Source organism: Onychostoma macrolepis, chromosome 18 (assembly GCF_012432095.1).
Source record: "Onychostoma macrolepis isolate SWU-2019 chromosome 18, ASM1243209v1, whole genome shotgun sequence".
NCBI classification, from domain to species: domain Eukaryota; kingdom Metazoa; phylum Chordata; class Actinopteri; order Cypriniformes; family Cyprinidae; genus Onychostoma; species Onychostoma macrolepis.
In genome coordinates, this window is record NC_081172.1 from 32040101 (window position 1) to 32112189 (window position 72089).

General features: G+C 37.7%; 2 protein-coding genes and 2 long non-coding RNA genes across 6 annotated transcripts; 2 read left to right on the plus strand and 2 right to left on the minus strand.

The window, feature by feature from the left end:
* Positions 1-2015: 2015 nt before the first annotated feature.
* On the plus strand, positions 2016-7232 carry yif1b (Yip1 interacting factor homolog B (S. cerevisiae)). Of its 2 annotated transcripts, none has more exons than XM_058750620.1 (8): positions 2016-2262; positions 2739-2959; positions 3184-3288; positions 3992-4070; positions 4205-4262; positions 5559-5714; positions 6261-6354; positions 6786-7232. In XM_058750620.1, exons 1-8 carry the CDS (start codon positions 2220-2222, stop codon positions 6939-6941), a joined length of 912 nt encoding a protein of 303 aa, XP_058606603.1. In that variant the 5' UTR covers positions 2016-2219; the 3' UTR covers positions 6942-7232. The 2 variants fall into 2 exon arrangements, with proteins under 2 accessions (XP_058606603.1, XP_058606604.1); XM_058750621.1 differs by having other exon boundaries at positions 2017-2253.
* A 1279-nt stretch (positions 7233-8511) lies between these two features.
* On the plus strand, positions 8512-14771 carry LOC131523959 (uncharacterized). Its single transcript, XR_009266892.1, has 3 exons — positions 8512-13159; positions 13240-13274; positions 13521-14771. It is a non-coding gene; the product is annotated as an uncharacterized LOC131523959 (long non-coding RNA).
* A 13203-nt stretch (positions 14772-27974) lies between these two features.
* Positions 27975-48601, minus strand: si:zfos-464b6.2 (uncharacterized). 2 transcript variants are annotated; one of them, XM_058750618.1, is made up of 2 exons: positions 47628-48601; positions 27975-30658 (listed from the first exon to the last, which is right to left on the minus strand). In XM_058750618.1, exons 1-2 carry the CDS (start codon positions 47683-47685, stop codon positions 29214-29216), a joined length of 1503 nt encoding a protein of 500 aa, XP_058606601.1. In that variant the 5' UTR covers positions 47686-48601; the 3' UTR covers positions 27975-29213. The 2 variants fall into 2 exon arrangements, with proteins under 2 accessions (XP_058606601.1, XP_058606602.1); XM_058750619.1 differs by lacking the exon at positions 47628-48601 and adding an exon at positions 30752-30898.
* LOC131523958 (uncharacterized) lies at positions 39886-47054 on the minus strand. The gene is made up of 5 exons (XR_009266891.1): positions 41743-47054; positions 41311-41648; positions 40450-40490; positions 40243-40354; positions 39886-40025 (listed from the first exon to the last, which is right to left on the minus strand). It is a non-coding gene; the product is annotated as an uncharacterized LOC131523958 (long non-coding RNA).
* Positions 48602-72089: the final 23488 nt, after the last annotated feature.

Consider the following 72089-nt stretch of genomic DNA (forward strand, 5'->3'; position numbering starts at 1 on the left):
TCGTAACAGAAAGTCATATTTTGATTTGAAACCCCATGCCATATTCCTAAGATGTTGATTTATGACACACAGTTTAAAAATTAGTCAGATTTAAATGATAATTACAAAATAGTATCATATTTTTCCATAAGAGTGTCACTAAATTAATATCAGACATTTTTGAAGACCAAGGAGAGTGGTCTTATCTATATCTTTATCGTTATCTTTATAGTTATCGTCTTTGGTGTGAGCAGGCTTTAATATACTAATCAGTCAATCAAACAAACATTTTCATATTAACTGTCACCCTCAGAGGGACGCCTAAGTTTACTTCACTATATTACAAATAAATCCTAATCTAATCATATCGTTAGAAAGGTCTTTAAGACTCCTAAATACATATTTTACCACTGTTTTTTTTTTTTTTTTACAAATCATGTAGGAACAGTAATAGATTAATTTATGACAAGAGTGCACCTCAAAAATCTACATCATAGCAGGAGTTCTGACCTTTGTCACAAAAAAAGTATTTCATTGTTGCCTTTTTTCCTATCACAATTTAGAAATCATCATACATTATATATATATATATATATATATATATATATATTAAAACTTAAATCATTTTAAAATCAGACATTGGCCTTACCATGGAAATGGCACATCAAAATCATGTTTCAAAATGTTTTCGTTCAAGAATTATCACAATATAAGTTTGGATAGTGCACTTTCACGTCTATGTTCACAAATGGGAGTGACAGCTAAAGGGTTAATAATCAGTCATTTTCACACTGAATCGTGAGTTGTTGATCATCTCACACAACTAAGACAACTGTATTAACTGTTTTTCCTCATAAAACTGGTGAAATGAAAACAAAAACTGATTAAAGTGTATCCATATTCCAATCATGATGAGATCAAGAATTTTCCAGACTGTCTTTTTCAACTTAATCCAGGTTATTGCTATGTAAATATTGCAATTTTGTTGCACACATAAATTTCTTGTTTAATTCCAAATGATGATTGTTTTTAAATACAAATGCTGGACATTCTTTGTTATATTGTAATAATTAAAAATGTAAATAAAATTGTTTGCATAATCGTGAGATCACAAGGTTATTTTCAGATAAATCTTTAGTTTTGTATATATATATATATATATATCAGTTAGACACGTGTCCTGTTGCTTTTTGGTTGCTTTTCATAATTTTTTATGTCAGCCACGAGTCCTATATATTATATTATATATATATATATATATATATATATATATATATATATATATATATATATATATATATATATAAGAGAGAAAGACAGAAAGAAAGAAAGAAAAAAAGAAAGAAAGAAATATGGAAAACAAAAGGTTCAACAGTTTATTATACAGTTCCACAAATTTTACACTTTTATTGTTGTTAATATTTATAAGTGTTAATTAGGTAGTTCAAGTCATAAAGAAAATGTAATTTGGGTAATGTTAAAGAAAATTTACATTTATGAATATAATATTTTGGCAATAAAATAAATGCATTTCCTATATATTCTATATTACGAGAAAAATAACAGAATTTATCACACAATGTCTAAATTGGATTTTGAAGCAAGGAATTTTGACAAGTCAGACCAAAATTCTGTAACAAGGGTGCATTTGATAAAAAAAATAAAAAAAATAAAAAGATGATCAATTGACTGAAATGACAGAAATTACAATTCAAGTGAGCATTACAAAATGTTTTTGTAATCTTTTTTTAACTCTAACTTTGTTGGGGACACAAAATTTATAAGGTAAGAACCATGCTTTTTCCAGTTAATCTTATGTATTAAAGAATGTATAATAAAAAAAATAAATTAAAAAAAAACACATTTCTTATAATTGTATTACTACATTTTGGGTCGTAAATACTTTTGTCATCGACCAAAAAAATATATAAAATCTGCTCACTTTTTACTTATTTATTTTATTTTATTCAAATGATCTCTTCTAAGACATGTTTGCAAAATAAAGAAACCTTCCACGACAGCACGGAACGGTCCAATCCCGAGCCGATCCGTATACTTGACCCGGAAGTGATGTCTGTTACACGATCCTTGTTCCTCTCTAGTTGTCCTGCTATTTCTGCGGTGCTAATTTTAGTTTCACTACCGGCAGCTTCTCGGTTAGACGTCTAAATGTGTTGATAAATATTTATATATGTTTTTCCTAACCTCACTATTTAAATAAAGACACATTTTTGGGAGAGATGGAGTATCCAAACCAGAGCGGGTCCAGACAGCGTAAGTTACGTACGTGATTATTCCCATTGTGATTTAGCAGCTTTAACAGTTAGCGGAAAAATCATCTTATTTGCGTTATAAAACACTTATTTAACGATCAATTGAAAAGGATGTGGTCAGTTGTGTGCTTGTTTGGTTATTAAATAACTGTTTGTGTGTGTGTTTACAACAAAAGCAAATTCAGGCGTGTTTCCTTTCAGTGTATTTATTCTTGCTCTGTTTTCTATTTCTTCCTCCGCGTTTATTTGCTTGTTTACATACATTCAATTGATCAAACATAAGAATTTGATCATCTACATGATCGTCAGATGATTTGAAATCACCATTTAGATTAGCAGATAAATCAAAATGAGTTGCAGAATACGCATGGATTGCATGCCTTGACGTGTTGTGACTGTCAGCTGTGGGCTTTTGCCTACATTTACAGTCATGTTTGTATGTAATGTGGATTGCAGCTGACTTAGACGTGCTTTCTTGTATTCTAGAGCCGAATGTCAGGATGCGAGGGACCCCGGTGGACCCCAGTGACCCCAGTCTGTTATTTGACGACACAAGCGCTGGAGGGAACAAACCCGAGCACGGCGGTGTGGGAAAAGGCCCTGATGTGTATCCGGGACAGGCTTTGCTCTCGGACCCCATGTCTAACCTCGCCATGGCCTACGGCAGCAGCCTCGCCTCCCACGGCAAAGAGATGATGGACAAAAACGTACGTCAAGCCGTTTGAGTAGGAACGGTCATGCGTGTGGACGTCTGTGAGTGTGTTGTGGTGTAGAAGAGCATGTGATGTTCACTGCTGTGTTGAAACAAGGCCCGTCTTGTTTCTCCCTGCAGAGGCGAGTGGATGTGTGTTGTGGGATATGAATCAGATCTGCAGGGTTGATTCTGTGTTTTGATTATTAAAGACTTTGTGTTCCTCTTTTTGATTCACAGCTGGATCGGTTCATCCCCATCTCTAAGCTGAAGTACTATTTTGCAGTGGACACAGTATATGTGGGCAAGAAGCTTGGACTGCTGGTGTTTCCCTACATGCATGACGTAAGATCACACTTACAGACCGACATAGTTGCAATTAGAGAGTTGTTATTTTCTAAATAATACGCTTGAAAGGAATATACTTAAGTGTGAACTGAATGTAATGTCTTTTGGACACTCAATTGCTTGTTTACTGATGTGCATTTATGATGAACTAAAATATACTTGAATGTAATTTCTATTGAAACATATGTGATGCATTTCGATATATGACTTAAAATGTACTTTAAAGTGCAATTTTTAATTTGACATTATTACAAAGTGCACATTTTAAAAGTCTACTTGAGTGTGTTAAGAAACAGGTACACTTCAGTGGCATTTTATGCCATTGATATTATATCATCTGCAAGTACAGTTTTTAAAAAATATATATACTTTTAAGATTTGAAGTACATTACAAGTGCACTACTTTTTCTCAAGGATCAAGCCACTGTATTTACTGGATATTTGAGGATATGATTTAGGCATGTAAAGGGATAGTGCATGTAAAAATCACTTACACATGTTTTTCACATTGAACTCAAAAAGGAGAAGTTTTGAAGACACTTTTTTTTTTTTTTTTTTTTTTTTTTTATGACCAAGGGTCTGTCAAGCTCCAAAAATGTTATATATATAGCACGCAAGTCCTATGGACTTCAGAGGTGCCTTTCTTTATTCATTGATTGGTGTCTGGGTGAATGTTTGTGTAATGTCCTGCTCTCTGTAGAACTGGGAGGTGAGCTATCAGCAGGACACCCCAGTCGCCCCGCGGTTTGATATCAACGCCCCTGACCTGTACATTCCCGGTATGACTACAAACCATATGTTTCAGTTCATGAATTTTGATGAGTTATGTGCAGTTTAACAATGCATGGGAAAGTGTACAGTCATGGGCTGTTTATTACATGCATGTGTATGTGTTTGTGTTCTGACTCTGCAGTGATGGGGTTCATTACGTATATCCTGGTAGCAGGACTGGCTCTGGGCACACAGAACCGGTAAGAGCTCTGGACGCTTCTCTGACCTCTGACCCACCATTGCCCTGCTGTTAGTGGACTAATTCATCACACAACACACAACACTATTCTAGCCAGTAAAGATTTGCCCTTGAGCCCTTTACAAAGAATTTCAAAAACGGGGATTTTTGTCTCTCTGATAAAATTCTGATGTGTTTTTAGTTTATTCCATTTAACTTATTCCAAACATGCCTTTAGGCACCGTCCTTCGATTTGACTTGCTATGAATGCTTAAAGAATGATTTAAATGTATCATACAGTACAACTTTAATGTGACATTATTACAAAGTGCACTTTTTTAAAAGTCTACTTAAGTGTGTAAAGAAACACTCATGAAATTGTCTCTCTTCAGTTGCCTTTTATTTCATTAATATTATATTATCTGCAAGTACAGTTTTAAAAATATACTTTTAAGATTTGAAGTACACTACAAGTGCAAATTCAACACAATTAAGCGCCGTTCTTCTGAAGAATCTGAAGGATCAAACCTTTTGTAATAATCAAGATTTTATCTCTTTTTTTAATGTATTCATTAAATACCCAGTTACACATGTGAAAGTGAATACATTTCCAAAATAATACTAACTCATATTTCGTAATAATAATAATAATTTATGATTTAATTTATAACTTCTTATTCCGTGGTATATTTCAATAATATATTGTAAATTTGTGTTTTTTTTTCTTTTAACAAGAATATTAAAAAAGGTCAGTTCTTTAAAAAAAATGTGTCTGTAAAAGGAAAGCTGTAAAACGAAGTAATGTTTTTGCAATGTGACTTTGACTTTGTCTGTTTAGCCTTTGCTTTCTAAGCAGCATCAATATGAGCTATTAAATATGTATGATTCCCAGTTCAGATGATTAAAACTGTGATTCTTTTATACTAACTCCAGAAGCTTGATTTATAAGATGTGGTGTCACGATGGGGATCTGGGTTTTAATGGTGCATGAGTTTCACAGGAAAACGAGGAAATGCTGAGACTTCCTGCAATTGTCCGGACTGCTCTCGACCATACTGTTCTCTGTTCTTGTCTAAACCTGCTGTAGAATAGGTTATTCCAGGACAACACGCACGTTTTTAATACTAGGAGAAGATCCACCAAAACCCTTTATTCATGAAGCATGTTTTATTCGATTGTACTGGTTTTTGAAGAGATTTTTAAGCCAAATACAGTTTTAGAGTTTTTAGCAAAAATAAATAACGTTTCTCATCATGAAAATAGCCACAAAGGCTGGCATGCTTGTTAATGATTTCCTATTGTCTGTTCTTGTTTTCAGGTTTTCTCCAGAGATCTTGGGCATTCAGGCCAGCTCGGCGCTGGTGTGGCTCATTATTGAGGTTTTGGCTGTTCTTCTCAGTCTGTATCTGGTAACGGTTAACACTGACCTCACCACCATCGACCTGGTGGCCTTTTCTGGATACAAATATGTTGGGTAAGGCCATTAGTTATTCAGTTTTTTTTTTTCCCTAGACTTGCAAGAATTTTATCATTTTAACACCAGCATCAATGTTCAAACTGGTCCTGACAGTGTTTTGGACTCCAGGTGGTGCTGTTGAGTGGTTATTTTGTGTATTTTAACTAAAAATTCAAACTGAAAAATTTGGTAAAATGATTAATTCACACTTAAAAGATTAGTTCAGCCAGAAATTAAGGACTCTGCATTATTTATAGATATTCTATTTGTTATTAATAGAGGAGTTGTCGTTAAGTTTCATTCATATTGTTTCTAATTGTTTAAATCAGTGTATCATTTCATAACAGTATTATCCTCCTATTACCGCAAGCCTAGTTTACTCTAAAACATATTCATTGCCAGCTGTGTGGTTTTAAAGGTATTCAAACAAAGTCCTTGATTGGGGAAAAAAAACAAACAAAAAAAAAACTTACACACTTTGTGCGTTTAATGAATTGCATACAATGTACATTTTCTTTAAAGCAGACATCACTGTGTGAATTCTTGCTGTGTTTGTTTGCCTAGGATGATCGTGGGCGTCATAGCAGGACTTCTGTTTGGCCGGATGGGATATTACCTCTCGCTGCTCTGGTGCTGCGTCTCTATTTTTGTTTTTACGGTGCGTATTGAAAGATACGGTGCTGTCATTTCAAAGTGAAGCATTATATGCTTTAGGTTGCTGTTCATACTACTTTTATTTACAGTTTTGTTTACTTTTTGAACATCTGGGCCCGTATTCTTAAAGATTCTAAGAATCCTCTCATAGAGCTCCTAACTTAGCTTAAAAATTTCTAACTAGGAGTCTTAGCTTCAACGTGATTCAGGAACAATCTGAGAGCAACTCTGAGCGAGGAGAAGACAAAAACTTTTATCTTAGTGAGGAGGCGGGGCTAACACAGTCTTTTGAAGACTGATTGTTTGGTTGTCCAAGAAGGAAATAAAAGAGCGCTTTTAAGAGTAGCCTTCACTTTGAAATCAGATTTCATGTGACACTGAAGTCTGGAGTAATTATGCTGAAAATTTTGGTTCTTCTCTGTGTTTGGGTGACAGATTCGGACACTGCGGTTAAAGATCCTGTCTGAAGCAGCCGCAGAGGGTCGGTTAGTGCGAGGAGCCAAAAACCAGCTGCGAATGTACCTAACGATGGCCATCGCTGCGGCGCAGCCCATCTTCATGTACTGGCTGACCTTCCATCTGGTCAGATAAGAGCCGCGGGTGACTAGAGGGTCAACCATATCGTTTGTACCGCAGCAGTCACAAACGAGACATGAGCCTATTTGCACACATGTAATAAACCAATGGACACACATTGTGCAGCTTCACAGCACAATACGAATGATCTGAACTGTAATTGCCCAGCCGTCTTTTGTATGTCTTTGGTTTGGACATTTCTAAGAGTTTCTGTCGGCTTTCGTTTTGTATAATGTACAGTGTAATTGTTTTTTTTTTTTAATGTAAAACTGTGTTTATGTTTGCAAACAAAGGTCGTTGTCTAGATGCTATGGCTTCAGAAACATGTATGTGACTGTTTGGTGGCCGCAAACCAATGAAACAGGCTCTGTGTGATGTCTGTTGTGTATGCGTGCTGATTTCCTTTAAACCAGTAAAGCAATCTGTCCTTGTTGTCACGCTAACAAGATACAGTCTTAAGGTTAGACAGCTTTCATGTCTCATTTTTTTAAAACATGAATTTGCCTCATACATTTCAGGGTCAATTGCAGTTTTATTCTTTCATAATTTGTAAATGAAATAAATGCTTGTTCCTAAGAGCTAGTTTGTATGTTACTCTGAGTTACTATTATTGAAGTTATTTAATAATAAATAATTGTAGATGTAGTGTTTAAAGTTATAATCAATTTAAGCACACTAATCTACTAACTCTGTTTAATACTTCCTGAAAACCACCTTCCTGAAAAAAACACCTACTGGTCTATCTATTCATCAGCAGATGTATACAGATCATCTTCTTTCATATAAAAGTGCCCTGACTGCTGCTAAATCCTTCTATTCTGTTATTATTAGTATTAACGAAAATAACACACGGACTCTATTCTCTACTATCGACAAACTATTGAAGCCTGCAAAAACTGCTTAGCACCTTACCTCCGCTCAGTGTAACACTTTTTTTTTTTATTTTTAGTTCCAAAAATCACAATATTCATCAACAGCTGAATTCTTCAGTTTCTGCACATAACTGTTAACATAACTTCATTCTCCACTTTATTGACTTTTCAGCCTCCATTAGTCTAAGAAATCACTAGACTTCTTTCTAAGCCCTCTATTGCACCGATCATAACATCCATAATCAATTAGTTATAGTGACTAGTTACTTCTCACAAATAGTAACTGAGTTACATCATTATAAAAGTAACTACTTACCAGGGAAAGTAACTATTGCGTTACTTTAAAAAAAAAAAAAGTTCAAATGTCAAATAACTTTGGATGCCCCCAATATTAAATATGTTAAATTAATGAAATGGACACTAAAGAGAATAAACTATTATTATAAAACATTGTACATTAATCTACACTATACTGACACATATTATCAGTCAGTCAAGCCTTATAATACAATATTATGATAATTTAATATTATATGATGATAGAACTTCATATACTAGGAACGAGGCGTCCGCTTCACACTAGAGTTTACGGTACATCAAACACAGCTACACTGCATCCATTCAGATGAACTGAAAAATTTAATTCTAATAATATAATATAGTAACGGGGAAACAGTAATTCATTTGATTACTCGTTACCGTTTATTCATAACGCCGTTATTCCCATCACTGTTCATTACTAAACTTTTAGTAATGAAACAGACTATTGCAACTCAGCTTCAAGCTTACCTTCAAAACAATAACCTCTACAAACCTTTTCAGTCAGGTTTTTGCCAGTATCATAGCACTGAAACAGCTCTGGTAAAAATTACTAATGATCTTCTAGTTGCAGCTGACAATGGCCTTTTATCCATCCTGATCCTTCTCTACCTTACCGTAGACTTTGACACCATCTCCCATTTAATTCTGTTGGAACATTTGGCTGTTATATTGGGATCACTAATAAAGCACTAGTCTGGTTCAGGTCGTACACAATAGAAAATATTTCATTCAGGCAAAAAATGTTGCATCAGAAATTGCTACAGTTACTCATGGTGTTCCTCAGGGTTCAGTGCTGGGACCATTGCTTTTTATCATCTACATATTACCTCTGAGCAATATCTTTGTCATTTTGGGATCAATTTTCACTGCTACGCCGATGATACAACTCTAGCTTTCCACAAAACCAAACACTTCTCTTCCTCCCTATGCTCTCACTTCTTGTCTACAAGCTATCAGCAACTGGATGTCAATCAACCTTCTCAAACTCAATGAAAATAAAAGTGAGGTTTCACATTTCTCAGTAGCGTGGTGGTAGCGTCACTGTTTTCTGAATGAAATTGCTTCGATGGTGAAATTATTTTGTTGATCAAGTAGTGCCGTAGCATCCACACAGGCTACATTTTCCTAAAATCGGAAATACAATTACTACAATCATTGATCCTGGATCAGTAAGTGATGCTACCGCCATACACGGACCTGTGTAGCTGACAGAAGTACTTCCGAAACCTGAGGCTAGAACAGCCAATGCGCACACATTCTTAAGCGCGTTATGACTGTGCATGCGCATTGGCTGGGCTAGTCTGAAAAATAAGCTTTTTAAATGCTATTTGAGCATTAGAAACAACATTCACGGGGCAGTTCATTTCAGATTGTGTTGCTGATTTGAAATCTGTAATTTAATTGCGAGTTCAGCTAGCAGTTTTTGAGATTTCAGGATTCCCTAATTCATTTAGATAGGACTAAGTCTTGTTTGAGCTGCCCAGAGGCATTGCAAATACAGACTTTCCTTGAAAGAGACTTTATCAAGGATCAAATCTATCGATAAACCATGGCAAACAGCGAATAGCTTTTTAATGCATTTGAGACGTGCTTTCCTCAGTGCATAACTGACATGTCACAGCTATATTCTTCATCTGTAAAAGTCATACAAATATAAACCATTTAGCTGGTAGGAGTGGACGAGGCTTACACGAGTGAACAAGCACTGCTGCACACGTGTGCTAAACAGACGGAGCGCAATACTTAGCACGATAATTCTGAGTAAAATATACATTTTGCTCAAATATTTGTTGTATATTAAATGTACCTCATGTAGAATTTTAAACCTACATATATTGTGTATTTTTATGATGGCTCTAACGAGAGCTAAAGAGCTATTGTAATGGGTAAACCAAATGTAAGCTAATACAGTCCCAATTATGCTACTAACCTCAAATGAGTTAATGTGTGTTCCTCTTACCAGTTCAAATGTAGTTTGTTTTTTATGATTTATTTGAATTTTTATTTAGTGATTTTAACTTTTAATTTAGTGATTTTAATTCTTTAAAGAACAATTTTACACTGTAATGTAATGTAGTAATACCCATAAAAGGTACAGCTGTCATAAAACCATGTTATTAAATCTTGGGTACAATACATGAAATACAGTCGGTTGTAGTCTATATTTATTTATTTGATTTATTATTTAAGCTGCATTTTCTGCATTCTTTTATTTTTGGACTGATAGTGGTTAATACAGTCAAATAATGGTATGTGAAAGAGTCAGTGGTAATATCATTGTGTTCCTATTGGTCAGTAGAGTAATTCAGTTTAGCCTGACAGTTAGCCTGCCCCAGACCAGGTTAGTTTCCCAGCATAAATTGCCAGAGTAACTATATATATATAAATTGGACCAAACTCAGCCAGTTTAGCTACAAGCTCTGCTTGATGTAGGATAATGCAAGTTTATAGACTTTACATAGGTTTTCCTGAGAACTTATGCCTTTTCGTCTGATGTATGATTAAGACCCTACAGGTGGAGGAGAAGGAAGAAAGATGGAGCTGGATGAACAGTTGGAGGCAGGGCAGAGTGAAAGAGTGGAGAAGGACAGGCGAGAGTCAAGCGAAAGACAGGAGAAGCATGCAGAGGAAACTGAGGGAGTGATTGAGCACAGTGGCAGTAGAGAACATGAGGCAGAGGGCAAGGGCAAAAACCACTGATCAAAATATAGAGGGAAACATTAAAGCATTGTGGCCCAAAACAGGTTAAGTTGTCCCAATATCCCCAGCACAACTTTGGGTTAAAATAAGCAATCTTTTAATCCAAACTGGTTTGGAAGCTTTCCCTGGTTGGAATATTCTGGAATATTTTTTTTTTTTTTTTCATGTAGGATGTTTGGTAAAAATATGAAACATGACACCTTTGTTACCACTGGCTCAACAAATCGAGAAAAAAAAAAAAAAGCTCTAGATCTCTTTAGGGACCATGAGAAAACACCTGCCCATAAAGCAATCATGCTTTCCTGACACAGCTTTAAAGCCAGTGCTGCTTATGGCAGTGTAATTGAACAACTGCACACAGCAAATGAGGCAGAAATAAAAGACAATTGGGAGTACCTCACCTGTATTGTGGCTATGACACAATTCATGGCCAAACAAAACATTACCTTCCGTGGCCATGATGAGGGAAGCTCCAGCCAAAACCAAGGGAATTTTCTGGAGTGTCTAAATCTCCTAAAACAGTTTGACCCTTTTTTGCAATCCTATTCAGCCACATCACACAGTACTTCCTTATCAACTGCATCTCAAAATAGTTAACTGAGTGCTGTGTTGAAGGGGTTACAGCAAGTATCGTCAGGGAGGCAGGGATGTTTTCAGTTATGGCAGATGAAGCCAGAGATGGCAGTACTGAACATTTGGCCATATGCATTCACTATGTTGCAGAAGAGACAGTGAAGGAGTGCTTGCTTGCAATGACGACACTAAAAGAGTTTGATGCACAATCCATCACTGCTTCTATACAAGAGTAGCTAATGTGTCATGGTATTGATGAGCTTAAGTGCGTAGCACAGTCATATGATGTGTGTGACACTCTTAAGCAGATGCACACAGATGATACTGTCAGGACCATTTGTGCAGCAAATCAGATCCCAGAGCCATGCACTATTACTAAACAAAGGCAGAAGCGCATGGAGGTTTAAGTAGTGGACTTTAGTTGTGGAGCAGTGAGTGACCTCAGTGATGCAGAGAAGCTGAAAAGAAACCTGTTTCTACCTTGCGTTCACAGAATGGTGTCTGAGATGGAGCAACGTTTTTCATCTCTTAATGGGCTGGGTGCCCCCTGCCTGTGAGAGGAGATCCCTCCTGATGGAGAGCCGTCGAGGAGAGAAATCAGGTCCGAGAACCATACTCGGCCCGGCCAGAATGGGGCTACTAGTAGCAGCCGAACCCCGTCCCGGTGCACTCTCGCCAGAACTCCGGGAAGCAGAGCAATCGGGGGAAAGGCGTACAGACAAAGCCTCGACCACGCCTGTACCATGGCATCCAGCCCCAATGCAGCTGGATGAACTAGAGAGTACCAGAGGGGACATTGCGCTGTCTCCTGAGTAGCGAAGAGGTCCACCTGTGCCTGGCCAAACACCCTCCAGGTCTGCTTCATCACCTCGGGGTGAAGCATCCATTCCCCGGGCCACGGCCCCTGTCTTGATGCCCAGGGATGTAAACTGCTTTCAGTGAGAGGAGTTTGCCCTGGGACCACACAAGGATCTGGTGCGCCAGCCTGTACAGGTGTATCCTTGGTGGTTGATATAAGAGACCACCGCTGTATTGTCGGTGCACACTGACATGTGGCAATCTCTTAGGTCTGGGAGAAAGTGTTTCAGATGAGGCCTCAGGGCTTCTTGGCCGAAGACCTCTTCGCCTGAAGAACGGTCCACAGATCCGGCTTAGGCTGCGAGGTACTCGACCGAGAGCCCTTCTTACTGCCCCGGCCCCAATTTTTTTTCTTTGGGGGAGCACGGGCAGCGACACTCTCTTTCTGAGCCTCACTATATGAGGAGCCAGTACGCGGCAGGGGCTGCACTCGCCCAGCAGCCCCCTGAGCTAGAGAGCGGCGAGGGAGAAACCGCTGGAACGCCGCCGTTTGCCTCCTGGCCTCCTGGTGCCTGTCGATAACCGAGTCAACAGCGTCACCGAAAAGGCCAATAGGCGACAGCGGGGCGTCCAAGAGGAAGACCCTGTCGTGGTCTTTGATATCCGACAGGGTCAACCAGAGATGCCTCTCCGCCACCGCCAGGGCTGCCATAGACCCCGATAGCACGAGCGGTCTCTTTGGTGGCGCGGAGAGACAAATCAGCGGTTTTGCGGAGTTCACTAATATCCTCCGCACTAAAACCCTCACCCTCATCTAACTCCTTGAGCAGATCAGCCTGGTATGCTATTTCAAAAGATTCCCCGGGACAAATCAGCAGATGCGTCTTTTACATCCAATTAGGGCGGAGTCACCTAAGAGCGAGAGAGAGAGAAAAAACTATATCCCTAGACGTAACAACACTAAAACAAGTATGTTCATCTTTACTTTGTGAATTTGTATGTTGTCTTTCAATTATTGACTGATTATAAAAAAAATATATATTTTACAGGTTCATCTTTGCGCACACACTAAAGCTTTAAATGGGTAAGTCTTTTTAATTTACTTTTGTACTGCTGCTAAAGACCTAAATCTTTTTTTTTTTTTTTTTTTACGTTTTACATAATTCAAAATATACACTTTCATTATAAAATTGTCATTCCATATATATCTTAAACATAAATAATGAAAAGTTTTTTGGTTTTTTTTTTTTGGTTTTCGATTTTTCTCAGTAGGCCTTTGTTAATAGGACTTATTTTCATACATTTACCTACATTTGTTTGTTTTATGCAGGTCATGAATGAAGCCTGCATCAATGAGGCCATTGAAGACACCACTCTTTGGATTTATGTTCTCAAACAACATGCTTCTGATGAACCCAGTAGCGTGTTTAGGCGCCACGCACTCCACACAATTGCGTGGGGCCCCGCGGTCCAGGGGGGGCCCCCGCGGAACGCGATTTCTTTCGATGGGAATCGAGAACCGGTATTTTTTTGGACTGGTGCGTAATTTGGTCAATACCGGAGTACCAATAAGCTTCAGCACAATCAATACTTGCGTTGTTGTATCTCTGTATACTTCTGTGTTAATGGCGAATTAGAAGCTGTTCTCATAAACAATCTCAATCTCTGTCTGGCGCGGGTAAAATAATTATAATGCTGAAGGTGAGGTAGAATTCATATTTCTTTATTAAATAAGTTACAAAATAATTTAAAAACTCTCTGTGAGGCGTAATTTTACAAACAGCACAAGTGAATCTCCGCGAGCTGTCTTTCCCTCTCAAAATGCGCAGATGGCTTTAAATCATTAGGCGAGTTAGCCGCAACGCGTCGGTGCACAAATGTGTTATTTTTCAATTCTAACGCCATGTGAATAAAGGCTTTTTAATTTTTTCACACTATTTGAGTGCCTTGGATTTATGAGTTTTTTTGATGATACGAAAGAATCCCGCATCCAAAGAGCACCAATTAATGGACTTTTTACACCCCAGCAGCACTTTTTTGCATAACTTTGAATATAAGAAACAATATGTTATTTGAACAATTACCTTCCTGAGCCATCAATGTGGCATTATTATTATTTTTTCATTAATTATATAGAATTCCAAGTACCACAAAACTGCTTGTCCCCACAGCCATGTACAGAGGGAAAGTGCTTTATTTTGAGGTCAAAAACAGGATTTTCTGCCATTTAAAATACAAAAGTCTATTCATAACTATCAAATATATGATATAAATGGCATAAAACAAAATTACAAAAAAATATTATAAAATATATAATGAAAATAGTGGTCCCCTGGAGTTGACGTTACCGCTTAACAAAAGTCTTTTATTTTGACATCACTTGACTTCCTCCTTCCTATTTTCTAAAGATCTATGAAATGTTTCTCTTCAGTTATGATAAATTTTCGGTAACACTTTATAATAACTGCACACTATGAATCATTAGTTAAGAATTAGTAAATAGTCAATTCATCATTTATAAAGCATTGTTCCAACATTAATAGGCATTAGTAAGCAGTTTATAAATACAGCTATAAATGTTTTGTTCTTGAGCATATCTGTAATGTTTAATAATTTTATTGTCATACTTTATTAATGATCAATTTATCATTTCTAAATTATTACGTTATTTACAAACCAGTTATTTAGGAGTTGTCAGTGGTTCATAAGATAATTTAGAAAGTGTAAGTAAATGATTAATAAACTATTTAAATGTACATTTATGAATCTTATTATTTAGACACATGATAATAGTTCCTCAGTGTGTTAATAAATGCTTTATTAACACATATTCCTGCTGTAATTCATGATTAAGTCAGGTAGTTATAAAACATTTAGTAGTTGCCAGCCATCTATTTTTGTGAGCTCATCTAAAGTGAGGACTATTCATACCTCGTAAAGCATTTACAAAGCAGATTTAAAGGCTCATTTATCTTCCAAACAGACAAGTTAAACAAACACAACAGAGAGGGATACAGAACACAGAAATATTTTTTTCAAGATACAAAAAAAAGAAACTACAACTGTACAGTTGATAAAAAATGAAAAATAAACCTCTGCAATTTCATAGAAAAAAAAAAAATTAAAAATCAAGTGTACAGTTGTACATTTTTTTTTTTTGCATCTTGAAATAAATATTTCTGAGTTCTGTATCCCTCTGTGTTGTGTTTGTTTATTTTTTCTGTTAGGAAGATAACTGAGCCTTTAAATCTCCTTTGTAATAGATATGCTTATAAATAAAAAAACAAGGCATTTATAGCTGTATTTATAAACTGCTTACTAATGCCTATTAATGTTGGGACAATGCTTTATAAAGGATGAATTGACTATTTACTAATGCTTACCTAATGATTCATAGCGTGCAGTTATTATAAAGTGTTACCAAATTTTCTAATTTATCTCATGATTTCATATGAAGCTTTTAGTTGATGTCACTGGTGTGACCTATTTATTGTTAGGGAATTGTAAAAAAACCTATAATACAAATGGATTAAACTACTTAATTTAGTGAGTATACCATGATTGACAACATGTGGCTTGATACCTTGCAGCAGACATTTTGCAAAATGCATTTTTCGTGAAAATTGTCACTGGTGTTACCTTCCTCACAGATAACAGTGATGATCAGTATATCAGGTCTAATGTATGTCACTGGTGTTACTGTGTTACTGTAATGTACTGTACTGTCACATTAAATAAATAAAACATAATCTCCTTATTTCTTGCATTTTTCATATTTTTCTGTAACTCTGACTACATGTGCTGAAATTTTGTTTTTTAGAAATAATATTTCATAAAAACTTTCAATATTGCTAAATAAGGTAACACCAGTGACAAAAAAAAAGATACATGTGGTCTTGAAATAATTGCACCAAAAAGCTAAAAAAAAAAATAATTAAGCTGTCATTTATATGTATTCATAAAGTCAAAAGGTAATCTAATAATGTGGTCTAAGTTTAAATGTAAAAAAAAAAAAAAAAAAAATATATATATATATATATATATATATATAGAATTTAAGACAGCTTGCCATACCAAAAGTGGACGTTTCTGTAGAATGACCCAAAAAAATACACAGCAAACATTTAATTAGGCCTACATATATATATAAAAAAAAAAAAATCACCCCATTTTCAAAAATGAAATTCAGGCCCTGAACGAATGTCTGTAAAAATTCTGATTTGAGTATCACAATAAATAATTCTACATGTTAAAAAGAAGATAATGTAGATGAAAACACTCTCTATTAGGAGAAATCACGCCTGCTCCCTGAGAAAGTCAATATGTTAATTTTCTGAAATAAAAATCACTGGAGATGCCAGAATTCTCTTACATTCTGTTGTGCTCATATGCACATGATGTTCAAATACATTGTGCTATGGTATGCTATGATAAAATCTCTCTCTCTCTCTCTCTCTCTCTCTCTCTTTGAAGACCCTTTTTATTTTAAAAATGTGCTTCATGTGCTGTTTTCTGTTTACTTAGAGGCAGTTGTAAGCTGCAGTAATAAAATAACTTGAAATTTTCAACATGTTTTTACATTTATTTTTACATTAAATTATAGAGAGCAGTTTAACGGTATCGATAAGCCGTATCATATCGATATCAATAATGTAAATGATACCCATCCCTACCCCGGAATCGATAGCAAAATCCACCGAAGGGGGCCCCCTCCGGTACCACTTGCTGAGGGCCCCCAAAACACAAAACACACCCCTGGATGAACCAGATAACTAATAAAATTAGTTTAGCCACTGATGTCACATGGACTATTTTACCAATGTCCTTATACATTTCTGGGTCTGGGGACATTTCTGTTGCATTGCTGTCTATGAAAGGTCAGAAAGCTCGCGGATTTCATTAAATACATCTTAATTTGTGTTCTGAAGATGAACGAAGGTCTCGCAGGTTTGGAACAACATGAAGGGTGAATAATTAAAGACAGAATTTTTGGGTGAACTATCAAGATGCATGGTAAACTTTGGCAGTGAACTATAACAAGCTCTTGCTCTATTTCAACTTATTATCTTTGTGCCATGTTTGGATTACTTAAATAAAAGTGTTTTCTTCAGAATTATAACAGTGACGACAGTTGATTAGGTTTATAAATGTCTTGCCGTTCTTAATCCACTGTGAGGGTAAATTATGTATGTGTTTGAATATGCTGCTGATACAGCCTTTAAAGTGTTTTTGTTTTGATATTTCTGTGTAATCAATTAATGACAGCTGTGCTCAGTCCTCCATACTCCATACAAGTCAAGTTGGTACCCTTGACACAATGAAATCACTTTAACAGTACACAATACATTTGTGTAATGCAGGGCTTAAAGTTCTCCGGCATGCAGCGTTTGGCTGGAGAAAAAAAAAAAAAATCCTACATTTAAAAAAACTTGTTGATATCGCTGTCGAGTCCATGAGTTCGCCTAGTACCAATGGTATGAGAGGAGCACAACTATTAAAATATAAAAATTTATGGGATTAAAACATTGTTTAATAACGCTGTAAAGCGAAACGTCACCATGCCCTCTGCATGTATTTGTTATAATACATAATTTATGTTATGTTCATATTATGCAAGGCCGTAACCATGTCTTGAACACTGGGGGAGACCAATTTATATATATATATATATATATATATATACATATATTATGAGAGAGAGAGAGAGGTCAGCCACTCTAAGAATGAGCTCCTGAAAAATTACAAAAGATTAACCCAAAAAAGTAAGACAGAGAGTAGAATAATGACAACAAACAAGTAAAAACAACAGAAGAACAACTTGGATTCGTGTAAAGACTTATTTTTCTTCTAGAAAATACATTTTAATACAAAAAAGAAGACTGGAACCTCTGGATTAGCATCTGGCTACTGGATCACCACTGTACTAGCTATCTGCAGATTTCCCTCCAAAACGAGTTTTTAAAGGAACTACAACTGAAAAACATTCCACAATTGTTGATCTTCAGTTGCTAAACAAAGAGGTGAGCTCTATCTGGCATAAAACATGAACAAAAACTGAATATTTAATTGTATTCAAGTAAAAACTCTCATCATTATAAGCTAAAAGCTAAAGTTAGCTGCAGTTCTGGCTCTGTGCCTAGTCTGATCACCATGGCAACCCTGCCGCAAACAGAGCGCAGGGTGTGTGTTACCCAGAGAAGTGCAGAAGTGTGCAGGCACGTAAAAAACACAAAGAGAAAACTCTCAGAGACAATCCTGATGTTCTGTACGCTGACTATATTCAGCTCAATGGGAAAATAATCAAGAACAACTTCATTTTCCACACCACTATGATTAATGCTTGGAAACTGACCATCTGTGAGGAATACAAGCATGTTTTTAAAGAAGGAATTGGCCGAGGTGGAAGATTAACTATTTGTGAAGATGAAATGCTAGACACAGACAACCCCATTCTCACTATAACTTACTATACTAAAGGCACATTTTTACTGCAAGGCAATGAAGCAAGCCTGAACTCATTTGAGGAGATTTTCCCCCTGCTAAAAGCCAGAGTAGAGAAGGAGAGAGACGAGACCCATGTGAACTGCACAGACTCTGAGGAGGAAGGCCCAGTCACCACCTTCACCATCTGAACGTCAACTGACAGACAGTTTAGCCCTACTAGAACTGGACTTCACTGAATTCAGAGAACACACTCAGGCCAAACTCTCAGACACACACAACACAAACATTTACATCCAGGAGCTCAAAGATGAACTCCAGCAGCTGAAGAAAAACACTAGTTCCTCCATCACTGAACTCACAAGAGCTCTCAGGGGACTTCAAGAAGAAAACCGAACTCTCCGCTTACAGCTATGCAAACTAGAGGAGGACACAGAGAAAAAGGAAGTGAACTTTTCCAGACAGCTGCAAGAAATGAAAGAACAGTTACAGAAAACCACAAAAAACAATACACTTCATAATACAGCTCCAGACAAACCAAACTACACAAACATAGAATGCATCCCTACGACAAACACACAGACACCTGCAGCAACACAGGCCTCACCTGCCCAGACTCCAGAACCTGATCCAGATGTTCTCCTCCTCATGGACTCTAATGGAAAATTCCTGGACCCTCAGAAACTCTTTCCACACCAAAAAGTCACTGGCCACGCCCACCAGATCATCAGCGACTTCACAGGACACCCCTCATGTATTATCATTCATACTGGGACTAATGATCTTCACTCGCTGCGCAACAGTACTTCTGATGCAGTGAGGAAAATGGCAAAAATCACCAGCAAAAGTTCCCAGAGTCCCGAATCATAATCTCCACGCTTCTCCCAAGACACGACACACCACCACACATCATCTACAGCATCAATGCTGAAATTTCCCGCGGCTGTTCTGCGCTCCCCAATGTACACCTGGCCCACCACCACCACATCAGCCTCCAACACCTGTATGATGGACTTCACCTACACAAAGATGGAGTCCGTACTTTTGCAAAGAACCTAAAAGATGCAGCCCTGGGCCGCAGTCCAGCATCACCGAGACACCTGTTACCAACTCCACAATACCACCGGCCCATTAACCCCTACATGCCCAGACATCCCCCTCCGGCCCCGGCGAGGACAGACATCCCCTGGACAAACACCGCACGTCGTCCACCACACCCACCAATGGCTCCCTACACACTTGTCTTACCAAATAGGTTTATCTTTAATATTACTAAAATACTAATGCGTTCATTTCATATAAGTTGTTGTAATATTCAGGGTCTTCATTCTTCAACTTTTGGTCCTAAAAGCACAGACCCAGTTTTTCTGAAAAATAACAAAGATGCTGACATTATCATTCTCACCGAGACCTGGTGTCGAAATTATGCACTTACCTACTGTCCCTCAGGCTACTAAGAAGTAATTGTACCCTCAGTTAAATTAAGTACAGTCCACCGTGGACGAGACTCGGGAGGAATTCTGGTGTGGTACAGGGAAGCTCTGGCCAAACACATTTCTATTATTACAATTAGTAAATGTTATTATTGGTTAAAACTAAACAATCAAATTAGCATTTCAACCACTGACACTTATCTTTGTGCCATCTACATCCCTCCAGCAGAATCCCCTTACCATGATGAGGAATATCTGAACAACATCCACACAGAGATCAGCCGTTTCCAGGCCCAGGGATACGTGCTGCTGTGTGGAGACTTAAACGCAAGAACTGGATCTGAACCTGATAATATAGATCCAAAGGGCAATGAGCATGTCTTTGGCCAAACCCCCCCCCCCCGAGTCTCACAAAGAACCTCCCACCAAGAAACAATCTTGACCAAACTGTAAATAAAAACGGTAGAGAGTTAGTGCAGCTCTGCCGAGCCTCAGGCCTGTACATGCTTAATGGCAGGATCAGAGGGACTCTTTAGGGAGCTTCACGTGTTGTTCAGGTCTTGGAGCTGGTGTAGTTGACTATGCCATCACTGACATGGACCCCTCCTCCTTCAGTGCATTCACTGTCATACAACAAATCCGCTGACAATAACCAAACTGACATTTATATTAAAACACATCACACACCAGAACAAAACAAGCTGGAAACCTGCAAATTGTATCCGGTCCAGCAGAGATACAAATGGACTCCAGACAGTGCAGAAAAATGTATCCAAGCCCTGAATTCTGAAGAACTGAAGAATCTAATTACTATATTTATGAATAAAAAAAATTAAACAATTAAAGCTGGTGTTAATTTGGCTACAAATGAAATCAATTACATATTTTGAAAAGCAGCATATATAAAAGTGAATTGAAAAAGGCAAAAAATACACTAAGAAAACAACTTAATTATTATATAAAAAATATCAAATCTGAAACATAAAGAACCATACAACACCGACATAAGAACTTAATACAGTTCAAAACTAAAAAATACAAAAGACACAATCAGAGCAAAAAAGCAACACCATCTGACCAAATGTAGAAATAGAACATTCAATAAATCATAATCAGTTCTGGGATATGTGGAATAATCTGAGCACAACAAAACCACAAGACTTGCCAATACAAGATGGAGATACTTGGACAAAGCATTTTGAAAATTTGTATAAAGAAATCCCACCAAAACAACTCAATGACAATTATAATCTGATCAAACAACATCTACAAACCTATGAAGACACAATTAAAAATAATCAAAATCCACTTGACTTCCCAATTACATATAAAGAATTAACAAACAAACTCAAAAGCCAAACATGTAAGAAATCTTGTGGTCCTGACAGCATTCAGGTGAAATGCTGAAACACAGCACACCTGAGCTTCAGACCGCTGTGCTCAAATTATTCAACCTTGTACTTAGTTCAGGCATCTGTGTGAGCAGTAATCTGGGGAAGTTATTTAGCAGTATTTTAAACCATAGAATGGTAAACTTCCTTAACGAGCACAGTGTCCCGAGTCCTAGTCAGATTGGCTTTCTTCCTAATTATAGAACTACTGACCACATTTACACCCTACACACACTAATCAATAAACACATAAAAATATTTGCATGTTTTATCGATTTCAAAAAAGCATTTGATTCTATTTGGCACGATGGATTATATTATAAGCTTTTACAAAGTGGTGTAGGGGGTAAAGTTTATGACATTGTAAAATCAATGTATTCAAGCAACAAATGTGCAATATGAATTGGCAACAAACATACATAATTCTTCATCCAGAAGAGAGGAGTGCAGCAGGGCTCTAGCCTGAGTCCAACACTGTTCAACATCTACATTAATGAATTAGCGGTGCAGCTGGAACAGTCTATAGCCCCTGGACTCACTCTACAAGACAAAAACATCAAGCTTTTGCTGTACGCAGATGATCTGGTGCTGCTGTCATCCCCCCCACAGGGACTACAGCAGCACCTAGACCTGCTGGAGAACTACTGCCAGAACTGGGCCCTGGCAGTAAACCTCAAAAAAAACAAAATTATGGTCTTTCAGAAAAAGCCCAGATGTCAGGAACACAGATACCAGTTCGATCTAGGCAGCACCGCCCTAGAACACACGATGCAGTACACCTACCTCGGCCTGATCATCACTGCATCGGAGAGTTTCAGTACGGCAGTGAATGCTCTCAAAGATAAAGCTCGAAGAGCTCTATACGCAATCAAGAAAAAATTCCAAAATATTGAAATACCGCTTCCAATTTGGTGTAAAATCTTTGATAGTGTGATTCAGCCCATAGCGCTGTATGGAAGTGAGGTTTGGGGTCCACTCAGTGATCAGAGCTACACTAGATGGGACAGACATCCAACAGAAGCCCTACACACAGAATTCTGCAAAATGATCCTAAAATTACAAAGAAAAACACCCAATAATGCATGTAGGGCAGAATTAGGCTGATTCCCATTGATTATAAATATACAATAAAGATCCCTCAAAAATATTTGGTTACACTTTATTTTGATAGTCCACTTTAGACATTCTAAACTATAAGTAACTTTGTAACTACGTGTCAACTAATTCTCATTAATTTGCCACTACATGTCTACTAACTCTCAGTCGGGTAGGTTTGTCACTGATGGAGTTTTGAGTCCTTGCTGCTGTCGCCTTTGGCTTGCTTATTTGGGGACGCTTGGCTGATTGCATAGACACTATTGGAAGAGAGCTGAACTGAATGATGATTTTATTGAATCATCAATGAACTGACTTTAACTGGAAAAATGACTTGTTAATGTCCTCTTGCATTATTAACAAACTATTTTCCTGTTTGACTGTAAAGCTAGTTTGACACAATCAGTATTGTATAAAGTGCATTATAAATAAAGGTGACTTGACTTGATTTTATATACTGTAACAGGGCTGGGCGATATGAGCAAAAATTCATATCTCTGTATTTTTTGGCTGATGTGCGGTATACGGTATATATCTCGGTATTTTGTATTTGGATTAAACAAATAAAGTGAATGTAAGCATGAAGGCATATATTATGTGCAAAAAGGGTTAAAATCACATTACATTCTAACATTGTAACATTGCAATCTAAAAACAAAAATAATGCTTTAAAAGCAGAAGTTAAATTTAATAAACTAAAATTGAAAATAATAAAAAAGCACAGACTAATTGAGTAAAAAGGCTATTTTGATTACCCCATTACATTTTACAGTTTGTGCTATCATACAAATACACTTACTTGTCGGTTTAAAATTCTACATATGTCACATTTATTTTCCAACTACAAATATTTCAGCAAAATGTATATTTTAGTAAGAGTTATTGCGCTCCATCTGTTTGGCGCGCATGCGCGTGGAGATCTAAATTAAGTCTGTGAAGTTTAGCGGAGAATCGCAAAGCAAAAGCTCACGCACTTCTGACTGCAAAATGGAAATATTTCCATGGCTTTCTAACATTTACAGATGGAGAATATACCTGTGAAATGTAAGTTATGCGTTAAGGAAAACACAACCCATTCTCACTCCCGAGGCGTCAAAAACTGAAGCATGGTCAAACGCCTTTCGCGTCACTATGAAGACGCCAAAGGTGCCCCTAGGCGTCATTATATGACAAAATAGGATCTCCATTGCTTTCAGTTACTTGCTTTATGCGTCAGGTCAAGACGCTTATGGAAAATGACAACACGTTATCCTCCGTTGTTTTCAGTTGTTTGTCTTAGTTTAATGGTTTGCATGCATTTGTAAAAAATTTATAAATCATTTTATATACATTTATACTTTTATTGGAGCACCTAACCCACCCCTACCCTAAACCTACCCACTTCAGAACAACATAAAACACGTAACAGGCAAATATAAGTGCAGTCACAGGTATTTATTGCAAAAACTGACCATAAACAAGCAGTATAAAAGCATTACAAACAAGTCATGTTGCATTCCAAGTCTTCTGAAGCCATACGAAGTCTTTGTGAGAAGAAGAGAGCAAAACAAGGTTTTAATCGCTGAAAATGATCCCGCTCTTGTTAACGCGCTCGCGTCTCATTCAAAAGATACTCCAGTCCCGTAGCATGACGCAATTGGTCACGAGACACAGAAGAGCCAATAGCCTGTCAGAACAGCATGACGCAATCGGTCACGAGACACACAAGAACCAATAGTATTTCACAACCAAGGCTGACGTAAGGCTTCTTCTGGCGGCATTTTTTGAATTCGCGCACAGACTGCATACGGGATGAGCTTAACGGCGGACGGAGACGGCAATCGCGTTTATTCCTCTCACAAATCAAATGTTTTGCCTCGGAAGACTTGGAATATTCATATTTTTTAAATAAATTATGACGGTAGTTGTATCTGCCTGTTATATCTTGTGTTTTATTGACAAATGGTAGGTTTAGAGGCAGGGGTTGGGTTATGTGCTCACAAATGTGTAAATATTGTAATATAAATAAAACTGTTGTGGCTGTTTACATTGAAAAATCACACCCCAACATATATGCAATAATGGCAATACCCAATATATAATTTAATTATGACGATAAAATTCCCATTTTGGCGTCGGCATATTGACGCTAAGGGTTTCCTATTTAAAGCAACGGAGGACCCTGCAAGTCGAAAAATGACGCTAAGGGGTACCTTGAGCGTCAAAAAGCGACGCCAAGTGGTCCTGACCAAGCTTCAATATGTGACGAGTTGGGTGTGAGAATGGGTTGGGAAAACAGTACGTCTCTGTCAGCGGCACACACAGCCTTTCTGTCAGAGCCGCTTTAAACTGAAACTATAAACTACTATATCTTACGATTTTTGGTCACACTTTATATTAGGTGGCCTTAACTACTATGTACTTACATCAAAAAATAAGTACAATGTACTTATTGTGTTCATATTGTATTTCAAAACACTTTTGCTGCTATTGAGGTGAGATACAGGTGAGGTTAGTGACAGGTTTGGTGGTCTGGGTATGTTTAAGGGTGGGTTAAGGTGTAAGGGATGGGTCAACAGTGTAATTATAAATGTAATTACAGAAATTCATTACAGATGTAATTACATATAGGTATTTTTAACAACATAAGTATAATGTAAAAACATGTATGCACACAATAAGTGCATTGTACCAAATAATTAATTTAAATGTAAGTACATAGTAGTTAAGGCCACCTAATATAAAGTGGGACCCGATTTTTTTTAAAGCCCTTCATATAAAGCCTGATACATGTAGAACAAATTGTATTATGCACTTTCTTTGCAGCAGTTCAGTCTGTGTCCTGCCTAGATATTTTTTTCAGATTGTATCAAACTACTTATATCGATATTAACAGTATTGCTTCATACCGTATCGCTTATAAAGAATATATCGATATATCGTACAAACTTGACTTGAACTTGACTTGACTTGAAACTCGATATACCGCCCAGCCCTACTGTAACACCTGGTTCATTTTTTATTTTTGTGACTTCTGCCTCATTTTAAAGATGTAATTGTGAACAGTAGTAATATTTGTAAATGTTTGTTTGCTAACATTTTGTTTAGCTTGTTTAGGTTTTTCTTAGTTCATTAAAGTTTAAACTGAATTTTGCAGTTATATTACAGATGTAATGTTTGTCAGCTGGAGCTTTAAAGGGATAGTTCACCCAAAAATGAAAATTTGCTGTTAATTTACGTTGCAACCTAATTTACTGACCCTTAGGCCATCCAAGATGTAGGTGACTTTTTTTCTTTAAGCCTGTATGTTCAGTCTGTATGACAAATGTTATACATGGAGATTGTTATTAAATAATGGCTATTATGTGTTGTAAATTGTGTGTTTTTAGTGATTGATAAACACCAGTTAATATTTTTTACCTCTTAGTTGAGGTAACATATAAAACACATGGAGTAAATGGTTAAATTTGAATTGACATAACTTGTTGTAGTCTTCTAAATGTTTGACCAATTAAAACATTTTATTTGAATGGACTATAAAACTACATTTTAGAGTGTAGACTGTCTGTTCCTTGAATACTGAGGACAAAATATATGCTTACCAAGGGAAATACAATAAAATCAGATTGCGATTTAACCAAATTATAGCTAAGTAAGCTAAATAATGTCACAAAGTACCCAGTATAGTACTCAGAATATCAAAGTCCAGTAAAGGGAGGCAGAGCTTTTTCGCATTTTACTCTTAAATTTTCAAATAGCCTTCTGATAATGTTTGAGGCTCAGACACACTCTCTCTGTTTAAATCTAGATTAAAAATACATCTTTTAGCCAAGCGTTCACATAACAACTCATAACCTTGTACTCTAGTAATAAATGCATATGATCATCTTTTGCCTGAAATAATATGAACAGCATCTATGCTAATTCTTCTCCTTTTGTTTTCCTGTTTCTATCTCTCAGGTTTCCATCCCAGTGTGACTACAGCTTGGATCCAGCCTCACTTGTGGTGACTTCAGATGATGGCAACACTCATGAAGACCCCAGATGATGGCAACTACAGATGAACATACCAACCTGACAAATGTTATGTATTGCAATCATTGCCTTAAAGCATACGTTTAGTGATTTTCAACCCACTTTGTATTGTTACTATGATGGTAATATATGTGAACGAACAATGTTTAATCTCTCTCTGAGTTCCATGAGATATTCCAACCCATTTATTTGTCAGCCAAATAATATTTTGCATTATCCGAATATTGTTTATTTACATATTACAGACTTTGTGGCAGTATAAAGTGGATTTAAATTCACCAAACTTACCCTTTAATGTTTGTCTGTTTAACTGAACATGACTTTGAACACATAACTTGTATTATCTTAGAGTTATTGACATATAGACATTAATTTGTTGCCAGAAGATGCTCCCCATTGAGTCACAGTCACCTCAGGCTGTTGATAGGATTTTTTTTGAAACCTTGAAATTTTCTAAAGCTGCTTTGATTGTGAAAAGCAGTGTACCCTTACAACAGTTAACCATGTTTTTACTATGGTAAAACTAGTAATCATAACTGTAGTAATCAGGGTTTTTTAGTTTTTCTCAAAGGTTTTGATATCATGGTTCTACTAAAGTAATATTTTAGTAATGCTGGAGTAAAACTGTGGTAACCATAGTTTTTGAAACCATGGTGAAGTTTGTAGTTACTATAGGTTTACTACTATGCTGTAGTAAGACCATGGTTATGGCAGTTACTGTGAATTTACTACAACAATCATAGTTAAACCATGGTTAATTTTGTGGTTGACTTTTGTACGGGTACAAATATGTGAACTGAATGCTTCTATTTGAAAGTCACATTGGATAAAACCATCTGATAAATATACTGTATGCATTTGTATGTTTAATCTGTTCACTGAAAATAAATTTGCAACTGCTATTGTAGGCTACATAGTTTTTGATCCATTATTGTGTGCAAGGACATTTTGGTTAGCGTAATCGAACTGATTATGAACCACGGACCGACCGTGGACCGCCAGAAAACAGTAATTATAAACCAGCGGCTCGTCAGCGGACCGCTGTCGGAAAAGCGGAGGCTGCCGCTGGTGGTCCGCTGGAATAACGATGAGCAAAACGCCGGTGAACCGCGGGCGGCGTCCGCCGGTGGGCCGCCGACTCTGCCGCCAGTGGGATTGAAGCGATGTGGCTTGGTAAACGTTTTATTGACAGTTTAAAGGCTGACAATGGCTGAATAAAAACAAAAGAATAACGCTAAAAGAATAATAAGGATGTCTCTCATACCTGGCGGAAGTGTGAAAGATTCTGTTTCCTTAAACTAGTTTGTCATGCATTTCTTTATTTCAACACATTTACAGGTAAATCGATTGACAGCACTAAAATGTATGCTTTAATTGATGCACGCACACACATTACTCGCACACAGAAACTTGTCAACACTATCCCGCAACTTTTATTTTAATATAATATAAAATATATATATATAAAAATATAAAAATATATTTCCTATAAGTAGAACTAAATTCACAGTTTCATTGTTTGTAGGGACAGACAAACAGATGCAGATCATTAACACAGGCATGTAATCTCTCTCTCTCCCTCTCTCTCAAAATGGGCATATTTGAGGAAAAAAATTCGAGTAGTTTTCTTCACTGAATATAACTGTCGGTCATTTAACATTTCTATCGTAAAACAGTTGACAAACATTAAATGATTTGCAGCTTCCATACCTCGCTCTTTCAATGTTTTCAATCTTCGACTTGTCCCCCTCGATGTCTATGGTTGTTACGGCCCTGATATTATGTATAGGCATATTACATTATGTATTTTAACTGTGTTGTTCAATAAAACCATGTAATTACTTGGTTTTGATATTTTATTTGAGCCAATTATTATTGCCTCATTTAGTATATATAAATAATCATACTACAGCCTGGTTTTCACTTAGGTCTGTTTGTGTTAATAAAAATATCAGATTACTCAATTGTCAAAATAATCAGTAGATTACTTGATTACCAAAATAATCATTAGTTACAGCCATAGATTAGTTAAAATATTTCAAAATAAAACTGTATTTTTACTTTTTGTAATTAAAAGACAAATATTTTGTCATTGAAAATTTCTTAAAAATAGCATTAAAATTGTCTCATTCTAGTAAACCAATTATCTGTATTTTGTCTCATCTCGTGATCTAAGTATATTGTCACACCCCTAGTGTTGATAAGCCATGATATAGCTCATAATTTTCCAAGTGTATGATATAGCTTTCATTCTTCAGGTCAACCATATATTCATGAAAAAAGAAATAAATAAAAAAATCAGTTTCAATAAGGAAAGCAATAACTTTGGCATAGTATCCTTTCAAATGTTTAAGTTTTTTTATAGCATCCAATTACTAGCTAAAATGAAACTTATCACAAAAACGAACAATTGAACATATATCAGCGTGATAACAACTACCTTAAGTGATCAAAACCATATTTCGGGAAAATTGTATTGGAAGTGTAATTAATTTTTTTATTTTGACTGAAGTCCCATTCATTTACATGGAGAGGGCGGGGTTTATGACATGTACTGCAGCCAGCCACCAGGGGGCGATCAAAGAGCCCGCAGCTTCACTTTTCAGGATGTGTGAGACACACCCAGTAGAAACGCTATGAATCTACAATCTAGGCCTCAATGAGTCCACAGGCCTGTAGAACTTTAGAAACAGCCGGTATAAGATCATTAGCATAGTCCCAGAGATGATCATCTCTTACAAGATTTGTGTTGGATGGGTATGTAAAGTTTTTAAAGTGGTACATGCGAGCGATGGCATTATTCACCCAGACCGTGGACCTTCCGTTCACACTTTCCAGCAGGCCATGGACTGTAGTCTTCAGAACCAGCCGAGGATTTACTATAATCTTGTAATTGTTGAAAACATTAGGGAGGTTGGGTACTCGATCGATATAATTGAAAATATTCACTCCTTGTATGTTTTTCCATTTGTCTTGCTCATAATCCGCATGAGCCTTTGCAGTGAACGGGAACTGGTTATTCTCAAACTCAAAGCCCACATCAGAACCGTACTTGGTCTCAAGCTCAGGCAACAGCTCCGTCCAGGTTTTTACTTTGAAAGGTAGAATGAGTTCATCCAAGTCATGTAGAGCCACGTAGCGACTTTGGTACATGTAACGATAAACGCAGTCGTTAAGCGCAGGGAGTTGCCCAAAGTACTGCAGCTGACCTGGCGACTTATTTATATTCCAGCCGCGAGACACTTTAATGTGCTTTTTAATCGTCCACGGAATGATCTCCACAAAACCTTTATTCTCATAATAGTCCAGAACCTTCTGTGTGTCTGAATCACAGTTGGTTTTATATATCACCACCCTTTGAGCACCAAGCAGTCTGAACATCTCCATGGACTGGACTAGATTCAGCACACTCTTGTAGTCATACATGACAGAGATGCAGATTGTGAACTCATACGGGAAGGTTGTTAGAACGTCTCTGTTCATAATAGGTTGGAAGGATGTTACGCTCCCCGAGACGTCCCTGGCTGTGATTGCAACATGCGTCGGTGTCAAACATGTGCTTTTGATAGTGCACGTGATGGTAGCGGTGCCATAATTAAAGTTAAAGTGGTCACTATGAATTGAGTATTGAGCTGATAATGTCACGGTCGTCCCGTCGCAGCAAATCACACAGCTGAACGTTGCCTGGTCATTTCGACGAACAATGGCAATCGTCTTTATCTGTTTCTCATCAAAACGATGCTCCATGTAAGAGCCAATCACGTATGTGTTAAGGTGGCTGACTTTAATCACAGGCCCGTCTTTCACTTGAACACCACACGCTTTTGCAGACGGAGGACTGGAGGATGTGGAGATGTTTGGTGTTTGGAGGATTGGTAAATTAGTGAGTAAGGAAGGATGAGTTGGCAGGCCAGAGTCTTTAGGTTTGGCATAAGGTGCTTGTTTAAAGTAATCTTGTATATAAATGTAGACAATAAAGATAAACAAAAATAATAAGGAAAACAAATAAAAGATCTTCAATGCACAGATATTCTTCTTAGATGGCTTTTCTTCTGATTCACTCTCTAGTCGTTTATATTTCACATCGCATTTCCCTAAAGAAAAGAAAGAACACAAATTGTATGGTTGTTTCTATTAAAGCAACACATTTGATCACAATTTAATTTCATTACATTCAATTCACTTACACATGTGAAGGTTTACTTAATCCATTCGTGTTGGGAGTGTATGAATTATTTTTATTGAATTGACTAAAACTGAGCAGAGCATTTTTAGTTCCAAGCATGCTTTGCATAAGAATGAATTGGGGGAGTAAAGGTCATTGCACACAGAGTCCAAAATTTTTGCACGTAAAAAAATAAATACGACCTCACGTTGTGTCAATCATGTTTACACACTGCCTCCGAAATATTCGTCTGTCCAAAAAATTAAAAATCGGATCAGGTTCAATTTTCAGCATTTCCGCATGCATAGCATGCATTTTGATAGGAAAGGATGAGGAATACGAAAAAAAACCCCAAACAAACAGAAAAACACAAGCGAAAATTTCAGACTCAGGTGTGCAATGACCTTAAAGCTGCATCTGTAATCGCATACATCCCTACTAGCCCATGTAGTATGCGAAAAACAGTATGCAAGGCAAGTAGTATGTCCGAATTCATAGTATTCGAAGTACAGTAGGTGAAAAGCACTTGGATGACCGACAACTTCTGTGTGTATTCGATGGACACTTGACTATAGAGGATTTATGAATGGCAGTGAAGTGAAGCAACTGATGTAGGTAGGTCATGTGACAGTAAAAAATGGCGGATATAAGTATGTCCAAATTTCATATATACTAAATTCAAATTGAAATGTAGTACCTACTCGGACAGTATGCGATTTCGGACACACTATCTATGTTGGAATAAAGGGTTATTTTATGTTTTTTTAAGTAAGAAAAAAAAGCTTTCCTATAAAGCTGTGACGTCACACAAAAATGATGAATAGTGCTATGAAATGTGCTTTTTTTAATTTTCAGAATGATAATTTGGAAAGTAAAGAGCAATCCCTGCCAGAACCAAAGTGGGACTCATTTTAGTTCATTACTGACTATATTAAAATAATGTAATTAAAACCTCAGTATATAAGTCTGAAATAGTGCACTGTTCTCTACAGCCTTGTAATTCATTGTATTTTTCTAGAGCTTTCTTTTTTTTATTATGGCCTTTGCGCTTTCTATTATCTATTTTTTTTATCTTTTGCTCACATATCTCCAACAAATGATGTTGCATGCTACGTGTGAAATTATGGTTTACTCCCCACCCTAAACCTACCCTTACAGTAATGCAAATACAGTAATTATGTGTTATTCGTGGTTGTGGCTAGAAGGGATACAGCTACAGTCAGAAACCCACAATAAATACATTTTTCTACCTATTAGATTGTGTTTTATTAACATCTACACCTACCCCTTACATCAATGCAAATACATTAAATATTGTTGTTCCGCGTGAGAAAAAGGACACGATATTGATGTGCACTTGCGCAGTAAGCCCTGGTAGGACAATCTGACGGGTAGGATACAATTTCAGGACAACGGCCCTGCGTTATCGTTATCATTATCATCATCATCATCATCATCAACCTGCAGGCTGCACTCTGTGAGTGGGGCTGTGAGAAAATAATAAATAAAAAGAGTGGAGCTGCGGTAAAATATCAAATGGGCTTGCTGTGAGTGCAGGCAGCCTATAGGGACATTATCCATATTTCAACCCAGTGGCATGACAACACTGGCCCTCGCGGCCCCAAAAAACAGACTGGCCTCCTGGTGCCGGATTAGCCAATCCGGGCCTGATCCCTACTGAAAAAAACCAAGGGATTCAGCAGGGATGAGTTAACCAAATTTCTCAGATCATAGCCTAAATACATAAACCTTTTGTAAAAAACAAAAACAAACAAAACAGCAACAACACTGATAACATAATGTTTTAAAAGCACTAAAATGTAGTTTTAGTATTCTTTTAAGAATACTGTCGTCAAAAACGCCATTTGAAGCTAAACGCAGACGTTTAAACTGACAGACTAATGAATGAAACCTGCTATGATTACTCTACTTTTAAAGCATAAATTTGATTTAAACAATTGGTCAACATAATATTCACATATACAGTTCATAGGGAATATATTATATTTGTCCTACATTTACAGCATGAAATAGTATTTAAACCTATACCAATTTACATAACGTTACCTATTTTATCCCACAATTATTTTTTGAGACTTTTTTTTTTTTGTAACTTTATATTTCGTATTTCGGACTTTATAACTCGATTTAACTCAACAATAGCGAGTTAGTCCATTCCGAGGGGAAAAAAGCCAGATGTGGGATATAACTCAAAAGAGAGAATGACGAGTTGATTTTTCTTATCAGATTTGTGAGATATAATCTCGGAATAGGCTCTGCGCACAAGTTTAGCGACGAACTTCCGCTGTCGCTAGAAGTCGGGATATCAGTTTCCGGTTTTCATTCGCGTCGCCCAAAATGTCAGTAGCTATAGAGATCTGCCAAGCAGAATCAGCGATGTCCATCACATCGTTAATGCCTGGTCTCCTGCTCCACATACACAAACGAAACAAGGGATTCAAACGCATATGCCTATCAAGTTATATGCACAAATAGTTTAATCTAATGTGTTATTTCGGCATCTAGCGGCTAAACTAGCGACATGTTCATTTTAGAAGCTTTTCTTTCTCAATTTTAAACGCAGACTGTTCGTTTTTTTTTTTTTTTTTTTTTGGTGATAATTGTATTATCAATTGTACTAAACATCTCCCCCTCTCAGTTTCTAATAAAGATCAGGGAACAGGTGATGTCTGTTCATTGTGCTACAGGTCCATGATGAGGAATGCTGAGAAAACTCACAGTTCGAGTGTATGGTGAAGCTAGGATTGATAAACCCACAATTATAAGCATGTTAACGTTACTTTAATAACCCGGCGTTCCTAATGTCCCGGGGATTTTGCCAAGGTAATTCATATTTAATATAGCTCTTAAAATAGTATGTAATCAAAACAGTGGCTAAAATTGGCAGGTGAGTTTACCTTGCTGGTCCCCATGCGGGTTACTGCATGCATTCTTGTTCATGTTATTTCAGAATATATATTATAATATTGTGATGTTAAATTCACTTACAGATAATATTAATAATTTTAATAACAGGCCACCTGAGTGTACTTAAAAGGGAGCCCAATTTCATGACTATGATTCTTAACAAACAAGGACCATTTTTAAAAGTACACTTTATAATAATGTCAAATTAAAGTTTCTGGAATAATTGTGAAATTACATATAAAGATAGATAGATTAAGTGGTTCAACAAAAGTACACATTTTCATTTAATTGCAATTAACGTGCAGTTAAGTGTCCATTAAACGCCCCTTTCTGCTGATTGGTCAGCCAAAGATCAACCGTGCCGTCATCAGTACTTCTGCAGTTCCGCGCTGCAGAATAGTAGTCCTCAGCTGCTGCAGGTGTACGGATTTATAACCGTTTTGTATTTCCTCTTTTTCTCATCAAACAAGCAGACTAATGAATAGCTCGACACAACTCGTGCCGAGGCAGTCTCTAGACAAGGCTTTTTTCTGTGTAGACCAGCGGTTCTTAAAGTGATCCGCGAAATAATTTGCTATAGCCTACCATATTTTTCAGACTGTAAAGTCACTTTTTTATTATTATCATGATACATACAGTGATTTTTTTTCCCAAAGTGACTTATATGATGCATTTAAGGCCAAATAATCTAAATGTAGATTTTTAAAAGCAGGCGAGTCAAGTATCACTGTGGATTGGTTCTTGTGGTGGCCTGCGACAGAGAGATGTTCAGGGAGACCAAGACGCGCCAAAAGTGTTGCATGCTGTTGTTTTCTTTATTTTTTAAAGGCATGACATTTTGTAGTTATTTTGAATGTACTCAAAAAAAGAAAGAAAGTGAACATAAATTAATACTCAATATTAATTAAATAAACTGCTTTAAAATGACTGCTGCATATTTCCTGTGCACTGCAATACTGGTCTGTGCTTGACTGTAGTCCCGTGTGTCTGCTGATTGATTTAACCCATCGCAGTGTATTGTAACTGTGTGAACTAGGGCAACTCACCTGTTCTAAAGACAATAGCTACCTTCTTTTTTCGAAACACACACACACACACACACACACACACACACACACACAAACAAACAATATCCCACTCGCACTTGCCCATTTAATGGCAGAAAATGCTCTCTTTTTTTTCTTTTCTTTTTGAAGCAGATGCAAATCTGTCGTAAAATATCTTGTGGTGTATATTCCAAGCGTTCTGAGGGTATATCATATGGGTTTGGTGAGAAACAACCAAAATGGCAAGTTTTACTTTTCTTAAAATCTCACATTCCTATGTGCGAGTGGGCAGCAGCTCGCACCGCGCACGAGCGCATATTTTGAGATACAAATTTTAATCAAATACAAGACTACATTATAAAACTCAGGAGACTGTGTATTTTAATATCTCTGTTCTCCGGTTGTCAGTCATAATGACAGTTTCTTGCGTGAACGTTATAGGCCTATTATACCCAATTGTATTCTTTCCTTTTCGTATTAGTGTTTAAAATATTTATTTTGAAATGAATTAAGTAATTATTTACTTAATTAAACAAACAATTAAGCAGGGTAGGGTATAACAGCTGTCATATCATACCCAGCCATGCCCAGCTGATGCAAAGAATAGAATTTATATCTACACAGAAGCAAGCCCAGTCTATAGACAACCAAGAACGAATACGTTTGTTGGGAAGCTTTGAGGTCGTTACATTAAAGAGAAGTGATGAGAGTTCACATGATCCATCTGGCATGTAAACAAAAGTTTTGTATAGATTTATAAATAGATTTATAAAACTTTTTGGAATGGCATTTATAACGTGCTTAAATTGTTTACTTTCAGTAGCTATTTATAACACAAGTCACTGAAGGATAACAAACTCCTCATTCAATAAATGAAGAACTAGCCTAACCAAACACCCCTTTCAAGCCAACCAAGAGTACATAGATATATAGCCTAAATAGCCTGTTGTTCTATATTGGGGTTCTGTGTGGAATGAAGGTGTGATTATATAATCTTTTCCAATACAGCAAAACCTGTTGGTGTCTTTGTTTTTTTCTATCTTTTCTTATCTGTGCTTCTCATCCACTCTGCACAGTGCAGCTTCACACTGATTTAACTCTGCAAAGCTAAATAAAACAGGCTTGGTGCTGATTAAAATTTCTGAAATAAATATTTCTGTAAAACGCTTAGTTTGCACAGAAGAAAGCCCGATCTAGGACCTGCCCCGTACAGTTTAAGAATCGGTATACTGATACAGCAGCAGAGGACTATTATTTTCTTGAACGGAACAGAGGAAAGACTGATGACGTCACGGGTTCAGATTTGGTTGACCAATCGGCAGAAAGGGGCGTCTTATGACCGCCCACAAGGGGAAAACGAATGTTCGTTTATATGTTTTCTACCCCGTGAACCAAAAAATGAGAATCGAGCCAAAATCTTGTTTTTGCGCTTCTCTGAACAAACGAAAAAAACGAAAATAGGCACCGTTTTCCGTTTTCTACTATCAATATTAAATCAAAAAACGAATGATCAGATGATACACGGACCCTTCACCTGTGCCCTGATCTTTATTAGAAGCTGACAGGGGGAGATGTTTAATACAATTGATAATACAATTATCACCAAAAAAAAAGAATAATAAATAAATAAAAACGAACAGTCTGCGTTTAAAATTGAGAAATAAAAGCTTCTAAAATGAACATGTCACTAACTAGCTTAGCCACTATGCTGAAATAACACATTAAACTATTTGTGCATATAACTCGATATATTGCGTTCCCTTGTTTCGTTTGTGTATTGGAGCAGGAGACCAGGCATTAACGATGTGATGGACATCGCTGATTCTACTTGGCAGATCTCGGAGACATCTAAATACTGACATTTTGGGCGACGCAAATGAAAACCGGAAACTGATATCCCGACTTCTGGCGATAGCGGAAGGTTGTCGCTACGCTTGTGCACAGAGCCTATTGCAAGAATAAAGTCAGAATTTTGAAATATTGAAATTTAAATTTGAACGCTGCTGCCACTGCCAGACAAAATAAATAAATAAATAAATAAATAATAAATGAAATAAAAAAAAATAAAGGACGACAGCTGTGGTTAAAGGAGATAAAGAGGGGACTGGACAGAAACAATCATCAGAAAAGCACACGTTTGAAGGCACACACTTCTTATCAGAAAAGGTTCAATAAAGTATTGTCTTTTGTTGTTATGGGCGCGTCTAAAGATTTCTTATGAACTATGTCGTGTATGAAATAATGTCTGCGTGCATGTGTGTAAAACAACAAACTGACGATTTATATGCTTAATCATGTGTAATTGTGGCTGGAATAATAATGTAGTAAAAATAGTTGCCTGCTGAAATTAAAATATATATTACATCTTCATAGATACGGTGAGTTTGTCTTTACACGTTAAAGTTGTGATCACTCAAGCGGAGGTAATCCTGTCAGATCGTCCATGCTTTGCGTGAGTACAGGTCGGCCAGTTTCGTCCGTTAAAGTTAACCTTTTCAAATAACGCAGTCCTGGACAGTATGCAGGTATGCAGCCCTTACATATGCAGGTAAAATCGGAATTTATCCAATTATTGTTAAAAAAACAAGCTAACAGACTTCATAGCTAGCGTTAGTCAGAGCCATAGAGAGAGATAGTTGCGACAACTCCGTTGACTCCAATGGACCGTTTTTTTACAGCAATGGCGGATCATGGAGACGCTCAATAGTTCCCGGAAGTTCGCGCTCATACTATCAGCGCCGTAGAGATGCAGAAGAAGAGACCGCTGTGATGAACTTTTAAAAGGTAAGACATTTATAGAACAAAATTACATATTATCAGCACAGCTAAACAAATTACCTTGTGCATTAAAACAGATTATTATTAGATTATTCCTCACTTAATTAGTAGATTTACGGGATGTTATTCATTCTCTTCAGGCAGTTTCATTCGTTGTTGTGTAATTAAGACTTTTAAACGTGATTTCTGCTGCTGGGAAGTTATTTAATAGATTTAGATTTATTGCAAAGGATGCTGATGGACCTGAGTGAGAATAAAAAGTTTAAAATAGGCGAGCAGTTTTCATTTCAGAATCATGCTAGGCTAAATTTCCAAAATGTATTAGGCCTACCACTACTATTTTATAGAAGTAATCACAATAAACCTGTACTGTATTTTATACTTAAATGTCTTAGCTACTGTAGAAGCACTGTGTTGAAGGAGCAGATGCCACAGGACTGAAATGTGATGGAGCATCACTTGACCATTCCTCCTGTGTTTTCTCCTTCTCTATCTGGATCAGAACAAGAACCACCTGAAGACTCCCTGTAATGAGATATCACCCTCACAATGAGTCTTCACTGGGTTTGGCAAGTCTTTCCCTGTTCTTTGTGAAAAGGTGCCAGTTCCCAAGTATGATTACATCACATTTTGTTGGTGTAATCTATAGATTGCTCCTGCTGACTATATCCAGCATCTTATGAAGACTTCAGATGACCAGCACCTGTGAAGAGATGACGCCAGCCCTTGAGAGGACTTCAGATTAAGCTGACTCTGAATAAACATACAAAACTGATCAATTTTCCTTTCATTGTAATCAATATCAAATCATGTAACCATTGCTTTAATTTAATTTGTTCATTGTTTCTGAATACATGACATTACTTAACTGCATGATTTGTATAGCCTAATTTTAGAACATTTCTGCCATATGAGCATTACTTTGACACAGTTACACCTGTTAACAGAACTCTTATTTGTAATGTAGAAACATTCATTTTCTGTAAAGCTGCTTAGAAACAATGTTTATAATAAAAAGTGCTTATACAAATTTATACAGTATTTATACAAATAAATGTGAATTGAACAAAACTTGATGCATCATTTTCTCTCCTCTCCGTGTCAGTAAGGAAACCATACATTCACACTCCTTTCTGTGAGTAACTGAGCGCTCCCATGCAGCACAGCAAACTATAGTGGAGACTGTTCAAGGACAACATGCTTTATAGCATGTAAATAAGTGCATAACAAAAGTTAACATACATAAAAATATATGATTAAATGGGTAAAAATATTTTAAGTTATTTTAAATTTGAATATACTACACATATATATTTATATATATCAAAGAATCAAAAACATTAAAGAGATTAATTCCAACTTAGCCTTAAAATATCTTCACTTATTTGGAATGAATTTTCAAAGACAACAAACTTAACATTTACCATGAGATTAATAAAACGACAATGAACATTAATATGTGATTGCACTTGACTAAAATACAAATTGTTTGAAAACACACACACACATAATTGTCTTTATACAGAGAGGCTGAAGTTACCTTGGTAAAAGACCACGATGTCGTTTATATAGCAAACATGGACTTTACCATGGTAACATCAACCTAAAATATGTTAACATGGCAGGTAAGGATAGCTGACCACATTAATCCTCAAATATTCGCGGATTTTATCTTTTAAAAGCAACACTGATACAGCTACATATACTACGTATAAATTATTTTATTGCCTACTAATTACCAAAATCGCAGTTCTGTCTCTCTAACTCAATGCATTCCAATTGCCCGCTATTAACTTCCTGGAACTATTGAGGGCTACGTGAATCACGTGACGATCGAGAGTTTTGAACTTCCGTTGTCGCAACTCTGTGGCCAGGGTAAATTTAATCTGACAGTAGGGGGACAATAAACGTAAAATTTCTCAAGAGCAATTTTGAAGGGGACACAAATAATACAGCCAAAATTGTACTTGAAAGGATAGATATGTGTACACAGCGTGTGTACATAGCATGGAGACCGTGTTTAAATATGAGTTCATGGTTCACCACGCGGTCATATTATAATTATTATTTTGCGTCATCCATAGTATTTTAGGTTTCGTCTGAAACCTATGTCTCATTCGCATTAATTCAACCGCATTAAACCCACTGATCTGCCACTTAACATCATATTGACCCAAACCCAAACAAGACCCGGCTCAGTCAGGAAACAGTCTCGTCTGGCCAAACGAATGAACGTGGTGCGATTATTCCAGGCTGCATCACAAGTCAGATTGTGGATTGATATCATTCAGAATATTTCATCCAACTTCTTCTGCATGAAGTAATATCACGCCAGCAGGTGAAGCTGGTAAAAGGGTCTGCGCAGAGGGCTTGTCTGGTTCTCGTAGTCTTTGCTGAGGATCTGTGCTGGGGCCATCAATGAGGTCTTCACAGGGATCTGTCATCTAGCTGACATGGTCTCCGCTGACAGTCAGGGATGTGTTGTGGTTGTTCCTGGGTGCAGGTCCACCACCTGGTCTGGATACCGACTGGATCAGCGGATTACTGTAACCCAGGGATAAGGGTGAGACAGTATATAAGCAACTAATATAAGCAATGATGTCATTCTTCTTAAAAATTAACATGTACATTAGATATTATAGGAAGTGTTGCTGCTTACCCTAATTGGTGCAGCATACAAATCCTTTAAGAGATTTGAATTATAGAAATGTGATAGTCGTCATGTGTATTGAAGGTTAAAGAGATGGTCTTTTAAACTCACAGAGTGTGTCTGCCTCCTGAAGTCCACCCTTTTGATCAGCTGGAGCCACCTCTTCAGTCCCCTTGACCTCCATTTCAGCAGCATTAGCTTGAAGGTTTTTCCAAATTGCAGCCTTGAAATATGTACAAATATATATTGTAAGGTAATTATTTAATCTTGAGCATTACAGCTTTTTACAATCATTAGGACCAGAGCCAGAATTCACACCTTATATGTTTGATGAATGTTCATGCAGCAGCTCAGAATTTCTGTAAAAAAATAAAATAATGTCAGATTACATATATATAGTGTTCAGATTAAACTTTTAAATTTGTTTGCTCATAATAATCCCCACCACAGTAAAATAAGTATGATTTTAATCACATTACATGGCATATCTATGCTTCAAAAGTTTTCATTCACTCTAAAAACTGAACCTGCTCAAGTGCAGCAGACAGATTAGGCCTCCATTCAAGAACAAATGATGATGCACTTACATTATACAGCTTTCTCTTACGTATCTATAGTGTTTATCTCTGTCAGAGCTGCCCAAACGGCAGTGTTACCACAAAATAAATATTATTATTAAATTCAGATTGCACATATTGAATTATCTTAGCAGGTGTAATGCTACAACAGCGTGCTCAGTTTGATTCACAAACAAATGACTCATTTGAATGGTTAAGTGAATCGAATCAGAGAGTCACTCGTATGATGTTTATGGCGCCTCCAGCGCAGCTCGACTCCTATGATTCAATAGCAATCACTCGTTGAAAAAGACGAATCGAATGAATTCTAGCAAACAAAATAGAATTTAACTCATTAAAACGTAATTACCTTACATTATCGTGCACTGGATACAGCTCATCGGTTTTTCATATTAAAAAAATTGCATATTGTTTTCCTAAAGAGACCGCGCCTGACAGTTAGGCCTAACGTTACTCATCAACACTCAATATATCCAGGACCGAACGGTTTTTCTGACGCTATTATCATCGCAAACCTAACAGAAACCATCTAAAAACTATACTCTTCGTGGCATTTAAATATCAAACAACACTAGATTGATCATTAAATAACTTAACTTACCTTTTTGCAGCTGAAGTATTCCTCTTGAGAACTGTGTCCGCTGAAATCTCCTCAGGATTAACCGCCAAATCTCTCTCTCAGCGGCTGATCTTCATTCCAGCAGCGGCCGCCGGAGACAAAACCAGCTCGGGCCGAAGGTAGATACACGCAACTACACCGAGTGTGGACCTGCTGCACGTACAACAGCTTTCAGCCGAGATCGGCCCAGAGAGAAAAAGCCGTCTGTCAGCCAGAAGTGTTTTGTAGAGTCGGCGCGGCTCTGGCCCATTATCTTCTCACCGACGTCGTGACTGAGCCGACAGTGCCGCATTTCAGCCAGAATCGCCCGAGTGTGCTTGCTATGTGGGTTATAGAACAAAATTACATATTATCAGCACAGCTAAACAAATTACCTTGTGCATTAAAACAGATTATTATTAGATTATTCCTCACTTAATTAGTAGATTTACGGGATGTTATTCATTCTCTTCAGGCAGTTTCATTCGTTGTTGTGTAATTAAGGCTTTTAAACGCGATTTCTGCTGCTGGGAAGTTATTTAATAGATTTAGATTTATTGCAAAGGATGCTGATGGACCTGAGTGAGAATAAAAAAGTTTAAAATAGGCGAGCAGTTTTCATTTCACAATCATGCTATAGGCTAAATTTCCAAAAATGTATTAGGCCTACCACTACTATTTTATAGAAGTAATCACAATAAACCTGTACTGTATTTTATACTTAAATGTCTTAGCTACTGTAGAAGCACTGAGTTGAATGAGCAGATGCCACAGGACTGAAATGTGATGGAGCATCACTTAACCATTCCTCCTGTGTTTTTCTCCTTCTCTATCTGGATCAGAACAAGAACCAGCTGAAGACTCCCTGTAATGAGATATCACCCTCACAATGAGTCTTCACTGGGTTTGGCAAGTCTTTCCCTGTTCTTTGTGAAAAGGTGCCAGTTCCCAAGTATGATTACATCACATTTTGTTGGTGTAATCTATAGATTGCTCCTGCTGACTATATCCAGCATCTTATGAAGACTTCAGATGACCAGCACCTGTGAAGAGATGACGCCAGCCCTTGAGAGGACTTCAGATTAAGCTGACTCTGAATAAACATACAAAACTGATCAATTTTCCTTTCATTGTAATCAATATCAAATCATGTAACCATTGCTTTAATTTAATTTGTTCATTGTTTCTGAATACATGACATTACTTAACTGCATGATTTGTATAGCCTAATTTTAAAAAAAATTCTGCCATATGAGCATTACTTTGACACAGTTACACCTGTTAACAGAACTCTTATTTGTATTGTAGAAACATTCATTTTCTGTAAAGCTGCTTAGAAACAATGTTTATAATAAAAAGTGCTTATACAAATTTATACAGTATTTATACAAATAAATGTGAATTGAACAAAACTTGATGCATCATTTTCTCTCCTCTCCGTGTCAGTAAGGCAACCATACATTCACACTCCTTTCTGTGAGTAACTGGAGCGCTCCCATGCAGCACAGCAAACTATAGTGGAGACTGTTCAAGGACAACATGCTTTATAGCATGTAAATAAGTGCATAACAAAAGTTAACTTACATAAAAATATATGATTAAATGGGTACAAATATTTTAAGTTATTCTAAATTTGAATATACTACACATATATATTTATATATATCAAAGAAACAAAAACATTAAAAGAGATTAATTCCAACTTAGTCTTAAAATATCTTCACTTAGGCTATTTGGAATGAATTTTCAAAGACAACAAACTTAACATTTACCATGAGATTAATAAAACGACAATGAACATTAATATGTGATTGCACTTGACTAAAATACAAATTGTTTGAAAACACACACACACACATAATTGTCTTTATACAGAGAGGCTGAAGTTACCTTGGTAAAAGACCACGATGTCGTTTATATAGCAAACATGGACTTTTACCATGGTAACATCAACCTAAAATATGTTAACATGGCAGGTATTAGGATAGCTGACCACATTAATCCTCAAATATTCGCGGATTTTATCTTTTAAAAGCAACACTGATACAGCTACATATACTACGTATAAATTATTTTATTGCCTACTAATTACCAAAAATCGCAGTTCTGTCTCTCTAACTCAATGCATTCCAATTGCCCGCTATTAACTTCCTGGAACTATTGAGGGCTACGTGAATCACGTGACGATCGAGAGTTTTGAACTTCCGTTGTCGCAACTCTGTGGCCAGGGGTAAATTTCATCTGACAGTAGGGGGGGGGGACAATAAACGTAAAATTTCTCAAGAGCAATTTTTGAAGGGGACACAAATAATACAGCCAAAATTGTACTTGAAAGGATAGATATGTGTACATAGCATGGAGACCGTGTTTAAATATGAGTTCATGGTTCACCACGCGGTCATATTATAATTATTATTTTGCGTCATCCATAGTATTTTAGGTTTCGTCTGAAACCTATGTCTCATTCGCATTAATTCAACCGCATTAAACCCACTGATCTGCCACTTAACATCATATTGAGCGAAACCCAACACGTAAGGCTAATATAGTAGACCATCAGTTCACACACAGGCTTATCGCCGTGTTAGTTGTAGTGGGAGACAAGCTACATATTAAGCTTGTTAACCTTATAATGGCTCATAGAAAATACATCGGATGTCATAATTTTTTTGTCATGACTAATTTATTAATGATCCAGCATCATCTGTATTAAAGAGAAAGAATCATTTCACCCGATGTTTAAAGAGAATAAAATAGCCTTGACAGCCTACTTACACATAACTACCTAGCTCTCTCTCACCGGACTCGTGTGCAGCGGTAAAGAAGGAAAGCAGGCAGTGGACCAAACCACTGTGAGGAAAGGGAGGGGGGGAATCTAAACATTTGTGAACTTAAAACGTTTTTTTGCGTTTATTTTGTTTTACTAATCAAACAATTATTTTAAGTATATGTCCATTGTATTATTTTCAATACACAGAGTCGCTTGTAATGATATTTTTAGGGGGGACAAGCCTCAGATGGGGGGGTCCTGTCCCCCCGTCCCCCCCGGGATTTACGCCTATGTCTGTGGCTGTATCCGAAATCGCCCACTATGGCGAAACCATAGTGGATGTTCTCGAGTGCACTCATTCAATCCCACAATGCACCGCAAAAACGAGTGTGCAACCGATGTACACTCAACGGCTAGAGATAACCCATAATGCACTGTGAGAGTCGCGCGCCGAATGAATTCCCGCGTCTCGCCAGAAGATGGGGCCGCAGCTGAATCATCCATTCATTTATTTTAGAAGCGCTCGTCCACGGCGTAATACAGCGTAATACAACAAAGGTACAAACTAATTGCAAATTGACTATTAAGGTTTATACATAATTTCCATGACAGAGTTCAATCTTACTACTGGAGCTGCCCATTTAAAATGATTATTAAACAGCAAGCAAACTATGCAAAAGCGGCAGTCCTTCCGGTGCTCCGAGTGTCCGAATTCACTCACTCGTTTTCATTCACTCCTTCAAGTGAACTGTATGAGTGGACTAATGTAGGGAATAGTGAATGAGGGTATAGGGAGCGATTTCGGATACAGCCACTCTATGGCTCTGGCGTTAGCGGTCAGGGGGGAACTTTCTGCCACCACCGAAGCTCCGCCCACAGAAAAACGTCACAATGTTTACTAACAGGAAATTGGTCTGTAGGCAGAGTACGCAGTTTGCTTAGGGCACAAAGTCCCAGGGGTGCACAATCGAATTTGCTCAAAAAAAAAAAAATTAATAAAAAAAAAATTCGTTTATATGTTATATGTTAACATATACATAAATAAAAATCTAAACATGAATACATATATATAATGATAAAAAATGCATTTAGGCAGTAGACAGGCTAAACATGTGGTGCGCCACATCCGAGCACGCGACTGCTCGCACTATGTTTGCGGCTGAAGGTAAATTATCATAATTGATAGACAACTACGCCTGTAAAAAGACATTAGCAGTTCGGCACAGAGAAAAGCAAAAAAAAAAAAAAAAAAAAGATGAGACCCTTGCATCACTTTCAGGTACATTAACATTCATAATCCAGTGAAACTTTTTTTATTTTATTTTTTTTATGTTGACGTTAATAACGTGTTTTAATGTCGGTAATAATTTAACCACCAACAACGCTAGTATTCTCTCTGACTTTCCATGTTCCCTTACGAAAATTATGGTTTTACTACGAATAAAACCAAAAATCATAGTTCTTGTAGCCATGGACGGTAGGCCTATCCACAATTAACCATGGTTTTGTTAGGCTACTTAATAGTTTACAAAGAATTAAGATAGTATTAAGACAATATTTTTTTGTGGTTATAAAAACAGATCTAAGCCAACAACAGCCTTTAAAATTACTTAAAATGCATTATAGGCTATAAAACAATGAGGCAATAATGATTGGTTAATTAATAATTATATGGTTTCATTGAATAACACTGTTAAAATACATAATGTAATACAAAATAAACAATTCATGTACATTACATATTATTACAAATGCCTCTAAACAGAACCAAAGGCCTGGTAATTGCTGATGTTACAGTTAGAGGACGATCAAGTCCTTGTTATTGTCACGGCCCTGCTGGTGCCCTGGTTGGCCACCAGATTTCACTGTGTGTGTTAGCACATGGCTTGTTGTTTGTTGTTGGTGCCATGGGCCCTCCTTGTTATCTCATTATTGTTTCAGTTACTTCACCTGTGTCCTCCTCGTTTGGCTCCCCATATAGTCTCCTGGTGTCTGCAGTACTGTGCTGTTTTGTTGTTTAATGTCGGATGTTTCATGTCGTGTGTGAGTTTGTTTACTTGTGCTGTGGTTCTCTGCCTGCCTGCCTGTTTTTCCCCTTCGGGGTGGTTTTTGTTCATTTTTTGTTGCTCTTTATTATTAAAAGACCCACTTTCTCCTGCACTTGAGTCCTCGCCTCATCTCTCGACCGTCCCGTGACAGTTATATTGACCAAACATTTAGGCTAATTCAAATATCCACTTAATCTTTAATTGTCGGCCACCTTTTTACGATAGAAATGCTACAGCCTCTATAATTTATTCAACAAAAACATGTGAACAACACAACCCTTACAAAAATTAACCAAGGTTTTATGGTAAAACTGCTTAATTTTTGCATGATTTTTGAATGCTTGAGACTATAAAATCAATCAGACAACTGTATTAATAAAATAATAGCCATAACTGTCTAGAGTTACAATTGTAATTTGTAAATAATAGTTTAGTTACAATTTATTTTATTTATTTATTTACTTTTATATTTTATTAAAGTTCTATTTTACCACGTATAGGTGTTTTTTTTTTTTTTTTTTTACATCCATAATATTTGGGGGAGGGGGCACAACAATACAATTCTGCTTAGGGCACCCTATTTGGCCAGCAGCGGCCCTGGGTGCTCTGGTGGCATTGAATTAAAAAAGAACGCAAATTGCATCTCGTCAGATTAACTGCGCGCTATTCCCGTGTTTTTGTTTATTTTGTGGATATTTCAGCAAACTTTGTATATAGTTGTATAGCCTATAGCATCGAACTTGTATCACTGCACCGAATGCCAGTGCATTACAGACGCTTACATTACGTTCTTGCTCCGTTTGTGCAAAAAAAAAAAAAGGTTGGAATCTCACAATTTTCAACCCGCCCTTCCTCTTGTTTTGAAGAGTTTGAAGCGAAGCGGGGTCAGGTCTTATCTAACAGGACAGACACCCACCACGCTTAAACGTTTTTTTTTGTACATTAAAACAAATTGAATAACCGAAATGAATATATATACAAATTCGTCCCACTTAAAAAAAAAAAAAAGAAAGAAAGAAAGAAAGAAAGAAACCGTCAAGAGAAAGAAAACGTCACCAACTTTCACCCAGTTCAACCAAACTCAACCCTAAAGTAAAACCTTACAAATGACATAACAATAAATGTACGTGAGCAGTGTTTTTAAAAAAGAATATAGCCAGCTGTAGCCTAAATTTCACACGAACGCGAGCAGACTCACTGAACGGTACTTCCTGCGAAGTACGAGCTTCCTGCAGAAATAGCCTATTTACTAAATAGCCTATAGCCTAGTTACTGCCGCAATAAGTTTTTAAATTCTGTAATCGATTATTAATGCAATAATTGGTTTTAAAACAATAATCAAATAAACTAAAAAGAATGAAAATAAAACTGAAAGTAGGCTATTTAGGCAAAATGCAACTTTATGATAGGATATCTAGCTCATAATAGCCTACAACAGGACATTTAGGCTAAAAAAAATGAAATTAGACAAAAGATAACAAAGAAACGTTTGCAGTACCTACCTCTCGAAAACATTCCGACAGAACTGAGAAGCATATGCGTCAAAAAGGTAATGCTCATAATCCGTGAAGCTTTTCAGCACGACTGGTCCGAACTGATGCATTTCACTAAAATATCCTGCGCGAGTTTACAAACTGTTTCATATGCCAGTTTCCATTTTCTTCTTCTTTTGCCCTGCTATGTCCAGTTTATATATTTCACGGTCTTGTAGGTTGAAGCGGACGCAGTTGAGAGGCATGTTGCTCCAGTGTGTCTGCTGTGATGTGCTGATGTGTTGTGTGAGCTGGGTTGTGAAACACAGTAACGACTCAAATATTTTCAAAGAAAGGAAATGTACAGTAGGTTACTGAACAAAGGGCTCCACATTTACCTTTGTTCTTCAATTTACTGAAAGAGTTAGGCTACTGATTTGAGATTAAGTGTTTTAATAAGATAGGATGTCCCAATGTCCCAATTAGACTGAATTCACCCTCTGAAGTAGATACATTTGAAGATCTGTGTTTTCCATTCAGATTAGGGTGATTGGGACAGTTTTTGAATTTTCGATTTGAGCAAGGTTTCTTGCCATAAATTAAAAATATCAGCCCAACACATGATATATTTCTTTAATACTGAAGATGTTAACTACCCATTTGAGGAGGAAACAATGTTATATTATGATGAAAGGATGTGTGACCTACACTTTAAAGTGTTCCTGTGATTTTATTCAAACTTAACCTGCCTGTTATTAACCGGCATAGACAAGTGATTGTTACTCTGTATTGTCCTATTTGGGATTAAAATGAGAAAATAAATAAAATACATAAATAAAATAATAATAATAATAATAAAAATACATAAAAAAGAGGCAGGAGTGTATTGCTTTGTGTACACCAATCAGAGGATGTTATTGAAAATTCATTGCATTTTATGGTATCTAAGAAACACAAGTCATTTTTCATAGAGCACACTGGAACCATGTTATATAACTTAATTAAGGCTAATATTAAGTTTATTGAGAGAAAAAAAAAACATGCATACAGTTTACTCTAGTGACTAACAATTTTGTAATATTTAGAAAAAAGTTTGTGTAAGCAATAATAATGGTCCGTGTACTTTTACGTCCATTCGTTTTTCGTTTTTTAACCCAGACCAAAAAAAATAAAAAAGAACAGTTATTGTATTTTTAAATGCTATGCTGAAAACCAAAAACTGAAATTAGAACCGTACACACAAAATGTTACTCGAAAAAGTAAAATATTGACTTCTTTTCAGATTTTTTTAAATTATTTTTTGCGCTTTTAATAAACATTTGAAAAATGGACAAATTAATATAGAAAAAAATTGATTTTAACAGTTTTTCTTTGGCCAAATTTAGTAATGCTTCTCCTGCACGTTCAATTGAGAACTAGAGCCTCTTTGGAACAATGCAGAGACTTGATACAAATATGATTTTTAAAATAGTAGAATCCTGGGAACTTTATCATCATGAAATTATATACTGGGATATAATTTTGTCAAAATTGTGTGTGCTATCTGGGTCACGGTATTGGAGAGGACCATGCATGCACTCTTAAAAATAAAGGTGCTTCAAAAGGTTCTTCAAGCGATGCCATAGAATAACCATTTTTGGTTCCTCAAAGAACCATTCAGTCAAATGTTCTTTAAAGAACCATCTCTTTCTTACCTTTTTATAATCTTAAGAACCTTCTTTCACCACAAATAACCTTTTGTGAAACAGAGAGGTTCTTCAGATGTTAAAGGTTCTTTATGGAAGCATTTAGACAAAAAGGTTATTCTATGGCATCGTGAAGCACTTTTTTTTAAGAGTGTGGTTGCTCAAAGTACAGTAGGCTATATCGTGTTAGAGCGCAACACACGGTTTAATATATGGGGTAAATATAGAAATATAATATATAAAGTTATAATCTCCAGATACAGGCAGGCCTGGTTCCTGAATCAAATCACTGAGGGTGCTTCTGAAATCATTGTCTTTTTTCCCCCTTCTCCCAAATCAGATTGTAATAGCCTACTGTTTCAGCTATTAAAATAGTTCAGTTTTGTATATAATGGCAAAGTGATTATATTTCGTTTCGTTTTTTTATTAGGCTAAGTTAATTTAGAAAAAAGTTTGGAGCATTGTTTTTGTTCGTTAAATAAGTTTATTTATTTTTTAAAGTAACGACCAAGCGGCCAGCGGCAGACCGGCAGGCTCATCATAGCCTATATGATATATTAATATAGCCTATCAATTTAGCCTTCTGGTGAGAAAACACAGAGGAAACATAACCACACCCAAAGGGCGGGAATACATACCAGCAATGCATTTTAAATAAAACACATACAATAGAACAAATGAAATAAATATATATATATATATATATATATATATATATATAATAATCTATGCAGTGTAGAATACACTGTATATTATGGGACAACTTGCTTCAGTTTTACAACAGTCAAGAATGTTCTGGGAGTTGACAGCCATGTTTACTGAATGTTCTTCATGATTGATATAATGTGTTGTTTAAAAGAATGAACAATGGTTAGGTCATAGAGAACAGCACACAGTATACTAAAAATAACAGTAACACTGATCTATTGAGTACTCCTGCCCTGAGAGCAGCGCATAGTTCAGTAAAAATAACAGTGATATTAATATTGAGTTCTCCTGCCCTGAGAGCAGTACTAATGCTAATGCTAACGCTAACTGACTGATGAAATGTCACGAAGATTTGAACGAGTTCTGTTGTCGCCAGGCCCGGCTCCAGATACGAGATGAAGGGTGGGCCAAGTTTTTTTTTTAAAGTGAAAGGATGAATGCCTTATATTATAAACAGTGACATTTGTATTTAATTCACCCCAAAATGGGCCATTTGCACATTTTCACTTAACTTCTGCTACTTCACGGAGTAAGGATAATTATGAAATTAATATTAGCCACAACAGAGGTGCAAATTTTGCAATACATAATTCAAATTTAAAAAATTAAATAGACCGCAGCAATTAACATTTTGTCAGAACCTCTAGTAAATTACAAGCTATTTGTTTAGTTGTCTATTGAGAATCAATCATAGGAGAATATGATCTCTATTTGGGAAAAAATAAATAAATAAATATCCAGAATTGTGCATATTCCTATGTTTGACTGACTGTTTCTCCCATGCAGTGACGGGCAAATGTAACACCCCCCCCCCCAATTTTCAATTTTTATATATAGTAGAAAAAATCCATTATACAACACTCGTGCTTTTAAGCCAAATACAAGCTGAAACGACTCTCCGCAATCTCTGATGAAATCAGTCGGGTTTTCTCTGTATTAGAGCTGTTTTAAACTTACTGTTTGAACGCGTTCCTTGGACTGAAAAGTTTACAGGAGTTTACCGGTTTAAAAAATATCTGATCGCAAAAACCTGGTCCTTTTGGTTTTTCTTTTCATATTATAATGTACCGATTCAAATTAGAAATCAATAATTAATTATTATTTTGCCACTTTGCACGCCTCCCGTGACTCTCACGCCCCAGACCGACTCTGCTTGCATTCACGGTGCCCCTTCCTGGGTAGTCTGATTTTTATAGTATCATTTCTAATTACCCTGATACTGACGCTCTGACTCTGAGCGATAAAGATTAAAATATAAAAGTGCCGGTAATGTGTAACGGAGTGTCCGTCACATTTCATGCACTGGTTCTGTTATTAAAGAGTGTTCACTTTGGCTGACGTCTTCATTCGAAGTTGTTGTTGTTGAAGCAGCAGCAACTCTGTCAGCATCTTGTCTCGGGACAAAGCAGGCGCGGGCGCAATCATCAATCATATTTAAACGGAAGCCGACGCGTCCTGACCGCATCACTGTCTTTACTGGGTGTTTTTATTCACAGATGATTTGCATTTATTCACAGATGATTTGATTAGCAAATCATGTGGTGGACTGTCATTATTTTGGCTAATGCGAGGCACCACTGAATGCGCATCAGAGGGTATTTAGAAGTAGGTATAGGCTACGCAAAGCCGACTGATACGCCGTATACCTGAATATACCCTGCACTACACCACTGAGACTGACAAAACCATGCATCAACAGATTCTTAGCTTATTGACAAATATCTGATCTTGTAAGATGTTCTCCCTTTACACAGAACACTGTATGCATGATGGCCAAATCGAAAGTGAAAGTGAAAGGCGCGAGGATTTCAATTCCGCGCATATTGATAGCGGCTCCCTGATGCGTGAAAATAGAGTATTAGCACGTATGTGGGTGTGGGCGGTAAGAAAACGAAAAAGAAAAAAATATATGAACCTCAGTTGAATATCACAACAATTTTGTGATTGGCTGTTATGTGTGGGGCCAGGGTGGGCCAAGCTGGAGCCGGGCCTGGTTGTCGCTCATATCGGTTTCACATACAGGGCTGTAGTATTGGAAAAGCATGTTTTACTCCAGTTACCTCATTAGCAGCTTTGGTGAGATGAACTGATGAAATCTAAAAGTCTAATGAAAATGCATACTATATGATATATGTAGTCAATGATTATTTGTTCTATGCATCTTTGTTCGCTAATTATCTCACTAAACCTTAGAGATGTTTATTTTTTCATTAAAATACATTAGGGCTGCAGCGATTCGTCGACGTCATCGATTACGTTGATTATGAAAATACGTCGATTAGCATGGAATGCATCGACCAGTCCTTTAGCCACGCCCATTGCGCGAGCCTGCAGTTATCCCTACTTAAGACTGTTTTTCTGCCATGTTTAACACAAAACAAGACACTAGAGCAGAAGGTAAAGGCTAGTATGGTATCAGAACCGCATATATAGCCGAACTGACACCTTTACATTGTGAGGATTCACAACCGCATTCAAAACTGCGCTGAATGAACGGAACAGCACGGGACATCGAGTTGCCTATATAATTATGATGGGTTTAATGCACCCACAGAGACAGAGAAGTAGAAATGATTCGCGTTCATCTGAAGATCCACTGGAGCTGCCGTCAGTGCCGTGAGCGCGATTGCGCGAGCTCTGAGACAGGCGAACCAAACGCGCTCTCTGCACTCGCTAACAAAGCATTTAAAGTCATTGTTGTTCAAGTGTGTGATGGATAGGACAAGCCTCAACTGGGCTCATTTATTTAAAAACAGGCTGTCAACTGTGATAAAACTTCCCGGTGTTATGATGCCATTTTTGATTCTGTAGCTCTAATGTCCTGAATGCGGTTGTGACTTCAGCTGTTCATTCATACAGAGATGTATTCAAGCAGATGTTTTAATCTGCTGAATAAATAAAACATTTCAAGTCTCTCACCTGTAAGCAACTGCTGTCAGTCCCAAACAGTAACTGTGAATGCAGCCATAATGTGCATTTCTATTGAATTGTATCACTGCCCTGTAATTATTTTCTTTCTTTCTTTCATCCTTTTTTCTTTCTTTCTTTCTTGTTATTGTTAGCCTATTTCTTTCTTGCATCCTTGCTTTCTTTATTTTTATTTTTTTAATTAATTATTTATTGTTATTATTTCTCTTTTCTTATTTTTTATTTCTTATTTTCTTTCTTTCATTTTTATTTTTTATTAATTTATTGTTATTTCTTTCTTTGTCTCTCTTTTCTTGTTGTTTTTCTTTATTGTTATTTTTTGTATTTATTGTTCTTTCTTTGTTGTTATTATTATTTATGTTTGTAAAGTATTAATTATGAGAAAACATTTGAATAAAATATTAATTGCAGAAGTTACTGTTATTATTTATTGATAGTTTAACTAAAGAATTCATCAACTGATAAGAAAATAATAAATTGATTAATTGAAAAATAATCGATAGATTAGTCGACTAATCGGAAAAAATAATCGATAGATCAGTCGACTAATCGAAAAAAATAATTGATAGATAAGTCGACTAATCAGAGGGGGTGAATCTGTGAATCTGTTAATTTCATTGGTTGAATCTGTGAACCAATCAATTTCCTTTCTGCCCTCAGAACATGTTTGAGTAAGGTCGTTTCTCAAACGGAAGGCTGCATCCTCCGGAGGTCGCATTTGTAGGCTGCATACGTCATAAAGAAGATCTTATTTTAGAATATTAACAGTTATAAATTTGACCATTATTCTTAGTTAAGTGTAAATTGTTGTAGTATGCTTTTGACTTGTGAATATAATGCTCAGTTAACTTAAATAAACCACGCTTGATGACGTATGCAGCCTACAAATGTGACCTCCGAAGGATGCAGCCTTCCGTTTGAGAAACGGCCTAAGTAAAACTCCCATCTGAGCGTGAGAACAGTGTCAATAGTGTGAGTCTCAATTGCTTCTCTTTTAAAATACCCACTCAGCCCAGATCTTAACCACTAGTTAAACCAAGAAACTATATTCTGAAAGGCAATATCAAAATCACATCAAATCACAAACTGTATGCTGTATCATAATTCAGAGCTATTTTATGCAGACAGTCATTTCAACATTAAAAAGATGACTCATTAAATTTATTTTATTAATGTTATTTTTTTAAATAATTTATAGACTGCTGTTTGTATGGTAATACAGAGTGAGGAAAATATGCGGTGCTTGTCTGTTCTAGTCTTCATTGCATTGTTTTAAACAGACATCATTGGTTTTGCGAGGTCATTGTAATGGAACTTCCTGTAGTTTATCACTGTAAGAGGGAAAACTGTGTGTGCAAAAATAGATTAACCTTGTGTTTAATAAAAAAATGTCCATTATAGTGCAATGTTCACTGAGGTAAAATAAATAACAACATATATGCTTCACAGGAAAAATGTCTCAAATGTGTCTAGACTTCTTAAAATGCGATGGTGATCATCAGACAAATATGCCTCCCAAGACATTCAGGGTATAATATGTTGCAAGTGTTGCACTCTAGCATGAATTTCTAAATAAACTGGTCATAAAATGTAATCTGATCTTCAACTAGATTAGAATAACAGACAAGCAATACACAAACATTAATGTGTTTTCATTCCAAGCATAGCAAACATTCGCAGTGCAATGTAGAAAAACAATGAGTCCAAGACTACAATCATATCTGAGAAATGCTATCGTCTCTGTCAGTGTGTCTATAATTTGTAAAACACTAAATAAGAAGAGTGGTGATTTCCAGACATCCCAGTAATATAACTGAACTGAAACAGACCTCTTGACCATGCAAATACATTGATTGACCAAACATTTACATTACCAAAGTCCACCGTTTTCCCACCCTGCACAGTGAAAGCATCATTGTGTCTTATTTGTTTTAACAGACTGGGTGTCTATGTCAGCCAAATTAACCCTTGTGTGGTGTTCATATTGTTGTTACTTAGCCAGTGTTTGTGGGTCTGGTGGACCCGCTGCATTTTTGGGTTCTTAATTCAGCACAGTAAAAAAAAAAAAAAATTAAAATACTCAACAGATGTTTACTTCATCCTAATTGCAAGCGATATAAACAGCATATATGGTTGATATTTGCCCTGTTCCTTTGTTAGATAACATTTATGAATTAAAGTGCAACAACCTTGTGCAGGAATGGCAGGGGCAGAAACACAAAATTCACACTTACACTCACACTCTTACAGACTCTCTCTCTCCCACACACACACACACACACACATACACATACTAATAGCAGGCCCAGACAATAGGAGGACAGAGTGAAGGTACATAGGACCTAAAATTTCCACTCTTTTATTAGCCCCGGGTCCAGTGGACCCGAACACCCGGTATGGAGGGGGAGGGGGGTGTACAATGTGTGGTCATTGAAAATTTGTTCTGGTAAATGTTCTTTACAGAAAATGAGTCAAGGTCAATGAGTATGAGTTTGAAAAAATAATTAATCATATGATTTTTCTACAACCCAAACTCCTGAAAAGTTTGGACTTTTTAAAAATTTGAAAAAAATGAAAACTAAGACTTTCAAATCACATGAGCCAATATTTTGTTCACAATAGAACATATATTGCATAACAAATGTTTAAACTGAGAAATATTACAATTTTATGCACAAAATGAGCTCATTTCAAATTTGATGCCTGCAACAGGTCTCAAAATAGTTGGGACGGGGGCATGTTTACTATGGTGTAGCATCTCCTCTTCTTTTCAAAACAGTTTTGGTGTTGGAATTTGGTCACATTCTTGCCTGATATAGGATTCCAGCTGCTGAAGAGTTTGTGGTCGTTTTTGACGTATATTTCGTTTAATGATGCACCAAATGTTCTCTATAGGTGAAAGATCTGGACTGCAGGCACACCAATTCAGCACCCGGACTCTTCTACTATGAAGCCATGCTGTTGTAATAGCTGCAGTATTTGGTTTTGCATTGTCCTGCTGAAATACACAAGGCCTTCTTTGAAATAGACATCATCTGGAGGGGAGCATATGTTGCTCTAAAACCTTTATATACCTTTCAGCATTCACAGTACCTTCCAAAACATGCAAGCTGCCCATACTGTATGCACTTATGCACCCCCATACCATCAGAGATGCTGGCTTTTGAACTGAACGCTGATGACGCACTGGAAGGTCTCCCTCCTCTTTAGCCCGAAGGACACGGCATCCATGATTTCCTACAAGAATGTCAAATTTGGACTCGTCTGACCATAGAACACTTTTCCACTTTGAAACCATTCATTTTAAATGAGCCTTGGCCCACAGGACACGACGGCGCTTCTGGACCATGTTCACATATGGCTTCCTTTTTGCATGATAGAGCTTTAGTTGGCATCTGCAGATGGCGCGGCGGATTGTGTTTACCGACAGTGGTTTCTGGAAGTATTCCTGGGCCCATTTAGTAATGTCAATGACAGATTCATGCCCCTGTCTTTCACAATCCTGTTGTGTGATAAGCCTGTTTTTTTTTTAACCAGGTGCTCATAATGTAAAATTTTGCAAGGGTATCTCACTAAATGTCATTGTCCTGATTTAGGAGTTTACAGGAATGATTCTGTAAGGAGGAGACAGAAACCTCAGTGCTGTATCAGCGGTCATAAAAACATAATGGTCAACTACAACTTGTTAGTCATATAAATGGCCCTGATGTGACAGCCAGTCATAACTTCACTTATAAATGTGATTCAGCATATATTTATATCAAAATAAATCCAGAATAAGTCATGTAAACATGAAGAGGAAGTCAGTTTATGTCAGAGTACTGATGCATGTCCTCATTTAACATCATTAAGTTCTTGAACTTCTTGACTTGAGTGCATAAAAAAGAAAGAAAAAAGAAACCGAAACTGTCCACACCCCTTCCTTCCTCTCTCTCTCTCTTTGGTTTTTAGAAATATTTTGCATTCGTGAATAACAGTTGCTGATCGGAAGGTTTTGTTTCTCTGCTACAGATGCCTCTCTGAGTATTTTGCCTGATGGAATGAGTTTTCTTTTTCACAGGCATCCATCTCCACATGTAATTAGTGACATAACTATTCATGATAGGTAAAGCGTATTTGTCTTGTTAGATCATGCCGACCCATAGGTGTAAATCCCGGGGGGGACGGGGGGGACAGGACCCCCCCATCTGAGGCTTGTCCCCCCTAAAAATATCATTACAAGCGACTCTGTGTATTGAAAATAATATAATGGACATATACTTAAAATAATTGTTTGATTAGTAAAACAAAATAAATGCAAAAAAACGTTTTAAGTTCAGAAATGTTCTTATTCCCCCCTCCCTTTCCTCACAGTGGTTTGGTCCACTGCCTGCTTTCCTTCTTTACCGCTGCACACGAGTCCGGTGAGAGAGAGGAAGGTAGTTATGTGTAAGTAGGCTGTCAAGGCTATTTTATTCTCTTTAAACATCGGGTGAAATGATTCTTTCTCTTTAATACAGATGATGCTGGATCATTAATAAATTAGTCATGACAAAAAAATTATGACATCCAATGTATTTTCTATGAGTCATTATAAGGTTAACAAGCTTAATACGTAGCTTGTCTCCCACTACAACTAACACGGCGATAAGCCTGTGTGTGAACTGATGGTCTACTATATTAGCCTTACGTGTTGGGTTTCGTTCAATATGATGTTAAGTGGCAGATCAGTGGGTTTAATGCGGTTGAATTAATGCGAATGAGACATAGGTTTCAGACGAAACCTAAAATACTATGGATGACGCAAAATAATAATTATAATATGACTGCTTGGTGAACCATGAACTCATATTTAAACACGGTCTCCATGCTATGTACACATATCTATCCTTTCAAGTACAATTTTAGCTGTATTATTTGTCCCCCCCCTACTGTCAGATGAAATTTACGCCCCTGTGCCGACCATATCCATTTTGTCTAATATCCAAACCCCTTTAACAGCAGGATTGTCTGTTAGCCAAAACCAGTGTTTTTTCTGGTACCCAAAACCAGGGGTGTAGAATTAGTGGGGGGGACGCCAGGGACGTGTCCCTACCAATATCCAGGGACTGCCAAACTGTCCCTAGCAATCATTTTGATCAAACAATTAAATATATGTAGGCCTATATGTTTTTGTAATTTTGACGCATCTGAAACGTCATACCATTGATATTACCTAAGAAGTTAAAGTAAATAGGCTATGTTAGAAAACTGCACGCTTTCAAGGACGCACATTTAATACATGGGCAGAACGTAGTCACGCACCAGTCGAGAAGCACAGCGTTGCATTTAAAACAACTCACAGGTATTGCATCCAATTTAAGACAGCAGTCCAAAACAGTTAATAGACGTTCACTTCGGAAATGAACAAAAGTGCATCGATGAGTTTGAAATACGGTGTTTGACAAAACAGAGGAATCGGAAAGAGAAAGTGCAATCTATGGCTGTTATTATAGCTCCCTAAAGCATACGGTCAGAAAAAGGTTGTGTGGAAAGATACACTTCCAGCCTAGGATAAAGTCAAGTCAAGTCAAGTCACCTTTATTTATATAGCGCTTTTAACAATACAGATTGTGTCAAAGCACTTAACAGTATCAAATTGGAGGATAGAGTGTCAGTAATGTATAATGATAAGATTAAACACTCAATTTTCAGTTAAAGGCATTTCATTATTGAATTCAGAGATGTCATTGTCTAGCTCAGTTTAGTTTAAATAGTATCTGTGCAATCAAATCGACGATAATCGCTAGAAATTAAGTGTCCCCAACTGAGCAAGCCAGAGGCGACAGCGGCAAGGAACCAAAACTCCCTCTGAGACAGAATGGAGAAAAAAACCTTGGGAGAAACCAGGCTCAGTCGGGGGGTCAGTTCTCCAAAGTCATAATAATTTGCGGCAAATATAATGTGATTTTGGTAAACTATGTAAGTGACACTCTGTGGTGCAGCAGGATTCGGAACATGCGTCCTGAGTCGCTGGATGGGGTGAAGCATTGGATGCTTGATGCATTGGATGGGGGTGGGGCACCTGGGTTTATGTCCCCACCAATGTCAAAAGCAAACCTATGTGATGCCCTATTAAATTGTTATCACATTTGTGGTAGTTTTTGTAATTTTATAAAGAAATGTTTGTTCTTAATTTTGTTCAGGGGTAATTAACCTGTGTCTACCATGCATTTGCACTAATATATTTTATATAGCGGGCAGGAGTAATTGTGGAGTTCGTCAGCAGGGGGCAGTGTGGCGCGTATTGTGCTTTCGGGGCGTTACCTCAGTTTGTCCCGTTTTGCGGTCTTTCTCTTTCTGATGAGCGAGATGAGAAACGGACGCAGACTTTGCCTCTTCTCACTTATTTCTCCTGTTTCAGGTTGGTAGACTAGTAAATTAAGTTAAATAACTGAAATATAGTATGTTTATATGTCGCTGAATGTTTCAAGGTTCGTGTGAGAAGGCTGCTTTATGAAAATGTGGATATATGTATATATAACAACAGTTGTATGTTCGCGCCCGGTGACGTCATCTATTACTACCAAGGTCACGTGGAACAGTTTTATTTCTAGTTTTTTGAACATTTTTGTAAAGTTAAATAGTTTTGAAATGTATGATATTGTGTAATATGTGAAAAGCTAGTGTTAAAACCAAACGTTTTATATTCTAAAAGTGGTATAAAAACATGTTAGAAGTCTGTCAGCTCATGCATTGTGTAAGAGTAGAAAATGATGCTAGTTGAAAACGGAAAATGCATTTAAGAACTATATGCAAGCGAAAACATAAACTATGTTTTATATTAAGTTGAAAAAGAGACAACTTACAAGATAACAGTGGTGATTGTCATTGTGATTTATTTGATCATACACAGTTTATATCTCAGTAATTGCTGAAAGATAAAAAAAAGACAAATTGTATTTTATTTTTGAAACTGTCTATTTCATGAGAAATAGTGTTTGTGTGAAATTGTGTTTATAACCAAGTAGGATTTTAATTGTGATTGTGTAATAAATCCTCTTGGCTCTCTTTCTGCTGAGCGAGATGAGAAACGGACGCAGACTTTGCCTCTTCTCACTTATTTCTCCTGTTTCAGAGCGAGAGCATATAAGCCGTTGACACGATACCAGCCGGTACTTGTAACAGTTTATTGGGGGCTCGTCCGGGATCACTCCCACCTGGTGGCCGGAAGCTGATCCAGTGATACTGCAACCTCGGACCAAAAGTGACCTGATGCAACCAGCGAGCTGCAGCCAGTGAAAGAAATCTCCAAATAACATCAATCCAGTCTACTAATGAAGAGGTTACCGGTAATGAACAACGAATGATGACTGTGCAGTGCTGAAATCACCACTCGTCAAGAACAGCGTGAATTGTAATCCTGGACTTTGGTGCCCAAGTGCGTGGAATTGGGAAGCAGTTATGGCGGATAGTGAGAGGAAAAGGTTGGTGTGGGACATCAAAAGACTCTGCTCACTCTTTCCGTAGATGAACTGTTCCAGATTGCCAAGTCAGTGGGTGCAGTGCCAGGAACGGATGAGTCTCGTCAATTCTACAGATGAGGAGGGTTGTTTTGAGTACATTTGCAGTTTCATGTCCAGTGGGCCTTTACTAGAGTTAGAGGATTCTGGGCTGGCACATCTATTAAACTTAAGGGAGGTAATCGACACAGTTATTCAGGATCGTACTTTACAAGTTGCAGTAGCAGTTGATGTATTGGGCAGTGGGGATGTAAGTCATGCTAATGATAATGTTGACCCAACTGATGAAAGTGATGCTACTGATTTTGGGATTGCTAGTGCAACCCACGTGACACCCTCCACGGCTAGTGACACACATGACACAGAGCTGCAGAAAATACTTACTAGTTATGAGGAGCTAAGTAGGCAGATTATGCAGTGCAAACATACACACACTCCACAGTCTGTACCCCAGTCATCTGTAAAGATAGGACTCACCTCACAGAGTAGTAATGTAACAGACACCAGAGGTTTAAGTGAAAACTCAACACCACTAACACATGACAAGTTGCTCTCTTTAAGAGAGTTGTCGACCTCCATCGCAGAGAATTGAAGATTCAAGGGGGTCAGATTGGGGACCAGGGGTCAGATCTCAGCTACAACAGTGTCTGTCGGCAGATGGGAGACGGTTTAAAGGAGCAGTTCAGTGATGCAGAAGTTGTAAGAGCTGTCCTCAAAGTCATCAAGCCAGGAACTTTTAAAGACATGTTGATGAATAAGGATGATCTGACTGTAGAAGAACTGAAAGCCTTTCTTCATTCCCACCTGGGTGAGCAAAGCAACACCGAGCTGTTCCAGGAACTCATGTGCACCAAACAAAAAGACAGTGAGACACCCCAACAGTTCCTATACAGAGTCATTGGACTTAAACAGAAGATCATGCTAGCTTCAAGACATGCTGACACAGGTGTTAAGTACAGTGCAAGCACAGTGCAGGATGTGTTTCTTCATACCGTGTATCAGGGCCTAGGTCATAAACATGATGATGTCCGCAGAGAGCTGAAGTCATTGCTTGGGGACACCGGAGTATCGGATGAGGCAATCCTGAAACAGATGAAGAAAATAATGTGCGATGAAAGTGAAAGGCAGCGAAGGCTAGGTCCAGCCACCCGCCAAAGGCTAACAAATGTGCATAGTGCTCAGTCTGAAGTCAGCGCTGCCCAGGGTTCTAGTGTAAGGGATAAGGTGCCGGAAACAGATGTGATCCAGCAGTTAACAGAAAAACTTGAACAGCTTACAGGTGTGGTTGAGCTCATGAGACAGTCAATGCAGACACCGCGACGGGACAGTTCAGCTACAATGGGAAAGGTAGAGGAGACCGCAGGAGAGAAACAGTATGGCTGTGACAAGTGTGTGGAACAAAATCGTCCTGACTGTCCTCATTGTTTTCACTGTGGTGAAGAAGGCCACCGGGCAGTGGGTTGTCTAAAGAGACCAACACGTCAGGGAAACTGGAACCGGTCTCTGCCGAGGGACAAACAGTGACCGGGTTTCAGCGACCGTCCCAACCTGACACTTGTCATACTGATCAACCTGAAAATGAAAGACTGACAAAAGACTCAAACACTCACACAAAAGATAAAATCACGGAAAAGAAACAGAAACAACCAAACAAGACAACCAATCCGTTCACTCAAGACTCACCTCACAGCAAAAGGGAACGCCTAGCCAAACTCATTGGAAGGAGAGCTCTCACCATTGTAACCTAAACGGACTAGCAGTCAGTGCCCTGTTAGACACTGGTGCTCAAGTAAGCATGATCGATAGAGACTGGAAGAGTATACTTACCTGACACTCCTGTTAGACCACTCAGTGAAATAATTGGTGAAGAAGACGAGTTAAGAGTGTATGCGGTGAACGGTGACGTTCTCCGCTTGATGGTTGGGTTGCCCTTACAGTCAATTTGATGGGGAATGAAGACCCTAATCTGTCAATCACTGTGCCTTTTCTTGTCAGCAGTCTTGCTCTGGAAAGACCACTGTTAGGTTTCAACGTGCTGGAAGAGATGATACAAGAACAACCTGAAAAGCTGGTTTCAACTCTAGTTGTCTTACTCTGTAATGCCTTGTGTATACCAGCAGAGAAAGCAGAGCTAATGGTGAACTTCATCCAAGCTAGCAAACCCTCTGTGCAGTACGGGCACCTACGGACAGGCAGACAGGACATTGTTATCCCAGCAGGTCAGGTAGCCTGGGTCAAGTGCCAACTTCCTCCTCACATGAGTACATCTGACACAGTCTTTCTATTTGAGCCTGATGACAACAATGTGCAGTTGACAGATCTGGATGTGGGTGAAGGCCTGTTGGAGGTACAAAATCCAAGAAAACCCTATGTAGCTGTACCTGTGGGTAACAACACTAAACATACAGTAACTCTGCCGAGAAAGACAGCACTTGGTAGCATCCACTGTGTTGAAAAAGTGATCACCACAGACTCACCTGAAACACCCAAGCCCACAGTGACTGTTAACAGTGCTGTATCAACACCTGTGGACGCCCGTCCATCGTCATGGCAACCTTCTATCGACCTCAGTCACCTTGATGAGACACAAAGGGAAAAAGTCAACAAAATGCTGTGTGAAGAAGCTGGAGCTGACGTGACAGAAATGATATCGGATGTTTACCAAGCCTACAAATGTCGATCACCCTCACAGATGAAATTCCTGTGCAGAGGGCATACTCCGCAGTACCGAAGCCACTGTTTAAAGAGGTAAAGGAATATGTGCAGGAGTTGCTGATGAAAGGCTGGATAGTTAGGTCCAAATCCCCATATGCCGCCCCAGTTGTCTGTGTTAGGAAGAAAGATGGCAGCCTACGCCTTTGTATTGATTATCGCCTCCTGAACAAAAAGACTGTACCTGATCGACATCCGCTGCCCAGAATACAAGACCTGACCGATACACTGGGGGGCTATACCTGGTTTAGTATTCTCGACCAAGGAAAAGCTTACCATCAGGGTTTCATCGCCGAGGGTTCACGTCACCTGACTGCCTTCATCACCCCGTGGGGGCTCTACGAATGGGTCCGTATCCCATTTGGACTCTCGAACGCACCAGCAGCATTCCAGCGGAGCATGGAGGAGGTGCTAGGCACACTCAGGGATGAATGCTGCATCCCATATCTGGATGACGTGCTCTGTTATGCCAGAACATTCGATGAGCATGTGGAGGCTCTCCGTAAAGTGCTCCAGGCTCTCCAACAGCACGGAGTAAAACTGAGGCCTGAAAAATGTGAATTGTTCAGACAAGAAGTCAGGTACGTCGGGCGCCTTGTGTCAGCTGATGGTGTCAAGATAGACCCAAGGGACTTTGAGGCAGTCAAAACCTTGACAAGCAAGACACCACAGACAGTTGGTGATGTAAGGAAACTGACAGGTTTCTTAGGATATTATCGCTCCTACATCCAGGATTTTTCCAGGATCGCCAAGCCAATCTATGAGTTGCTCCAAATCAAGCCAGGGAAAGCACAGATTCCAAAACGGGGTAAAACAACCAAACGCCCACAGCTGCCTTCCCGAGAGCCTGTTGACTGGACTCCTCAACATCAGGAAGCTTTAGAACAACTGGTAGATCTCCTTGTAACTCCACCTGTTTTAGCCTACCCTGACTTCAACCTACCATTCACGCTGCATACAGACGCCTCAGACCAGGGCCTGGGGGCTGTCCTCTATCAGCGCCAGAATGGAAAACTGAGAGTCATTGGCTATGGCTCGAGAACGTTGACACCGGCTGAACGTAATTATCACCTGCACAGTGGAAAACTGGAGTTCCTCGCACTGAAATGGGCTGTGTGTGAAAAGTTCCGGGACTACCTGTACCACGCTCCCATTTCACTGTGTACACGGACAACAACCCCTGACCTATATCATGAGTACAGCAAAACTCAACGCTGTTGGTCATCGGTGGGTGGGAGAACTCTCAGACTTCCGGTTCGACATCAGATATAGGCCTGGAAAATCAAATGGAGATGCAGACACACTGTCTCGGCTCCCGTTGGACATGGGGAAATATGAGGTGGTTTGTACAGAGGAGCTCTCGAACGAGGCAGTACGTGCTACATGGGATGGGAGTCAGGCAGCAGAACGGAAGGATGTGGCCTGGGTTGCAGCACTTAACATGCGTTCCCCGGATCCTCCTCCGCAACCTCATTGTCACCTGCCGACTATCAGCCATGATGATCTTGTTAAAGCCCAGAGAGAGGATCAAGCAATAGGCAAGATTATTGAGTTAAAGGAGTCAAACAAAAAACTGACGGACGACATATGCCAAACTGTTAGTGGAGCCACCAAAGCTGCTGCATGAGTGGAGTAAGTTGCACCTTGAAGACGGCCTCCTTTACAGAAGGACAAACCAGCACAAACAGTTAGTCCTCCCTCTGAAACACAGGTCAATAGCTCTGAAGTACCTACACAATGAGATGGGTCATGTAGGCACAGAAAGAGTACTCCATCTTGCTCGGGAAAGGTTTTACTGGCCCTTTATGGCGAAAGAAATTGAAGACTATGTCACCCGAAAATGTCCCTGTATCAGATCTAAGAAACCCACAACACACACTCGAGCTCCTATGGGCAGCATCACATCTAATTTCCCTTTAGAGCTTGTGTGTATTGATTACTTGCATCTGGAAACCAGTTGTGGAGGATATGAGTATATCCTAGTAGTGATTGACCATTTCACTAGATTTGCTCAGGCATATCCCACGAAGAACAAGAGCGGGAAAACAGCTGCTGAGCGCATCTTCAATGATTTCATACCCCGGTTGGGATATCCATCCAAACTTCATCATGACCAGGGTCGTGAATTCGAGAACAAGCTATTCCAATCATTACAGCGGTTGGCAGGGGTTGGCCACTCACGGACGTCGCCCTACCACCCACAAGGCAACCCAGCTGAGCGGTTGAACCGCACCATCCTCCAGATGTTAAGAACATTGACTGATAGTGAGAAATTGCGGTGGAAGGACCACCTTCCGCATGTTATACACGCATACAATTGCACCAGACATGAATCCACCGGCTACTCACCGCTTTTTCCTCCTCACGGCCGTCACCCACATCTCCCAGTTGACTTGCTCTTTGGGTTGGTTGGAGAAAGGGAACCATACTCACCTAGAGGATTTGCAGAGAAATGGGCTGAAAAGATGACAGAAGCCTACCGCATTGCTAGCGAGAATAGTAAAAAGTCCAGTGCAAGGGGAAAAGTGATGTATGACAAGAAGACAAGAGGGGTGGTACTGCAACCAGGGGACAGAGTTCTGGTCCGGAACCTTGGTGAACGTGGAGGACCAGGAAAACTAAGGCGATTGGGAGAAGACTATATACATAGTCGAACGTCAACTTGGTGAGAACCCAGTGTACGTTGTCTGCCCTGACACTGGAAACAAACGGAAAAGCAGGACACTGCACCGTAATCTCCTGTTGCTGGTGAACGACTTGCCTGTCGATGTTACTCCATCTGACATCAGACCTATCCCTGAGAAGAAAACACATAACAGACAAAACCAAGACAGAATGACAGACACTCAAAGACAAGCAGACACGAGTGAGGATAGTGAAAATGATTCAGATGATGATTCTGGCTCGAGATACTGGTTAAGGAGGCCAATTGTAAGGACAGAGGAAAGACCTGTTATGTACCAGGAGCTACTCACCCAGTATCCAGTGATTCAGGGGTCAGAACCAACACCTGTAAGAAGAGAAAGTCATACGGTACCTGAACACTTACCAAACCCTACTGAGACAAGACATAACAGTGATGAAAACTTACCTTTATGCACTGAACATGTAGAAGAAGAAGAAAACAATGAACACCAAGACTCTGACTCAGAAGCTCAACCTTTGACCCCTCCTGTAGAAAACACTCAGTCAGACATTAGAAGGTCCGCTCGTGAGAGAAGGCCACGCCATTTCCTCACATATGAGTCATTAGGTGAACCGTCAGTTCAGGCACACGCCACAGTTAACTCAATGACTGTTTACCCAGCACCTTATGTACCTGTCATAGAAGCGTCTCATCACACTACACCTGCACACTCACTCTTTCCATACATACCGCCTTATTGTATGCCATATCCGTATCCACTCCATTACCCTCAGACACCATACTTACCATATTCTTACCAAGTTCCAGCCACATACAGTCCACCTACTATGCTTGTTCATTGAATAGAGATTTGAGGATCAAAGTTAAGAGTTAAAAGGGTTTAACGGTTTTGACAAAGATTTTTGGAAATGTCAGGAGCCATTTTTTTTGTCAGGGAGCATGTGATGCCCTATTAAATTGTTATCACATTTGTGGTAGTTTTTGTAATTTTATAAAGAAATGTTTGTTCTTAATTTTGTTCAGGGGTAATTAACCTGTTTCTACCATGCATTTGCACTAATATATTTTATATAGCGGGCAGGAGTAATTGTGGAGTTCGTCAGCAGGGGGCAGTGTGGCGCGTATTGTGCTTTCGGGGCGTTACGTCAGTTTGTCCCGTTTTGCGGTCTTTCTCTTTCTGCTGAGCGAGATGAGAAACGGAGGCAGACTTTGCCTCTTCTCACTTATTTCTCCTGTTTCAGGTTGGTAGACTAGTAAATTAAGTTAAATAACTGAAATATAGTATGTTTATATGTAACTGAAATATAGTATGTTTATATGTCGCTGAATGTTTCAAGGTTCGTGTGAGAAGGCTGCTTTATGAAAATGTGGATATATGTATATATAACAACAGTTGTATGTTCGCGCCCGGTGACGTCATCTATTACTACCAAGGTCACGTGGAACAGAGTTTTATTTCTAGTTTTTTTGAACATTTTTGTAAAGTTAAATAGTTTTGAAATGTATGATATTGTGTAATATGTGAAAAACTAGTGTTAAAACCAAACGTTTTATATTCTAAAAGTGGTATAAAAACATGTTAGAAGTCTGTCAGCTCATGCATTGTGTAAGAGTAGAAAATGATGCTAGTTGAAAACGGAAAATGCATTTAAGAACTATATGCAAGCGAAAACATAAACTATGTTTTATATTAAGTTGAAAAAGAGACAACTTACAAGATAACAGTGGTTATTGTCATTGTGATTTATTTGATCATACACAGTTTATATCTCAGTAATTGCTGAAAGATAAAAAAAAAGACAAATTGTATTTTATTTTTGAAACTGTCTATTTCATGAGAAAACATTGTGTGTTTATAACCAAGTAGGATTTTAATTGTGATTGTGTAATAAATCCTCTTGGCTCTCTTTCTGCTGAGCGAGATGAGAAACGGACGCAGACTTTGCCTCTTCTCACTTATTTCTCCTGTTTCAGAGCGAGAGCATATAAGCCGTTGACACGATACCAGCCGGTACTTGTAACACCTACACCCTTGCCCAAAACTGTATGGGTCAAGAGTGATGCAGTGTCGTCTGAGGGCCCGAAGACCACGGGCATCCAACAAAGGTCTTCGGCCTTGTCCCATACGCACAGAGATTTCTCCAGTTTCTCTGAATCTTTTGATGATGTTACGCACTGTAGATGATGAGATTTGCAAAGCCTTTGCAATTTGATGTTGAGGAACGTTGTTTCTAAAGAATTCCACAATCTTTTTACACACTCTTTCACAGATTGGAGAGCTTCTGCCCATCTTTACTTCTGAGAGACTCTGCCTCTCTAAGACGTCCCTTTTATAGCTAATCATGTTACAGACCTGATGTCAGTTAACTTAATTAGTTGCTAGATGTTCTCCCAGCTGAATCTTTTCAAAATGTCTTGCTTTTTCAGCCCTTTGTTGCCCCAGTGCCAACTTTTTTGAGACCTGTACCAATTAGTATATAAAAGTGTAAAATTTCTCAGTTAAAACATTTGTTATGTTATCTATGTTCTATTGTGAATAAAATATTGGCTCATGTGATTTGAAAGTCTTTTAGTTTTCATTTTATTCAAACTTAAAGAACGTCCCAACATTTCTGGAATTCGGGTTGTATTGACAAAAAGTGAAAACGGGTCCCACAGACCCGAACACCATACAAGGGTTAACATAACATAGGGAAAACAATTAAATAAATACAAATAAAAAATTTTTTTTTTTTAAATTGTAAGAAAAAAAGTAGCTTACACTTTATTTCGATAGTCCACTTTAGACATTCTACTAACTATAAGTGACTTTGTAACTATGTCAACTAATTCTCATTAATTTGTAACTACATGTCTACTAACTCTCAGTAGAGTAGGTTTAGGGTTAGTAGGATAAGTTGACATATACTTGCAAAGTTTCTGATAGTCATTATGTTGTATGTTGTGGACCCATAAAAATAAAATGTTAGAAGATATTAAGCAGACAGTCTACTAATACTCTAATGATTGCTAGTTGACATGTAGTTGCAAAGTTACTTACTGTTAGTAGAATGTCTGAAGTGGACTTTTGAAATAGTGTTACCAAAAAGTAAAATTACATTACCCATATACAGGGTGATCAAACATTTACACTAAATATTACACCACGTCACACAAAAGCAGATAATCTTTGGGTAATCTCGCTCTGGGTTCTTCTTCATTGCATTGCTCTAAACAGACATCCGCTTGTTGGTTTTGTGAGGTCATTGTCATGGAACTTTCTGTAGTTTATCACTCTTAGAGCTGTGTGCAAAAACTCACACTGAAAGCTCTCCCCAGCAGCCTGTTGAATGTACGTCAACTGAGTGACACACTCTGTTAAACCACTGGCCCTGAACCTTTCAGGTCGTGGGTTTGAATCCAGTGTAGCACATGCCCAGACCGTACTGTGGCCAGAAATAATGTAAAATTTGCTTCTGTTCCAGACATTGTATTTTCAGTGTGCGTTCATCCTCTTGAATCAGAAATGTGTTTTATGTTCTCATCTGAACCTCTCTTCATTTTCAGTTCATTCTCCCGTGTACTTCTGAACCACTCTGTTTTTGCTCTTCTGGCTCTGCATTATGCTTGCTGTGTCTTTGGTGTCTTGCAGCTGTCAGCTATTCTTAATTTTTGTTTTTGTGTAGAGAGTTCATCTCTGGAATGATTTGGCTGTTTAGCCTTGAACGTCTTTCCAGCTATTTTGCCGTGCACCAAAATAACTCCTCTGATTGAGGTGGGTCAGATCCATGCGTCTTTCCCAATCCTGTTGTGTGATAAGCCTGTTTTTTGTTTTTTTTAACCAGGCGCTCATAATGTACAATTTTGCAAGGGTATCTCACTAAACATCATTGCCCTGATTTAGGAGTTTACAGGAATGATTCTGTAAGGAGGAGACAGAAACCTCAGCGCTGTATCAGCGGTCATACAAACATAATGGTCAACTACAACTTGCACTTCTTGTTAGTCATATAAATGGCCCTGATGTGACAGCCACCGTCATAACTTCACTTGCAGTATAAATGTGATTCCCCAATATTGCTCACTCTTAATTCAGCATATATTTATATCAAAATAAATCCAGAATAAGTCATGTAAACATGAAGAGGAAGTCAGTTTATGTCAGAGTGCTGATGCATGTCCTCATTTAACCTCTTGACCCTCTGTATACTTGAGTGCATAAAAAAAAAAAAACCAACAACCAAAAACCGAAACTCTCCACACTCCTTCCTCTCTCTCTCTCTCGTTTTTTTTTTTTTTAGAAATATTTTGCATTTTGCATTCAAGCAACAGTTGCTGATCGGAGGGTTTTGTTTTTCTGCTACAGATGCCTCTCTGAGTATTTTGTCTGATGGAATGAATTTTCTGATTCACAGGCATCCATCTCCACATGTAATTAGTGACATAACTATTCATAATAGGTAAAGCGTATTTGTCTTGTTAGATCATGCCGACCATATCCATTTTGTCAAATATCCAAACCCTTTAACATCAGGATTGTCTGTTAGCCAAAACCAGTGTTTTTTTCTGGTACCCAAAACTGTGGTCAAAGACAAGACATCCCATTTTGGTGTCTGCATCAAATTTACAAAAGTGATTTTACATATACTAAAAACACATTCAAATCAAGTAGTGTTTACTTTCAAATAACTTTTGTAGAAATTAAATTTCAAAATATGGGTCAAATGATTTGCATCATCATTCAGTGTAACATCTATATTAATGCAAAATGGAAACAATACATACTATGACCTGTACTTATTAAAACATGTATAAAAGAATAAGTGATCATACTGAATTTTATTATATTTTAAATGATTAAAATATAATCATTTAAAACCTAGTGTGAAGGATAGTGGCGAAGATTGGTTAAGATTTAAAATTACAATTAATTAGTTTTTGGGGGCTAAAATAATGCCTGTCATGATTTTTTTTTTTTTTATATATAAATATTGTTATACATAATGGCATTTCTTCTGTAAATCATTGTAAAAATGTATGATAGTCATTATTTTTTGCTAAAAAAAAATGCAATTAAACAGAGCACATTTTATGTACAGAAAAAAAATCTGTATTTAACTTTTGTGCTGATGCTTGAAAACCCCTTTTCACCTTAAGAAGCAGGAGAATGATGATAAAAAATTAGCAGATTTTATTGAATTGTATCGCACTTCATTATATAGTTGACTCTAAATCTATGCAACTGTAATGCTATAGCAATAATATGGCATTGTAATTTTACTTCACATGACTTAAAGATATAGTCTTAAAATTTAAGACTGTTCTGTACTAGATGTTTGAAACCAACATAAGAAACACTGATAGACAAAACAAACATTTGTATAATAAAACCCTTGTGACAACTAGCCCCAGTCTCTCTCTCTATATACTCAGTAAGACGGAGGTACATGTGACAAGGCATGTGATGCTATATATTAGTCACCCGTAACAACAACTCACTTTATCAAATGATGGGAGGGCACTTTCTCATAGCTGTGTTATTGCTTTAATGAATATTCTCATATCTGCTGTTTGAAATGATCTTTACTATACGTAGTTCTACTCGATGTACAGTTTATGATACAGCTTGAACATTTGCTCACACATGGGACGTGTTGTTTGAATTCTGCGTTCATTCTCACTGGAGGAAATGAGTGAGTTGTTTGACAATGCAATATCCGTCTTCTGTGTGTTAACTGCTGATTAGCACTCAGAAGAGTTTCACAAAAATGTATCAGTCCCACAGTGTCTGTCTGTAATGTTCTGTTACAGTATTCAGCAGACAGATGGCGCCGTCTCTGTTTATGTAGCATTTGAAGCATTTTAGTGAACCTCTAGTGGAAAAAGTAGTACACTAGCATACTTTTAAAGAGTGTACTTAATACAGAAATAATATACTGTATAAGAATATACTTGTGTGAACTGAATGTAATGTTTTCTGACACTTAATTGCATGATACTTTCAATGAAATGAAAATTTAATATAGGCTAGTCAAAATTTCATAAGAGTGCTTTTTGAGCCACTTAAGTTCATTATTACTTCTATAGTCTTTGAAATATGGTTAAAGTTACTACTGCTGAAGGTACTGGCAAGCATTTATGATCAACTAAAATATACTTCAATGTCATTTCTATTAGGGCTGTCGCGATTCGTCGATTTTAGTCGACTTTTAGTATCCGAAATCGCACCCTATACCCTCAAATAGGGCACTATTTGAGTGGACAGCCATTTTTAGTGGTGTCCGAAAACATAGTGGACGTTCTCGAGTGCACTCATTCAATCCCACAATGCACCGCAAAAACGAGTGTACAA

Bases quoted from the DNA above. Each gene is read 5' to 3' on its own strand.
- yif1b (XM_058750620.1), top strand. From the start codon at position 2,220: ATGGAGTATCCAAACCAGAGCGGGTCCAGACAGCGTAAGTTAC. The intron at 3,289-3,991 runs GTAAGATCACAC...TGCTCTCTGTAG, and splicing joins TGTTTCCCTACATGCATGAC to AACTGGGAGGTGAGCTATCA. The intron at 4,263-5,558 runs GTAAGAGCTCTG...TCTTGTTTTCAG, and splicing joins GCTCTGGGCACACAGAACCG to GTTTTCTCCAGAGATCTTGG.
- si:zfos-464b6.2 (XM_058750618.1), bottom strand. From the start codon at position 47,685: ATGAGCATTACCTTTTTGACGCATATGCTTCTCAGTTCTGTCGGAATG. The intron at 30,659-47,627 runs GTAGGTACTGCA...TCTTTTCTTTAG, and splicing joins TGTCGGAATGTTTTCGAGAG to GGAAATGCGATGTGAAATAT.